Source organism: Achroia grisella, unplaced genomic scaffold (genome assembly GCF_030625045.1).
Source record: "Achroia grisella isolate CSIRO2021 unplaced genomic scaffold, CSIRO_AGI_Agris_v1 utg16451, whole genome shotgun sequence".
NCBI classification, from domain to species: domain Eukaryota; kingdom Metazoa; phylum Arthropoda; class Insecta; order Lepidoptera; family Pyralidae; genus Achroia; species Achroia grisella.
In genome coordinates, this window is record NW_026712667.1 from 1,246 (window position 1) to 73,334 (window position 72,089).

At 31.0% G+C, this 72,089-nt stretch overlaps 9 protein-coding genes and 1 pseudogene across 11 annotated transcripts; 2 read left to right on the top strand and 8 right to left on the bottom strand.

The window, feature by feature from the left end:
• The first annotated feature begins 13,569 nt into the window (after window positions 1-13,569).
• On the top strand, window positions 13,570-14,854 carry LOC131841386 (uncharacterized). The gene has a single exon (XM_059189700.1). It carries the CDS (start codon window positions 13,853-13,855, stop codon window positions 14,852-14,854), a length of 1,002 nt encoding a protein of 333 aa, XP_059045683.1. The 5' UTR covers window positions 13,570-13,852.
• Window positions 14,855-16,054: 1,200 nt separating this feature from the next.
• Window positions 16,055-19,335, top strand: LOC131841384 (uncharacterized). The gene is made up of 4 exons (XM_059189699.1): window positions 16,055-16,242; window positions 16,721-16,861; window positions 17,558-17,711; window positions 18,799-19,335. Exons 1-4 carry the CDS (start codon window positions 16,194-16,196, stop codon window positions 18,935-18,937), a joined length of 483 nt encoding a protein of 160 aa, XP_059045682.1. The 5' UTR covers window positions 16,055-16,193; the 3' UTR covers window positions 18,938-19,335.
• Window positions 19,336-22,737: 3,402 nt separating this feature from the next.
• LOC131841390 (uncharacterized) lies at window positions 22,738-24,914 on the bottom strand. The gene is made up of 4 exons (XM_059189706.1): window positions 24,087-24,914; window positions 23,736-23,813; window positions 23,084-23,237; window positions 22,738-22,966 (listed from the first exon to the last, which is right to left on the bottom strand). Exons 1-4 carry the CDS (start codon window positions 24,912-24,914, stop codon window positions 22,803-22,805), a joined length of 1,224 nt encoding a protein of 407 aa, XP_059045689.1. The 3' UTR covers window positions 22,738-22,802.
• A 2,059-nt stretch (window positions 24,915-26,973) lies between these two features.
• Window positions 26,974-28,488, bottom strand: LOC131841387 (uncharacterized). Of its 2 annotated transcripts, none has more exons than XM_059189701.1 (2): window positions 27,583-28,488; window positions 26,974-27,247 (listed from the first exon to the last, which is right to left on the bottom strand). In XM_059189701.1, exons 1-2 carry the CDS (start codon window positions 28,414-28,416, stop codon window positions 27,149-27,151), a joined length of 933 nt encoding a protein of 310 aa, XP_059045684.1. In that variant the 5' UTR covers window positions 28,417-28,488; the 3' UTR covers window positions 26,974-27,148. The 2 variants fall into 2 exon arrangements, with proteins under 2 accessions (XP_059045684.1, XP_059045685.1); XM_059189702.1 differs by having other exon boundaries at window positions 26,974-27,272.
• A 6,739-nt stretch (window positions 28,489-35,227) lies between these two features.
• Window positions 35,228-36,452, bottom strand: LOC131841388 (uncharacterized). The gene is made up of 2 exons (XM_059189704.1): window positions 36,284-36,452; window positions 35,228-35,777 (listed from the first exon to the last, which is right to left on the bottom strand). Exons 1-2 carry the CDS (start codon window positions 36,399-36,401, stop codon window positions 35,614-35,616), a joined length of 282 nt encoding a protein of 93 aa, XP_059045687.1. The 5' UTR covers window positions 36,402-36,452; the 3' UTR covers window positions 35,228-35,613.
• A 5,772-nt stretch (window positions 36,453-42,224) lies between these two features.
• Window positions 42,225-44,584, bottom strand: LOC131841391 (uncharacterized). Its single transcript, XM_059189707.1, has 4 exons — window positions 43,772-44,584; window positions 43,446-43,523; window positions 42,853-43,006; window positions 42,225-42,388 (listed from the first exon to the last, which is right to left on the bottom strand). Exons 1-4 carry the CDS (start codon window positions 44,582-44,584, stop codon window positions 42,225-42,227), a joined length of 1,209 nt encoding a protein of 402 aa, XP_059045690.1.
• A 2,012-nt stretch (window positions 44,585-46,596) lies between these two features.
• LOC131841389 (uncharacterized) lies at window positions 46,597-48,931 on the bottom strand. Its single transcript, XM_059189705.1, has 4 exons — window positions 48,134-48,931; window positions 47,950-48,031; window positions 47,247-47,399; window positions 46,597-46,802 (listed from the first exon to the last, which is right to left on the bottom strand). Exons 1-4 carry the CDS (start codon window positions 48,929-48,931, stop codon window positions 46,633-46,635), a joined length of 1,203 nt encoding a protein of 400 aa, XP_059045688.1. The 3' UTR covers window positions 46,597-46,632.
• Window positions 48,932-49,028: 97 nt separating this feature from the next.
• Window positions 49,029-51,851, bottom strand: LOC131841392 (uncharacterized). Its single transcript, XM_059189708.1, has 4 exons — window positions 51,392-51,851; window positions 51,048-51,295; window positions 49,732-49,888; window positions 49,029-49,192 (listed from the first exon to the last, which is right to left on the bottom strand). Exons 1-4 carry the CDS (start codon window positions 51,849-51,851, stop codon window positions 49,029-49,031), a joined length of 1,029 nt encoding a protein of 342 aa, XP_059045691.1.
• A 5,471-nt stretch (window positions 51,852-57,322) lies between these two features.
• On the bottom strand, window positions 57,323-63,606 carry LOC131841383 (NADH-cytochrome b5 reductase 2-like). 2 transcript variants are annotated; one of them, XM_059189698.1, is made up of 6 exons: window positions 63,383-63,606; window positions 62,017-62,236; window positions 61,158-61,276; window positions 59,373-59,577; window positions 58,635-58,829; window positions 57,323-57,820 (listed from the first exon to the last, which is right to left on the bottom strand). In XM_059189698.1, the coding sequence occupies exons 1-6, from the start codon at window positions 63,407-63,409 to the stop codon at window positions 57,648-57,650; spliced, it is 939 nt and encodes a 312-aa protein (XP_059045681.1). In that variant the 5' UTR covers window positions 63,410-63,606; the 3' UTR covers window positions 57,323-57,647. The 2 variants fall into 2 exon arrangements, with proteins under 2 accessions (XP_059045681.1, XP_059045680.1); XM_059189697.1 differs by lacking the exon at window positions 63,383-63,606 and adding an exon at window positions 62,770-62,982.
• A 1,283-nt stretch (window positions 63,607-64,889) lies between these two features.
• On the bottom strand, window positions 64,890-70,642 carry LOC131841393 (proton-coupled amino acid transporter-like protein pathetic; annotated as a pseudogene).
• Between the last annotated feature and the right edge of the window lie 1,447 nt (window positions 70,643-72,089).

The window sequence follows — 72,089 nt, forward strand, 5'->3', positions numbered from 1 at the left end:
TTTCTAAAATTGGATTTTCGTTGTCAGTATGCACAGTAACAGTATTAGAATTACTTGTAGCATCCGCGACGGTTAATGTTCTTGATTCGTCTACGGTTGGTGCATTTTCAGAGGGATTAACTATAATAGACATAAGTTCGTCATTATGCACTTCAATTCGTGAAAGCGCATCGGCGTTTGTATTCTGTTTACCTCGTTTGTAAACTATTGTAAAATCGTACTCACTCAATTTTAATCGCCATCTGGTAAGACGCGAATTGGGCTCTTTGAGACTCATAACCCACTGGAGTGGTTTATGATCCGTTACAATTTTGAATTTCCTGCCAAACAAGTATGGTCTAAAATACTTTGTTGCCCAAACTATAGCTAAAAGTTCTTTCTCAATAGTGCTATAATTAAGCTCGCTAGAATTGAGTGTTCTGGACGCATATGCAATAGGTTTGTCAGAACCTATTTGTCCTTGAGATAATACTGCACCGATAGCGACGTTAGATGCGTCGGTTGTTAACAAAAACTCTTTATCAAAATTTGGATATTGTAAAATAGGATCATTAGTTAATAGTTTCTTACAATGATTAAAACAGTTAATATAAGTCTGATCTAATGTTATTTTTGAACCCTTTTTTAGACATTGAGTTAACGGTTTAGTGAGGCGTGCGAAATCTGGTATGAATTTTCTATAATATCCTAGAAGGCCAAGAAAACGTTTGATTTCAGTTGTAGTTTTAGGTAAGGGGTAATTCTCAATAGCGTGGATTTTATTAGGGTTAGGCTTCACTCCTTCACTACATATAACATGTCCCAAAAACTCAGTCTCTAATTTTAAAAATTCTGACTTATCCATTTGTATCTTAAAATTGGATTCTCTTAATTTAGTGAATACTTTTTCTAAATTTAGGATATGTTCCTGTAGTGAGGTACTGTATACTATTATGTCATCTAAATATACGAGACATATGTCATTTTGAAGGTCTTTCAACAAGTTATCCATAACTCGTTGAAAAGTTGATGGTGAATTTTTAAGACCCATTGGCATTCTTAAAAATTCGTAATGACCGTTCTCTACATTAAAAGCAGTTTTGTGAATATCCTCTGAACTCATTTCTACCTGATAGAATCCACTAGCTAAATCCAAAGTAGTGAAGTACTGACACCTTCCAAGTTTGTCTAAAACATCTGTTATATTAGGTATGGGGTATTTGTCATCAATCGTTTTCTCATTAACCTTTCTAAAGTCAACGACAAGACGCCACTTAACTTTCCCTGATGCATCCGCCTTTTTGGGTACTATCCAAATCGGTGAACACCATGCAGAGTCAGATGGTCTTATGATATTTTGTTCAAGCATCTTATGAATTTGGTCTCTAACCTCTTGTCGATGAACATATGGATATCTATAACTTTTTGTGTGTACTGGAACTTCATCTGTAGTTTTTATCTTATGTTTGATCTTGTTGGTGAATGTAAGTGGTTCGCCCTCAAGATAAAACACATCAGCATAGTTTGCACATAATTGTTGTAAATTAATTCTTTCTTCCTCATTTAAGTGATCTGTACGGAGGCGAGATAATACGTCTTTAGCACGATCAGATAAAGTTTCAGTATTTTCACATTCATGGTTAAATATTTCAGCTTCAATTGGTCGATCCATTGAAAAGACAATATCATTACGCGTAGTGTTACTTAACTCGACCCAAGCTCTATTATTAACTACTTTTGTTACGCAATCGGAAATTAAACAGTTACAAATAATTTGATTTTCAATTAGTACATCGCCATCCTTGGTATTTACTGGTAATCTAACTAATTTTGAAGAGTTTGCTGGTATAATCTCTTCATAGAGATTTACGTTACGTGAATCATACATCTGTATAGGTATCTGCGTATTACGAGTGATTAGTAATTTATTTTTTAAATCAATATTTGAATCCCATATGTCAAGCAAATCAAAGCCTAATAATCCATCGAAATAATGGTGAAATTTGTATATAAAAAATTTTATATTATCATTTTCGTTAAATTCTGGGAAACAAGGCAAGTTAATAGAGTAATCATTTTTACTGGTAGCATGTACATTTGTTACTTCAAATGGTTCGTAATTAAGAGGAATGTGACTGAAATACTTTTGTACAGCTTCTGGACTGATGAAAGATTGATTTGCTCCCGTATCAATTAAAAATTTAAGAGGTGGATTACTAATCTGAATATACCCTAATTGTCTTTGTATATGGAAATTTAACTCTATTTTGGTTTTTCTGATGTTATAGCTTCCTGAAAATTTGAATTGTTCTGCACATTTGATGCTTGTTCAACCTCTTCCACTACCGGCATATCGGTATTGAAATCTTGTTCGGTGTTAAAGTAATAATCATTATATTGGTCGTAATTATAACAGTTTTCATATTCGTATTCCGGATAATAATAAATGTCACTATAATTATCGGTATATGCGGGATAAAATTCGTTGAAGTTCGCTTCGCGTGTTTTAAAATAGTTACTAGGCGGCGGATTCCCGAATTTTCGCCAGTCATGTCCATGAGGAGGTAAGACTTTAGGGACATACGTGCTAACACCACTCATTGGGCGCGGCGAGTTGTTAAAATTAAACTGTTGAGGCGGCTGCCTGTTAGGAAGTCGGAAAACGTTACTTTGAGGGTTATAGTTTGGTGGGGGTGCGCGCATAATTTGTTGAGTACGAGTAAGACCTCGTGGTGGTAATCCGTGTGGTGGTACATTATGTTTCCACCCTTGGTTTGGTTGCGGTTGAGTTGTAGATTGCCGTGTATTGAAACCCTGTTGTCTAGACGGTCCCGGCATATTGAAAGGAATGGATTTCGGTATAAAGTTATTTAGGGGTAAGTTATGCGAATTATGAGCTTGTTGCCAATCCTTTTTTTGTACGGTATTTTCATAGCGCTGTTGCATATATAAGGTATTGAGCTCCTCTTGAACAAATTCAAGGGCTCTTTCTATGGTTTCAGGGCGCATACAGCGTATCCTGTAACCCAAGGGGTCTTTTAAACCACGTAAGTACGCTTGAAGAGTAAGCTTTTTATAAAGCGCTCGTTTAGCCTCTATAGTTGTTTGAATTGATTCGTGAAGTGATATGTATGTCATTAAGGTGCTGTATAAATTTTGACAACGCTCGTAGAATTCCTGGGGGGTGCTAGAACCTTGCGTCTGTACAGATAAGTCACTGTATAAAGCTGTTTCATCACGATGATCGGCGAAATTATTGATTAATGCACTCCTAATACCCTGCCAATTTTCTGGTAACCCGTTAGAATTAATAAGTCTAGCAGCTTGTCCCGAAATCTTATTTAATATTCCGTTAATTAACGCTAAATTAGCTAGTTCATTGCCCGGTTCAGTATTACAGTGTGTTAAAACTAACTGGTCACAAATATTAATAAATCTTGTTAAAATATGTGGATTGCCGTCGAATTCCGGTACTAACCTAAGGGACTTATATATGGTATCGATGTCGCTGCTATTCATTTCTATATGTAAATTTCTATGTTGGTCTAAAATATTAATTCTACTATTACTTGACTTACTACTACCTATCCTAATATTCCGTGATTCTCTAGGATGAAAAATCTTGGATACTTAAAATTACACATATAAAATAATATTAAAATATATTAAAGTATGGGAAGTAAGGACTGAGAAAGATTCTAAGTACTTACTGCATATTACTCGAACGTAGAACAGGTACAGGCGGATCTTGATACACTTTCGAATTTTTGAATAACTCCACTGTAGAAATCCCGTAGAATTCGAATACTCAAATATATTATATATATATTTTTATGAGTATCCTACCGACTGCGCCAATTATGGATTCTACAGCCGGAGGTTGTAAAAAAAATCCAACCTTTTTCTTAACTTAAATTTATTAATATAAAATAATAATTACAATGCTTATAGTTCGATGTTAGAACAGAATATGATTGATTTATATAATTCTATAAAAATGAAATGTAACTATAGGCATGACGCGATATGGCGTGATGCTCATTGCTGATCAAGCATTTGGTGCCGCGTGCAATGTTTATTGGGGACAGTGCAAATGCAGCAGTCCTTCTATACTAGGCTTGCGTAACAGTTCTGTAAATATTATTTTTAAATGATATTAAAATTAATAGTACAGCCTTGTCACAGTCAAATTATTTGGTATACCTACCTAGTAATTGTACCTACCTACCTGCAGTCAGTATCTTAGCTGAGTGAAGATTAATTTGATGTCTATACTGAATTACTTATTGACCTGCGGCTTCGGTTCTACGATCGGCACACATAAATATAAAATGTAGTATTTAGGATTTTTAGATTTTTTGTTGATACCTAGAGGCGAAATCAGTTCCCTACGAGAGCCTAGGTTTGTATCCTACCGATTACGTGGTTAAAAGTAAGTTTAGCCTGCCAATGAATCTCTTTAAAATATATCGCAAATAGATTACCGCCTGATATTATATATATAGTTATTGTGTAACAATAAGAGGCTGTAAACTATCATATTTATTGTTTACGTATCCAAATATTACATTATAATATGTGACTAGAATGGGGAGGGACGTATAATATGTTTGACTTTATGGCGATTAGTTTCAGGTACTAAGAGGTAACAAATACCTGTTATTGTAAAAGATTATTATTGTTAATAAATTTCGTTGTGCTTGCGTTGTGTTGTTGTATTTCTCGTCGATAGAGATAATGAACGAATACTATAGAATAACTAATATTTTATATCATTATAAAATATTAGTTGCCTATAATATTATTAGTACTTATAAATACTACTACATAATTTTTACTTGACAGTATCAAAAACTACAAGGGATTACATTAGAAACCCTGAGACCATCAACCTGTTTGCAAGTTATGCGTTGGTATAAAAATAAGACGCATGGTGATTTCCTATCTCATTACCGAAATTGTGTAACGTACTGTTACTATAGTCCAGAAATTACTGCTTTACATTATTTATTCTTTGTACGTGCCCATCAATATGTACTTACTTATAAAAATGTATTATATAAGTACTAGTAATTTTATTGTACTTATTGTTCGAAGTATGACGACCTCCACATCCGTGAAATGACCATAAGTTTTGCAACTAAGGATGTTTCGATGGCGTATGGACAAACAGATGCGTATCGATCTATTCCAATGGATTGATCGGAGTGATTACTGTTTAAATTGAAGAGCAATGACTACTTTCACAGCAAACAATTATTCTGCTATGGGCTTAACATAAACTCATAGAGTACTACTGTGTATGTCGTAAGATTATATTTTCTTGACCATTCATTAACACATGTTATATATATATACAACATTTAAACATTGTTTTAAGCAATTATTTTAAATTTTAGCATATATACGAAAACAACCTCCTTACCTATATATTATACTATATAGAAAGCAATAAACTCAAACACTACCGAACTGATTTTCATATGGATTTCGACAATGAAAATGTTGTAGATACATTTTACATACAATAGATTACAAAAGTACTACACAGCGACAGGATTCGAACCTGTATATCTTGGCTAACCGTACCAAATGGTAATGTATATTGACAAATTAGTCAAACTGAACTATTCAGTTAGCGTATTTCTCTAGACGTGACTTTATACAATACAGAGAGCAATCTGTACCTCATGATTCTGATAAAACCCGTTTTTGATTTTCGAAATACTTTTAGATAGGTACTGTCTGGTGATGATGATTAAATATACCGAAATATATATTAATATGAAATCAAATACTATTTGATTCCATACTTCAAATTTAAGATTCAGTTTTGGACAGTATTTTTTTCTAAACTTCCCTATTATTTTGTTAGAGTGTAGAAAATACGGTTTAATATTGAAGTAACCGTTTTTTACTACATACATATGAATATATATATACAAAAATAACATTTTTTACAATTTTTGTTTGTCTGTCTGTCAGTCTGTTTGTTCCGGCTGAAAAGGCTGGACCGGGACTTTTTTTGGCAGGTAGCTGATGTAATAAGGAGTAACTTAGGCTACTTTTATTTTAGACAATATTCTTTCATTCTAGCAAACTAAAGTTAAATTCCACGCGGACGCAGTCACAGAAACAGCTAGTATATTATAATAATAAAAATATCATAGGGAATAGACGAAATAGTACATATGTAAACGAAAATATATATTGGTATTGTAAATAATTGGAGTAAAGGATTCTTAGGACTACAGTGTACAATTCAAGAAATGAAGCCCCAATGGAATGGCTTCGCATAATTTTATTTTTATTTGTAGAAGTTCTTATATTCAATTATTTGTTTTACACTATTGGATTTGCAAACTTACTACACCAACTTACCACACACTTACCACCAAATGGAACAAAAATATGATGTTCCATTTAGTGGTAAGTGTCAACAGTCGTCTACAGATTTGAACCATGCTATGAATAGCACCAAATGTACGTGTGTATGTACATGGGTATCAAACCCATGATACTTATCATCAGATGTTATTTAGGATACTATAGTGCTAATAATATTATTTTTCAATTATACTGCCCTTCAAAACGACTAACGCAGACATATTTGTCCAATATATAATAGCTAAAAAGTAGAATTACAATATATCTTTAATTAATTTTTAGGTAATTTGTAAAGTACGAGTTATGCCCATAACTTCCATAGTCATCACTTATATAGCTGTTCGGTAATTTTAAATTATATTATATGTAATGTTGAGTAAAATATCGTAAAATTTAATGTGTATAATTAAATACGAAGTTAGATTGATTCTGCTAATTAACGAATCTCGTATTATTAAGAGGAAGGCAATGATTACCTACCTACATTATAAGTACTTAATATAAGTTTTTCTGAATGCAAATATTATGTAAATTGCATTAAAATGATTATTGACTTTACTTAGGTATTTGCGGTGAATGAAGTCCATATAGCTGCTATTCGTGATCCAAATAACTTCACAATGAGCTTATATAGTAATAGATGCGGTTCGATCCATTGCGCAAACTTCGACCTTCGCACCGTCTCTTCGTCCCGTTCTATATCATTGTCTAAGATTTTACTACTTTAAATGTAGGCAACACTAATTTAGATCCCCTACGCTTTCAGCATTTGGTAAAGAGTAATGATTCTGTTCAGAGTAATGGATTAATTTGAATGAAACTAATGTGAATATGAATCGACGCTAATGTTGATAGATATAGCCAACATTACCTGTTTTGTTTATACATATAAAAACTTGATAATGAAATAATATAGGAACAAAGCTAATAATTTAGTTGATATGTTATTATTTTCTATTTGTGAAATATGATACATAAGTCGTCATAAACGAGCAAAAACTTGAAATGACTAACTTACGTTAATAATTAAACATGTTTCTTCTACTCAATCTAATTTAATATAATTACAGGTTTGTTAATAATATAAAAACATTACAAAACTTAAAATATCTTAATATAAGACACACCTATGTGATGTCACTACGGATATGAATGACCGATTTATTATACGTACTACAGTTTATTATCATAGCTGTCAAAATTGCCAATTAAATTTATCACCACTTCACGAACTCACTAAACTGTAATGATTGACTTCATTTGTTCTTCTATCTAATTTATATAAAAAAATTAAATCTGCTTCTTTATTGAAGGTTTAAGTTTCGTTTTAAAAACGCGTGAGGGTGAATTCAATATAATATTGAGTATCTATCGTCTCTATTAATAAGGTTAATAATAATCAGAAAGATTGATTAACAGTTCTGCCATATCTGAGTATCGAGAAGGAATTTATCTTAATGTTTCATCAATATATGTCTATTAAAATTATGAATATAACAACGTGAGGCGTTAATTGCGATTGGAGATGTATATCATTATCAAGGACCATCACGTTATGCGTGCTTCAGAAATTCGGCAGTCATTTATAAATTACTACCTCATACTTATTATTGTATCGGATCTCACGGTCAGAGTTCGCGAGGTTTATTGATAATGGAGTGAACATTAATCAGAGTATTACGAAATGCAGATTTAAATGCTACAGTTTTATCGTTTTAGTTCCTCAATATATATATATATATACCTAATGATTTAATAAAAATGAATATTTCGGTATGAGAACTGTAAACTTGTTAAATAGAATATGATTTCTTTAATTAAATTTAAGTAGTTAGTATTTTATATAAATAAAATTTAGTATAATCTAATAAAAATTAGACAAATTTTACTTTACGGAATTTAATTTTACGGAATTACATTATTATATATAATAATATAATTCCGTAAAATTCGTCTAACATATAGAAACTAGTTTCAGCAACATGTGTACATGCAAATATTACATTTTAGATTCAGTCACGGGGATTAAAGTTTTATTCAACAAAATGTATTGAATAAAACTTTAACCCCCGTGATAGACACTACAATTCAAATACAATCTGACAGACAACCTCGGTGGTCTAGCGGTAAAGCACACCGCTTTACGACCGATGGTCGCGGGTTCGATTCCTGTGTGTTTGTGCCGTGCGACAAACATTTGTATTCATGAGTATGATTGTTTGTATCGGTCTGGGTGTTTTCTATGTATAATATGTATGTATTTACACAAAAAAAAAATCTGTGTATATGTATCAGTTATCTAGTACCCATAACACAAGCTCTAGCTAGCTTAACTTGGGTCTAGATGGCTCTGTGTGATTTGTCCTGAGATTATTATTATTATTAATATATAATTTTCTCTGGATTCCCATATTTCAATGAAATAATTCTTTGACGAAACCATCAATAATAATTTATTAGCTTCACTATGGTTCAACCTAATATTAATTATTAATCTTCCGTACCCGTGGAAAATTTGTTGTAAAAAGGGTACAAAAACACTTTTACTTGGTGATGTAATGCGGTAACAATCTATAGAAAAAGGCTTGATTGTAAAACTTTGTTTAAATAAGCCTGGAAATAGCCTATAACAATAGATATTAAATAACAGGACGCGCATATTGTAATATTTCAAATGAGCTAGTAGGAAGCCACCTTCTAATTAATGTTGTACTAATTGTTATACTAATTTTACTTATTTACAATTCTATACATTTTTTATGGATGAAATGAATAACAAATTAATTAGGAATTACGATCTATTCTATGGCGATCGTGTGAAAGTCCTGATATAATGCCTATTAGTTTCCATTACTTACAATTCGTTTCCCTCCTCTATAACGATATTAATTTGATTATGCTACAATAAAAGTAAATATGCAATGAAAATAATAATTTGGTTTAAGGTGTGGCGAGTCCCCGAATAGACAGACTGTTTTCAATGAAATGAATGCAGACATAGAATAGAAAAACAAATCAAGACCAAAGGTTTGAAATATGTTCTGTATCTTTCACAGGATCATTCTGGTGCTTACCTCGCCTTAAATAAATAACTGTCGGCACTTACTATAAAATGTAGTGGTTATAATTTTTGAAACTAAGTGGTTTTGTGTTTTTTGTGCCAGTTATACCTCCATATTATACCTACAATTAATCAAGTTAGTAATATGGTATCATCTATTTTAAGTCATGCAATTACCTATAGGTAGGTAATTGAATGTAGGCGAAGTTACGTATGAAAAAATAAATACAAACATTAGTAAACAGCCCGACCCAATGAAGTGATTTGTACTTAGCCGGTTTTTTTGTCACGTTTACAATTAATTCTGAAATTAGTCACGCGTGGCAACTCTACAATCGACTAATGGCACATCGATGTAGTTTTTGACGTTTGTTTATCCATTCGATTATTCGTCGTATTTGAGATCCAATTAGCATTAAGTATACACAGGCAGTGGTATTTCACCAAGCGTGAATAGTGTTTGGTGAAGGGTAGATTGATGACATATCGTAGGTATGACATATGTTTTTGTTAGTACGTACACGCTACTTTTCGATATTTACCAAAGTTTAAAACGGCATTCACTATTGCAGCAGCTAGCGTAAGGGTCAAATAGTTTAATTATTTGAATAAATACTACAAATAAAAGTTCGATAAGTTTAATGTTTATAGCTCTATGATAGATTATACTATAGACTACAGTTCAGTAATCCAATGTTAAGGTAAGGGTACTGAATTAAGCTAGTAAGTATTTTATATGACCCATCTATAATTAATCACTTCAACAAAAAGTCCATACATCGTTTTATCATACCGGCAATCATACGGTCCATTTGATGGTAATCATAAATAAAATTATTTATTATTATTGTCTGATCTCATTTGTAAACGTCATTCCTCACATCTCTACGTAGAGATCAATCTCCTATACATATAGGTACACCTTCATACATTAGTCAGTACTGGATTTCTCCTTATAATATATACATATGTATGTAATTAGATTTTTGGGATGAATTTAATATTTATATGACATTATTTGAAAAGTATTTAATAGTACGGATGATAATATTATTTGAATCAATGTATTTTAAGGATGAAATATATAAAAGTCGAATAGTCGGTAATGACACTATTTTTAGAGTAGGTAAATATCATTAAGTAAAATATATATCGAACGGTATAATAATATTTGAATCAAATCATATTAATATTTGAGTCTTTTAAGAGTAAAGTATATAAAAGTCGAAGGGTACCTAAGTATCTACTAACTAAATTGTAGCCTTATGAAAATTCATAGCAAAATTTTATATGTAATATATTTGTATTAATTATGTGCCTATTTGTTTGTCTATTTATTTAAAAAATTACGTACACACGTGCTTGAACGTACGTGAATTTTAAGAAACATTAATTCTTAAAACTAATTAAAGTCTGCGTCTAAAAATCACCAGTGATTAATTTAGGCTCAAATAGATGTTATTTCATTGTATTTAATTATTTTTTATAAACATCTTTCTGAGCAAGTTATAACCTACGGTATTTTAATCCGCATTTAGTTTTCATTCATAAACTACGTAAAAAATCCAATTTCATACTTGTAAAAATCAATATTTACCTAAAATTATTTTCCATTCTTACAAATAATATTTTCTAATATAAAAAGAAATATTTAATACGACTTTTTTATGTCAGTAATCACTTACCTAAGTACTTTCCACTTATTTAATTTAATAATGCAAATGGTCGTAGGTACATGTAATTTTGGCTTTACGGTAAATCAATGCCAGACAATTTATATTGATGACAAAAAAAAAATACTCTTCTTGTCGAAAGTCAGAAAAATATTTATTTGTTTATGAACAGATATAACAAATAACTATATTATAATGTATATAATTTTACTTACCATTGTAAATGCAGTATTAACTTTGAAGCAAATTACTCTAATCCAATATCTATATCATCACTAGAACACTACTCGTAATCTAAATTATTCTTCGTTATTCGAGAATATCAAAATACGAATATATTTGTCTATGGTACGACAAAAAAATATGCGTTCGTAATAATTCCCGCCAAAAATCGACGCAAATCGCACGCATGCGCGATGATGCCGAGCGGCTTGTAATCTGTACGGTGTTAACAATTCAACATCCAACCATGCGGCTCAGCCGCTCACCATCTAGCCCGATTCTTTCTCCCTTGAGAATAAACGCACGTGATGCGCCTTATGAAAGCATTCAACTGGCCGTGGGACGTCATTAGAACTTTTGCGCTAGTGGTTCTACAACTATGAATGGTTTAGGTAGACCTGTGAACATTACAAGAGTACTCTTTTGTGTAGCTATACCAGTATTTATAATCAGTGAGAGGAGAGGTAACTAATGATAGGTAATAGAAGTGTTCGTTTCTCGTAGCTTACAGTAGTTAAAGTAAACTGTAGTTATTTACAGTAGATATTTACTTAATAAAATACTAACTAAGGCCTGCTATATAATTATAAAAGAAAATTGCTCCCGTTTCATAAATGGGTATCATTATAAACAGAGGGTAAGTTATTTTATATTATCTATATATACATAAGTTAATTTATATTATTTATCTATATATCTATATCTATTATCTTGTTATTATTAATAATTTTGTTTATAACTTTAATAAGTAAGTACTATTTTCAATATCTACATTAGATACCTATGTAGATATTAATTATTATTGTTGAGATTTGATTTTCGCAAAAGGACACAGACTAATTTTTTGGTGAAAATAGTACTTACTTATTAAAGTTATTTTATTATTCTTATAAGTTTATTGCCCTGTACAGGATACAAGAACAAATATTTTAGTGTGATTTTTGTTTAAGTTAAGTTATAGTTAGTTAATGAATAAGAACATTTATAAGATTATAAATAAAAACTATCTGTTTCAGCGTTGCTGAATATGCATCTAATGATAATGTAATAATGGAATAGGTTAGTTAACTTTGCCAAATATAGTTTAGAGTAAAACATGGCGGACATTAGTCAAAGCTGGTCACCTCTTAACAACTTACATGTAATTGGATGTCTTTGTGTTACACGGAATAGAGTTCGCAGACCTTTTTATTGTTTAAATTCTTTGAAATGTACTTCACATAATGTAAGTAGGTATAATTTAAAATTACATACCGTTATTCTGAAGTCGTAACGCATAAAGTAGCAAGCAGGACCTAGTCAGTAGTTGCAAGTAGATATCAACCACAGAAGATTATTTAATGAAATTTATCATATATAATACATGTAGGTATGTTGGTATGTAGGCAATATATTATGGCAAAATGATGGTTCATGCGGTTATTCCAAATTTAAAGTATTAAAAATTTAAATATATATTTAGTAATGTCAAGTATATCTCCATAACAGAAGCTCTGCTTTGGACTAGATACTATTAGTTTGTACCTATCTATATGTAATAGGTAAATAATACGATGACATTTTTTAAAAACTGCCTAGGAATGTTTTTAACTTTATAGACTATAGTAAAACATAAGCATTTAATAGTATTCTTAAGTTTAATTTTTCGCACACGTATTCCTTGATAATTTTTTTTCCGTCATATAATGAAAACATTCAAATTGCATCAAACTTGAGTTTGTAAACCTCAGTTCTATCACCTACCTACTTCGAACTTCGAAAAGGTATAGATAATTATTTACAGTGACTGTCTGTCTGGCTTTAATTATAACATCACATAAATGCTGAGTGGGTGCCACAAGCAGCGTTAGAAGTATGTTTTAACTTTTAATTTATATAGTAAACATTATTGTAAATAGGAGTACTGATGTAATGCTGAATAAATGTCTTTATTATTAAATATATATAGATATTACTTTATATATTATTAATATTAAGTAATTAATTATTACACAATGCAGCATCACTGCTTTATGAACACATTCCATTGATACCAAAAGCACAGATAATATAATATTACATACCAAAAGTAAGCTCTTAACATACCTACCTACCTACATAGGTACAATATTAGGATTGGGTCTTAGGTATATTAATTAATACATGACATCATTATAGTCTTTTTAATTAAAACCTCTTTATATTTTACGTAATTTTAAACAAAAAGTGATATACCAATCATTTATTATTTGTGTAAGATATGATTACTGAAATAATGACATAATTTCTGTGATTGTATATTAATTTAAAATTTTATATCAATGTTTGATTTTATAGATAATGTACGAAATGAGTTGTTGTTTGAGTTTATAGAAATTTTAGATTTCGTGTCAGCTGGGAGTCTTAATTTATTCGACAGGATTACCGACAATTTAATATCTATTATAAGAAAACAATTGTATAAACCTAGATGTGGTGATAAATTTTTAGTATGAATTAAAGGAATAGGTATACTACAAAAGTAAAAAATAAAAATTTTTGGTAATTAAATATGGAAAATATGGAGGACCAAATATCACCAGCTGAAGGCATAATAACACCACAGATAGATGACAACAAATATGATAGTGATAGTGAAAATCAAGAGAAAGCAGGAGACAGTAATGAAAGAATGGCAGGTAAAGGTTTAGAGGAAGCTGAAGGTGAGTATGTTGAAGGGGAACATTTGGAAGGAGATCTTGTGGAACGAGAAGAGGAACAGGTAGAGGAAGAATATTTAGGAGAAGAACAAAAAGTTCTAAGGGAAGGAGACCAATTTATAGGCGAAGAACTTGAAGGAGAGCATACGGAGGGGAAAGAAGTAGATGAGCAAGAAATCCAATATGCAGAAAAACAACCTGCAGAAGTGACAGTTGAAGAGGAAGAACGCTATGTAGAAGAGTCACCACCAGACCCTACTGCTCCTTTTAATTTCAGTGATTCAAAAGAAGAATTGAGAGAACCTTTTCAATTAAGACCTGATCAATTGGCAGAACTAGAGCAATTATGGGATCTATATCAAAATTATACACCAGCCTATACAGACATTGACAAATATATAACAGAAAAAGAACTCGTTTATATGTTAAAGTCTATCCTTCTTATGACAATTACGTCAGAACAACTCCAAGAACTGATAGATTTTTGCGTGAGGCCACCACATCCGCATGGTCATATTACATTTCAGCAATTTCTTCGAATGGTAACCATACGACAAAGAGACTTCCTTATTGAAGACGAGCTACGGTCTGCTTTGCAAGTTTTCGATCCTGAGAGAACTGGAACTATTGATCGAGAATATTTAAAGGACGTTCTATTGATACAAGGACATAAAATGCCACAAAAACATCTGGATAATCTTATAAAAGAAGTCGATATGAGCAATGATGGTACAATTGGTATTGAAGATGTGGTCGGAACCATGTGTATTGATTTAAATAAAGAAGATTTAATGATGTTAATTGCGTCTGTATTTTCAAATGCAGCCGATAGAGTACCTGAAGAAAATGTATGATATAATCTACATCTTTATATTAAATACACTGAATTCAACTCATATTTAGTCGAATAAATCGCTATTGCCAAAATTTTTTCAATACATTCTTTTTTTTGTTTTGCCCACCCACAGTGCAATTAACAATACGTTTTATAAAAACTGACACTTTAGAGACCTTATGAGGACTGAGGCCAAAATTGATGCTATGTGACAACCTGTAATGGAGATGGGGCTGGAGGGTGGAGAGGACGATTAGTAACGGCGACTGGTGACTCTTTTGATAGCTTTAATATTTTTTATATTAATATCTAACCCTGGACAATATACTCTGCTCTGTTTAGTACCAAACTAGTATATCAGGTTGTTCTCCACGCAATCCTCTCTGGAAAACATCGTGGCGGATTCCAGGTGAGTTTGTAACGATGGGCTAAATAACCTGACTTTTAGTGTATCTTATTATTCTCCACTGGTTCTTATATATCATACTCCACTATGACATTTTTTTTTGTGTATGATAATGGAATCGTGTACCCGCCTACGCTAACGGTTTACGCTGGCGGGGCCAGTGGAGGTTGATAAGATGAGCATGAAGTCAGGTCAGTTAGCCGATCGTGACAAATTCACCAGGAATTTAACACGATGGTTTCCAGGGGGAACCGCGTGGAGGTCGACCTGACATGGTACATTGCTAGCAATGGGGACATTAAGCAACATTATTAACAATCCCCTTGCCCCCGGGTACGTGGGTTGCAAGCCTCTTAGGGCGGGAATTAACTTATAAGAAATCTAAAGTGAACTTAAACTAACTTAATAATTAGTGATATATGTGGGAACAATTATTTTTTCTTTTTTAGAAGTTTTTATTTCTTGTTTTTTTATAATTACTGAAATAAGGGTAATTGCAAAGTTCGCAGCACTGACAAGGGTGACTAAGGTTGTAACTGTAGCTGTCAAATGATTTAGCATTAACTGTCAAGCATTGATTTATTCTGTCTACGCTGTCAAGTTCCAGTTAGTGTTGTCATTATGTCATGTCTGTTTTCACAGTAATATCATATTTTATGTTCAAGATATATAAATTGAACTAAGAAAATGAAATGAAATAAATAAAACAAATATACTTAATTTTCGTATTAGCCTTTTCTAAAGAATAAACAGAAAAAACATATTTATTTGACATTTATGTTTTCCTTTTATCTGTGTTTCTATCAACAATGTTAGTATTGTTCTGTGCACTGAATTCAATCGGCTCAAATACAAATAACAATAACTGTCATTGCCAGGCGGCATCGTATGTATTTTTATTTGGAAAAGAGAATTAATGAACGTTTTGTGATCTATCAGAATTTGACGAGCCATGAAGTATATCTTGGCATTCCTGTTGTTAGCCACAATATATAATTCGTGTAAGATTCTGAATTTATTTTCTAGAGTACATACAACATAATGTTTGGGTGTGGTAGCCAGCATAAGTGGAACCTACCACAACATTGAGAATTGTTGTATATATATTACAATTTTCATACTGAGTGTTATTCTATATTTGCGTGTATCGTTGACTTAAGCTGCTTTCATTTTAGAGGTCTAAAGCAGATAATGTATTAAACGTTAAAACCACTCTCATTTTATTTTGTATGAATATGGAACGGTTCACTCAATTGTGTTAACGATATTCACTGGGGTAGGGCAAAAAGGACTAATGATAAAAGCATGAATTTAGTTCAGTTAGTGCATGGTTTATGAGATACTGGCACTAAAATTGTCTCCTGCCATTTTGTCATAATACCCATGAATATGTTATTATTATTAGAATTTTGATCAAAGCTTAGCAGACAATGGTTCCATGATCAGAGAGAAAAAAAATGTGTCTTGGTATTATTTCAGGTTTGGCAATATGGTGTTATCAGTGTTCATCTGCCACTCCTGGATGCTCAGAACCCTTCAACTGGAGGGGTGTAGGGTATTTAGGAAATCCATGTCCTGACAATGATGATTATTGTATTAAATTGATTGAAAGGAAAGGAGGTTTGTGAAATGCATGAAATTAACACATAATTTTCACTATTGCATTAATGATTCCACATTGTATCATGATGTGTAATACTTTTGTACTTTTGGTAAATTTTTACAGTCAAAGTTAATATAATCTAGTCATAACCAACATAGTTTTGTTACATATATTGAGGCTTTGTGAACTGCCTTATTTGAGTGACTAGTACAAGTTACTGGCTCTAAATAATGTGGTAGTGTTTTTATAAAAACCATTCTGGAGACTAATAAGGAATGCTAATTTTTATATTAATAAAATCAACTACTACTTGAGTATAATTTTTCAAACTCTCAAACTGGTGGATGTATTAGTTTTAATAATTACTCTGGACAATTCACACAGCGCCATCTAGTCCCAAGCTAAGCAGAGAATGTGTTATAGGTGCTTGACAACTGATAGATATACTTAGACACAATTTTTTTTTAAAACATAATATACATAGAAAACACCCTTAATGACCACAAACAATCATAATCATGAATAAGAATGTTTGGACTGAGCGAGGTATTAAAACTGCAACCATCAGAACTTAGTCAGAGTGCTAATCCGCTAGATCACTGAGGCTGTTATATTCATATTCTGTGAAATTTTGGTCTATTCGTATGTTGAACAATAACATACAATACATTTTTTGGAAGTAACTTTAATCAGTTTTTGTTTTTATATTTCAGCACAAACAGTAATCACAAGGGATTGTTTGAGCAACTTTCGAGCATTCCGAACAGACATTCCAGCTGATACATATGAGGGTTGCAGACCCGCAGCAAAGGATGTTAATTTGGCAAATTATGTCAATAACAGTATTAAAGAACTTGACTTAAAAAGGTAAGATAATAACTAAGTGACATTATATTTATTTAATTTTAGACTAGTAAGAATTTCCCTAAAGGTGTGCTATAAATATTAATATATTTAATTAATTTAATTATATATTTATGATTATTGGTTTTTAATATTATGTATAATGCAATAGAGGTAAGAACTGAAGAGCTGCTTGTTGGTAAGTCCTGATTCTGTTGAAGTTTAGAGATATGGGAGTGAAATTATAGGTTACTGAGTCATAATGTTTTACTCCTCTGGAATGGCGACGTTAGAGGGTCACAGGAGGTCTGAATGCCTGCAACTCAGCATCAGATGGGGTGTTCTGACAGTGTTTATTTTTCTTTAACTATAACTGGAATAAGTTACAGTTAAAGAAAAATAAAAATAATTGTGTATACCAGTACGAATAATTGTATGTTACATTTAAGAATCCATACCTATACAACCTGTGCTTGTAGTCCCTATACAATACAGCAATTACATCTTTGTTATGTAACAGATTGAAATCTGAAATAGATTTTTTCTGTGTTCATTTCAATGTAAATTCATGAGATTGAAATTCAATTGTGAATAACCTTGAGGCCTTAACCAGTGCTAGAGGAAGCTTCATTCTCATTGTATGGGGTGATATTAATATCTTATATATAAAATTCTCGTATCACAGTTTTCGTTCCCATATTCCTCCGAAACAACTTGACCAATTCTCATGAAAATTAGTGAGCGTATTGAGTAGGTCTGAGAATCGGCCAACATCTATTTTTCATCCCCCTAAATGTTAAGGGTACCCCTAAATTTTTTTTTTTATTTTTTAGGCAAAATTTTTAGTTTCTATTTTTTTATGATACAACATACAAAAATACATACAATCCTAAATTTTCACCCTTCTATCATCAAGCCCTATTTTTTTATAGCGTTATTAATTTATATCGCAAAACAACGTTTGCCGGGACAACTAGTATTAATATATAACAGTAGGGAAAAAATAATAATTTAAAATTTTACGTAAATAAGTGGCTACAGTGTCCAACATGATTAAATTCTTTTTTATTATTGATAATTTTTTTGCAATACATGTCTATTTTATTTTCAGGGATTGGTATGACGAGACAATGTGGTGTTTCTGTTTCCTCGACCATCGATGTAATGGCGTGACAAATGTTACAGCATCAATGGCGTTGCTAATGCTTTCAAGTATTGTGATGCTGGTCACAAATGTATCATTATTTTGATATTTTCTCACTTTTCAAGTAAAATTTGACACATGACAATAGGTATATTTCACCAAATATGAATTGTAATATAAATAAGTATCTATGTATATATATATATCAGAATTGTATAACATGTTTCTAATATGCCTTAACAATTTTACAAATGAAAGATTATGTTTTTTTTTGGTAAAATATCTTTATGTTTTAAATCATAACAAGGGCATGATAATTCTAATAGACTAGTAGAGAATCTCATTTTATGATTTAATTATATTGATACAAATATGTATGTAGATTAACTTGTACATTTAGTAGTAAAGTATAGTGTAACTAAAGTATAACTAACTCTTTTATCAAAGTGAAATGAACTTATTGTGCTTATATGTACAATGTTTTATCTTGTACTTTCAAGATTGATAGAGACTAGTATCGACTATCAAATTGATAGATTTTATATCAGGTTGATAGTATCAACCCTCATTCTAATATTTAAGAAGGACATGCCTATTTCGTGGTGATTTACACCAATAATCTAATTCAGGGTTTCTGAAACTTGTCTCACAAACATCTGTTAAAACTATCAGATAACAGTATACCTATTATCTAACTAATTATTTACTTCCTCTCTCCCTTAAGAAAATAAGATTTTTATATCAATATAAAAGGTAACAAATACAGTACCAAAATAAATATCTTTTTAATCTGTATTAATGTAATGGGTGGACTGTTGTGGATATATTTGTGCTGCTTTTGTACAAAGTACCAAGTGTACAAACCCACTATCATATAAATATGTTGTAGCAAAAGGTAAAAAAAAATTCACCGCCGTGCGTAAGAGTTATATAGGGTTACAATTACCATTCTTTAAATCTTGTCGCAAACGTCTTACATCCGAATGGCGTACATCGAGAAGAGTTCGCGTACTCCACTTTGATATACCCTGGTCTAATTCATACGGATTATTTAAGGACTTATTAATAATATCACTTGAATAATTCAAGGATTTTATTTACGTGACTGTTAACTATGTAGTGTCACCTTTTTAACAAACCCAATAACGCCGTGACGGTAGTGCGACATTCGTAGATATAACTCTATTAAACTATCTTTATCGGGAATGACACACGGTCGTCACGCTTGGCAGCACGTAGCCGATAGCCTGACTCAGGTCATAGGTATAGTTTAGTAAATTACAACTACGGTCCATTCAACTTCTCTTTTTATAATCATGATTTTGTTGTAAAAGGGCTATATACGAATGAATACATTGCCGTCGCGCGGCCACTTCTGTGCATCCCATTGCCAATATAGTCGTTAATATTTAATGTGGAGGTCTAAGAGAATTGATGTATATCTAAGACACAGATAGAAACATTTTCTTTCGTGATAGGTACTATAGAGTAGTTAGTTGTAATAGTACAAGTATCAAAGTGCCTAAGTAATTTAAGCTAATAACTGTTGCTAATCCATTTTTAAGACAATTATAATTTCTTGTTATAGTTACAAAAAATTTATATATTATTTACCTACATGAATGTATATATAAAGCCGGCTATTAATATGTATAAGGCAACTCTTACAATATCCTTTCTAAGAAATCGAGCGGTCATTGTATGCCACACAGTCTCTGTGTGACGACGGAGTCAAAAGTTCTTTACTTTTACGTTATCTTTTCTCTGAAATATTGTAATGTATTAAAATTATGATAATTATAAAATTACTATATATTATATTAATTATAGTATTATATTATTAAATTCGTATTTATCTTACTGTTTTATTAGGTTTAGTTAGACATTTGTAATTATTCCTGAAATAACTCCGTCCATTTTTTGTAATAGATTATTTTTTATCAATAAAATTGTAATTAATTATGCATAAGTTATTTTTTTCCAACCAGTAATAAAATATTATGTTATATTATTATTAGAAGAGCTTATTGGGATTTAATACGAATTATATAGCTACTAGCTGAGCAACTTTGTCTGCGTCACACTTATGACTTACATAACATTTATCTTATACTTATATTTCGCTCAATTTACATATCTTTTAAAATTATAGCCTCTGTGTTATTCTGATGTATAAGCTATATTACTGTAAAATTTTATCAAAATTCATTCACTAGTTTTTGCGTGAAATTGTAACAAGCATCTATTTGTACTCATAAACTTTCGAGTTTATAAATATTAATAGTATATACATTCCTTGAGTAATGTCAAGAGATGGAAGATAAGTGTCCTCCCAAAAATATGAATTTCCATCTGTAACAAAGAATGAAGAAGAAAGAAAGAAACCTTGCAAAAATTGTGGCTGTATATTGGCAGCAGGAAGTAGAGCCAATTGTGTGGTAAACTTGTCCTAGTTTGAAGCAATGATATCCGTCCCAAAAGATCTCATAATACAAAACAGCTCTAACTAGCTAGCAAGTCATGTCTGTCCCTTGAATTTTGACCTGGAATAGCCTCTATAGTGATTTCTAACTAGGCGGGAGTACATTTAATTGTAATAAACAGATGGACCACCCCTAGTTTTTTTTTATGGACGATAATGGAATGCACGAGCCTGTGCAAACGGTTTACGCTGGCAGAGCACCTGTGGAGGACGATAACATGAGTATGAGGTCGGGACAGTTAACCCATCGTGACAAATTCACCAGGATTTTATCACGATGGTTTACAGGGAAACTGCGTGGAGGTCAACCTGACATGGTACATTGCTAGTAATAGGGTCATTAGTCCATTTTACTGACAATCTACTTCCCCCCGACCTCCCGTAGTTATGCACGTATGTGAATGCATCATGCGTATGTTTATGAAGACATCTCGAGTTTATTTTGGGAGTGCTGGTTTTATGTAAGCACAGGTGCAAATTTCAAAATTATACAATTAATCTTGCAATTACGATCACGTGACAACTCGCAAAACCGATAATGGCCGTGTCTGAACGGATTGTCCTCGTAACTTTCAAACTATAATTCCAAATGGCTAAAGTACAACTAGCATCTACTTTAAATACAAAAATCGATATAAGTGGTTATCATGCTACGAATTAATTTAGTACTGTAATTTACACATTGTTAGTATCCAAATGAAATATTTTTATAGTTCACTGCTTTGGCTATATCTAACGGTTTTGCTATTAAGGAAATATATTTCCACTCTACATTTTACTCGTGTAACTTACGGTTTTTGCAGCGCTCGCCAGGAAGGCAACTAAATAGCAAATTTTTCGACTTACTTAACAGTTAGATATCATTATATTTCGCCCAATTTACACAATATCTGGTCAAGATCGCTGGAAGGCGACGGATGCGACCAGCGCAGGACTAATCGTCGAGGAGATCTTTGGGGGAGGCCTATTGGAGATAGGCCTGCCCCAGTAGCAGTGGACGTCTTCTGGGCTCAGATGATGATGATGATGATGACACAATATCTTTTTAAATTATAGGCTGTGTTATTCTGATGTATATAAGCTACATTATTGTACAGTTTAATCAAAATCGGTTAAGTAGTTTTTGCGTGAAAGTGTAACAAACACACATACAAACTTTCGCGTTTATAATATTAATAATAATAAGGAAGTAAGGTTTATTCTACTTTTTTTGGGGTTACATAGTAAAAATCAAATTATTATATTAATAAATCAAATTGATGTTTATGACGCCAGATATCTCAAATAGAACAAATGGTAAGATTATGACTTTAGTAATAATTCAATTATTTTTGTGCGGATTTTAATGCAGTTATTATTAGGAAGGAAATAATTTGAAGAAAGTATGTATATTTATGAAATTTTATTCACGACAAAGTCATCCATATATATAGGCACTAGCGAGTAACGAATAAAAAAGAAAGAATATTGATACTTCATTAACTGTACATTAGAGAATTGCAAATTGAATCAATATAACAAACATCCCGGTAAAAAGCGTACCAAATTTTACTAAAAGACGTGCGTTCATTTCCCACATATCATACACTGAGAATGTGGGTGGAATTTCTTCTAATATTTTATATATTTTCTTTGCTTTATTTCTGATTGATCCTACGGAAATAACACAATGTTTATGTTAATTAATATAGTCCGGGAATTTGGAACTAGTATTGCAATGGTAAAAAATTAAACTGTGCCCCATACTTATTGCTGAATACACATACATACCTTGACTACAGTACGCCATTATGGAAATTGACAGTTGTTTGGTTAGTTTTAACTCGTTGCAAAATAGTTCACATCGAAGACAAAGAAATATTATAGTAGCTGCATACACAATTGCTGTGAATAGTAGGTCCATGTATATTAGAATATCCACGATCTGAAAAGTGAGTGAGTGACATAATACTTTATTAAAAATATACCTACTGTAAATGTGTTTTGTTTGTTTACGAGTCTTAAATAAGTAAACAAAAAACCTCATTTTTCTAACCTATTCATAATTAAAAAATATATTGACTAGCTGTTCCTGCGGTTTCACCCCCGTGACTTGTACTGCCTTTGTGTTATTCTGATGCACAAGCTATAGGTATTATTGTAAAGTTTCATTACAATTCATTAAGTAGTTTTTCGGTAGAAGAGTAGCAAACAATCATCCATCCATCCATCCACATTCACAAACTTGTGCGTTTATAATATTTGTAAGATATAAATTACACAAAGCTGGTTCTATTTACCTATAGTGCATCAGCTACATCTATCAATTGCTATAAGGATTACGGCCACACAAACTCGGGCGCTTGAACACTATTCAGAGGCTTCCATGAGAAACGGATCAATCAAATAGACATTTTTAATACATAAGTCCCAGAATACTTACGTTATGTTGTACCAGTAAGATCATAAATTGGAACGATTGTACACCATATATAACGAGCTTGCTGCAAAACAGTAGCATCTGCGAAATATGGGAGGGATACACATATTACACATATTATTACAACTAGAATCAACCAATATGCTGTTATTATGAATTATGAATAGTCAAGTTATTGAATACCTACTGATATTACTTTAGTATTCAGTTTCGATTCGAGATTAGTGGTAATTTTAAGGTCCTGTTTCATTGGCAATATTTTCTTGTCATTTGTAACAGGCTATAGGCATAAAAACAATTTGTAAGTAAAGGATAGGTCGGTAATAGGGTATCTACTACTATATTTTAACTTACCTGAAACATATAAATATTCTGATAGTGCGAAAACACATTCAATAGTTTCTTCAAATACGCCTGAACTTCGAATGACTTTAAATCTAAGTTTTTAGTTTCAATTTGTTTGAATAGTATTTTCACAAAGTAACCATTATGAGACGGTATTGTAAGGTCAATGGTATCTTCTTGATACTCTTTATTCAAATGGTTCTTCAATATCCTATTTAGGATACGCAAGTGCATTGCAAAGTATACCATGAGATTAGAGTAATGACTTGTCTCGAGTAAAAATGTTACATCAGTATATATTATTCCAGTTATACAGATCACTTTCTTCAATCTGTCAAAACTTGTTATAAAAACTAATAGAAACGCGAACAGCGTTATAGAGACTGTTGCTATATTTAACTTATAAATACAGTTATAAAGATTTTTATCAGTATTGTCTATGATGAGGTTATCTAGCTGTTCCATTTTTATGTATAATTCTTTATGTTTCTTGTTATTTAAAAACCTTGCACCCACAATGTAAACAAAATGCAGAAGCGTTTGAAACGTTGCTATAGAAGTGCATAGGAAAAATATATCTCTATAATCCTTAAATTGGATGTAAAAAAAGTTTATCAATATGCAGTGTACAATAAGTACAAAGCATGAAAGTAAAATTGTATATAATCTTTGATACAACGTCGGTGTAGTCACGAATCTGTTTCTGCAATCGACTCGGCAAGAACCAACTACATATTGACAACAACGAATAGGAGCAAAGGATTTTAACAAATCCTCACTGATCAAGTCTCTTGAGTGGTTCGCGATTGAATTGGAGTTGCTTTCTTTGTTTTTCATCTTGAGTAACAAATAATTTTCATACTTTTCCTTTGTGCAACATGTTCCACTTAATATGAATTTTAACCGATATTATTTTTAATTCGTACCTAAATATATCTACCACAGCTTTTGCTGTGGTAAAAAGTAATATTGTTCATTACTAACAAAATTAGTGTTGACCTACGATAAAAGTTTTCCAGTAATTGATTGATTGTGATGTATTTCGTGGTGTAGGTACCTGTCTAGAACACCAAGTAAATAAATAATGGAATAAACAATAATCTAAGTAATTGTATCGACAATCAAGTCAAATCAATATAGGTAGATATAGAATATACCTACTATACACAAATTCTTTGTAGTCACATTATAATTTATTAATTTTGATACAACATAAATACAATATACAATACACACTTAATTTATTTGTAACGAATTTTAACGTATATTTTGTGACGACCTAATACTTTCGTAGTAGGTAGGTACCTATATCGTACTTAATACTAAAGCGATTATATTTCTGTTTCGTTTTGATATTGAGTGAATCCCATGAACTTGTTAACATTTTTTTAAACTTCAAACACTTGAAACACTTAAACTTAGAGGAAAGTAAATTGCAGCAAAGTAACAAACATTCTGGTTACAATGTTTCCGAATTTGATTAAAAGCCGTGCGTTCATTTCCCACATGTCGTATATCAATAATTTAGGTGGAGTATCTTCTAAAATCTTATATATATTTTTTGCCTTCTCTCTTATGGGGCCTGGAATAAATATAGTTATTGTTACCATGTAGTAGTCTGCACTCGATTAGCACTGGAACCCAATGTGGTATCTGATATAATGAATAAATTTACTTTATCTTCGTACAAAACAAAATGTTCTTAAATATAAGTACAAGTTTACACGTACGCTCTTTCGGCTATCAAGCAGGAAAGCATAAACCGCGCGCGCCGCAAACTTGCATATTCGAACCTTCTTCAATCATGAAAAAATCAACCATTTTAGCGCCTTTTTGTAATAATAACTAATTATCATTGCAAAAACCTATATATATAAATATCAAGCGCGGAAGATTGATCGCAAAAATAATAAAATGCAGTCACACACGGCTGTGCGCACATTTTTTCATGCGCGCTCCTGATCGCGTGTGAAAAATTGTGTCATGTATGCTAAAAAAAAGCGGAGATATTAATGTTATTTTTTCAAAAGATTTAATGAATAAATTAAATATATTTTCTTAAACTAATAGACACCTACCAATTATTGAAACTATCAGTTGTTATGTACCTATATTTAAGAACATCTATGTAAACCGCCCCCCGTTTTCACGGCTAACCTTACCAATCAAACATACTGTTTTCACATTTACATGATTTCATTATATAGTAACTATATCCGCGGTTTCACTCTCGTTAAATTTCAATATAAAATAAAGCCTATGTGTTATTCTGATCCATAAGCTATTTTACTGTAAAGTTACATTAAAATTCGGTCACTACCTAGTGTATGCGTGAAAAAGTAACAAACATTCATACTTATAAACTTTCGCATTTATAATATTAGAAGATAATAAATATTAATAATAATAATAAGATAAAGAGAAGGAAATAAAGATACTTCTAGATACTTTACCGTACATGTAGTTCGACATTATAGAAATAGATAATCTTTTTGTCAGTTTAATCTCTTTGCAAAATAGTTCACATCGAAAACATAAAAAGAATGTTATAATTGTATGCACTGTTGCTGTACAAACTATGTTTATAATTAGTACGATGTCCATGACCTGAAAATATGTTAGCAAAAGAATACAAGTTATATCCCAATTATTTTAGTGCATTTCTACACAAAATTATTGGGACTTAGCTTGTATTAGTAAATGAAAAAAGTTTGTTACATATATGGTGTATATTAAGTAGTCAAAATGTCTTATGTCCTATATAACACATAAAATGTACGTAGGTATGTGAGAAGGAGCCAAGTACGTGTCAAAAATGTCTTAAAATTGGAGGCGATATTGAGGTAATGGTGGAGATCGCCCTAGAACCCTTCCTAGGTCGCCTCGTATGTAAAGAAATTAGGGCCTATTCCTCAGACTGTGGTTGCCAAGCCGAATTTTTCACTACCACTATTGATCCGATATTGCCCGAGTAATAAAAAAATATCTTTCTCATATATGCTATCATAAATAAATTTAGCCTAATTTTTAGAATTGAAATAATTAGTAGGTATTGCCTTAGTTCATGACAGTTAATACATGAAAATACTTACGTTGTTTTGTACAAGTAAAAGTATAAATTCAAATGACGATATTGCGCATATAATAATTTTGAAACAGAAGAGAAATATCTGCAAAACAAGATATACGAACTGCCTAAAAAATAATAATTATGAGTACTAAGTTGATAAGGTAAAGTAATTATTGCATTTATTGTAAGTGCGTTTGTAGGAAAAAAATGTGTAATACTGTTTAGTAATAAAATTATTATAATGTAACTAAATCTAGACCATTGAAGAAAGTAGTATACATTCTATAATCGTGAATGTTCATTCAGAATTTTGAGTACGAAAGCGAAATATGTGCAGATATTATTTAAATGTTATTGTTGTGCAAATATTAATTGTTGTTTGACAGAAGGCGAAATTTATTTCAGATATTTTAAAGCAGTTGTGTAATCGCTTACCTGAAACATATAAATATTTTGATAATACGAAAATACATTCAAAACTTTCTTTAAATAAATATGAACATCAAATGATCGTAAGTCGCAGTTTTTCATTTCAATAAGTTGGAAAAGTTCTTTGCCATAGTATCCGCTACTTAATGGTATTGCCAGATCTATAATGTTCTCTTTAAATTCTTCTTTCAAATGATTTTTTATTATACGATTTACACAACGCAAGTGCATTGCAAAGTATACCATAAGATTTGAGTAGTGAGTAATTTCGAATAAAATTGTCATATCCGTGTAAAACATTATAGTCATATTGATTACTGCTGTAAATCCTTCAAAACTTGATAACAGAGGCAACAGTAATGTCATTAAAATTGTTGTTACTGTTACTATGTTTAATTTATAAATGCAATCATAAAGACTCTTTTTGTTGTTGTTTTTTATAAAATTATCAAGATCTTGCATTTTTATATAAAGCTCCTTGTGTTTTTCATTATGAACGAATCTTACATCTATAATCGTCAATGAGTATATTAGTACTTGGACATATATCATTACAACGCTTATAATGTATAAGGTTTGATAATCATGAAATATGACATTTAATACTTCTATGAATTGAAACTGTATTAGTAATACTAATATTAGTAGAAAAATTGAATACAATCTTTGATATAACGTGGGGGTAGTCACAAATCTGTCTCTACAGTCGACACGGCAAGTTCCTATTATTAATTGCCAATAACGAGTAGGGGCAAACGATCGTAATAAGTCCTCGTCGATTATATCTTTAGAGAGATATTCGGTTGATTTCATGTTATTTTGTTTGCTATTTTTCATCATAGTTTTTTATTTAGATTCTAGATATTTTATGAATTCTGTTTGTCTTCTTCGGCCTTGGTTTTTATAATTCGTATATTGATATATTTATCTTTAATAAAATAATGTTTACTTGTAGCTTATACTAATAACATCGAGAATTGAGTGACCGTTAATTTCTAACACACTAGTAACTGACAATAGAATTAGGAAGGACTCGATTAATTGATTGACTTTTATATTTTTTATATCTACGAACTTTTTCAATTAATTTACTTGTACTTTAAGTGATTAAATTGAAAAAACTGTTTCCTTGTTATAACAAATAAATTGTATATATTTCTTACAATAAAAAAAGTTATAAATGATAACAAAATTAAAGTAGACTTACATTTTTTAAATTACTTATAAATAATTCAGTACAAGGAGGTACACATGTTTTAGAATATTCTTATCATTCTTTTTTATCATATGGTTGCTCACAACTATCCTCAGTTGTGTTATACCTATCAATAACATTTTTATATTACCGACATTTTCTTGTTGTATTTTTTTATTCCATGGGCTATTTATATATATATTGTTTAATATTTTTAAATATAATGATTATTGGGAAGTTTCAGAAATGATACGTCGATACAGTAGTACATTTAGTTTATTCCTTTCTTCAAATTACACTCCACATAAATTGCGTCGCTGTACATTCACGACTGGTCGTCTCGGTCGCCTCGAACAAAGAGGGCAGCCCGCTCCTTCCTTGTTCCCGGCCTCTTTATCTCTATTCCTATTGGTGGCGGCATAATCGTGACGCCACCAACTTCACGTGACTTACTATGGCTTTTAATGAATGAAATGTAAGTAACAAATTAGTCAACCGAGTGTTCTTTAGGTATTGAAGCTAACAGCTCGGCCATCCTGTTCGAAGCGAGTCCCTGCGCGCCATTACGACCAGGCATGGTTATGATCAGCATAAATTGAACAATTATGTAATGTTTATTATTTACAACAATAACGCTAGCATACTCAAAACGTCACTATACGAAAATTAATATAAACTGAAACATTTATAAACAATTATATAATAGAATAACAAAGATATTTTTTCCTTAATAATAATAACAACATTTTATTTGCAAATATGGATAATCAATAAGGTGTTACAACAGTTTTGCTATATATTTCGTTTATATTATCTCATGAGGTGTGCCAATTTAATTGGTAAGTTCATACAACATTCAAAAGAACAACTATTTCCCTTTATTATATGGTAATGATAATCTTTATTAACAAATATAAATAATAATTTATTATATTTAGCCCTGACTTTCGAATTAGGTAAACCTGTGCCACAAAAGCCAGTATGTTGGAGGGGAAACCTCCAACACACTAGACACATTTTAAACATTTTAGTAAATCGTTAAATGTCTTTATATTTATATTGATTTCTACAGATCTAACCATATAAAATACCTAATGTAAAACTAAAAATTATCAATGTAACAAATAAGAAATACAGACCCAATACAAATACCCCTGAACAGTCACAACAATTCGCTCGTCAAAAGAACGAGCAAGTAACCTGCGCTTTGCTTTTTCAAACAATTGCTCAGCATCACATATTTATGATCTTGTGCGAATACAAACTTTCAAATAGCAAGATTGTCATAATTAACATTTTAATTAGTTCGGTATACCTATTTTGTAGTTGTTTAACGTCAAATAACTGTCTCTTTAATATAGACATGAAAATTAGTTAACAGTTATCATGTAAATCGTCACATGTTTTCAAGATTCCTGAAATATACTTAGTAATTGTAGTTTGTTTAAAATATACATAATAATAATAAAATATACAAAGATATATTTCTCATCCAATAGAGATATTATTTTTTTCAGTCCATCCGCAATTCCGTATACATAGATGTGTACCCATGGAAAGTCAACGATTCATTCAATCCATTGTTAAGGAATTACCGTAATACTAATAGATCATTAGTCGTCGGCACTAGGTTACATTAATCTGCACACGATTGATAAATTGTAAGAGTTTGCGAAATTTTGTAGAACATTAAATAACAAAACAAACTAGAACCTAATAAAGTAATAAACCTATAACATTTTTTTTTTTTATATATACGTAGTTATATGAAGTGTCACTTATATTACGCAAAGTGGAGTCTATATACAAAAATGCATATATCAGACATTTGTGGGGTTCATGAACTTTAGAAATAATATATTAATGAAAGAGGTTAGAGCAATTTTAAAAAATACCAACATTCCATGGATACACCACCGTGAGGACACCTGGTCCATCGTGTGGCAGTGAGGGTTTCTCCGAGCAGTTAGAGACCCCTTTGCCGACGGATACGTCAACACCCTCAACCCTCGCGACTCTTTTTTTGCCCAACCAAATCAGGTAGGAACCTGCCAATGCAAGTTTACACATTCCAGTATAGAACTCACTATAGTTCTATACAGGCCAAGATCTTTTGGAAGATCGTCGTGAGATTTCTGGTTTACTTCTCATTTTCACCATAACTATAGATTAAACGCATAGTCATATTTCATTAGTTCGATTATTAGTTCTTAATATTTATTTGTGAAACATGTAATAAGAATTACATGTTTCACTCGTCTTTGTTTTCCATAATACAGGAATCTCTACCAGTATTATACATTTAGTTTCTTGAATAAATAATTTAATTGTATGGAAAAGGGAATTATTTAATGAATTAGTTTTTCTACACTAATTGAAAAAGCATATTTATTAATTTTTAAACAAAAGTCTCAGAGAAAGATCATCTATAATATATCGAAAGTCGTCTGAAAATCCGCGAGATACAACTTAGTATTTATGTCATTTAAGATATTTATTCAAACTGAAGAATGTTTATGAATGGTAATTTCCTCAAAATTGGCAAAATAAAATTCCAGATTACTAATAGCACGAACAGTGGAAAATATTGCAAATATATATTTTTTTGTTCTACGGTAAAAGATAATGAATATATTTCCATTTAAGGGATTATTTCTAACTTAAAAGGACTTAAAGGTATAGCAGAATATAAGCAGCGCGTAAAAGTTGCTTTACTTAAATAACTATTTAAGTGGTGAGACCTAGAAACTTAGATAATATTCCTATTACAGCTGATAGTTATGAGTAACTAGTCAATTTTAGTTTCGAGATATGACATTTGAATAAAAATATTTACGAAATCATACATTTAAGTCAGATTCAACAGATCGATATTACAATCGATTATTCATGTGCTTTGTTTAATTATTTCTGTAGTAACTTAGAATGTGATAATAATTGATTTAATGATTTAAACGAGATCCAAAAAAATATTGACAACTAATGGTAACCATTGATATCACGACGACTCCTTTACCAACATTAAAACAATTTATTACAATTATAGGTATAGGGTATATGGTTTATAGAAATTATTTAAATAATCCCGTCTTTGTTTAAGAATGATCATATCATTATAAACCACATACATTACACGTCACTCAAGTTCAGTGTAACAGCTTAGGTATTACAAAACATTAATAGTCAATTTCCGGTTATTAACAGTTAACTGTAGGACAGTTTCGCTACTAAAAGATTGTCCTCCCAATCCAATTATTAATTACAAGAAGATATTATTCAGTAACGTATTCGTAATATACATACTGCAAGCGCTAAACAAATGCTACAGTGGACTTCTCTTGTTCAATTTGGTTAACACCCAATTTGTCGTAAAACCGTAACAAATAGATTTGTTTTTGTGATATTAACATAGAATAGGTTATCTATCTACTACACCCTTTATACTATCAGTACATACACCCTATAACCAGGGATTGTATTAAAATATTGTAATTTATATTATAATATTACTTGTTAATGCATATGCAATGACTGAGTACCTGGTGATACGTAACTTTTAAATGACGAGCTGGATTTGATGCCGTGGTTTCTTTAGCTACGCCTTCCTTCGGTTCACTTCGCAGCGCTGCCCAACGGCGATGTACTTCGCCGATACAAAATAGGACCATGAGGCTACACGATTACTTCTTTACTAGGACCCTGGCCCTCTCACCTGGGCACTCCTGGGTAAAATCTAGGCCTCCCGCCTCGGCACTCCTGGGTCAACCCTGGCCCTCTCGCCTGGGCACTCCTGGGTACCCTGGCCCTTTCGCTTTGGTACTCCTGGGTCAACCCTGATCACCTGGACCCTGTCCCTGTCACCTGGGCTCTCCTGGGTCATTATCGTATCCACCAACTACCTCATCGATTTGCTCGGATTTTCCAATGGACAATTCGTCTCGTTCCATCACTGAAACTTAAAAGTTTAATCCATTATACACTGTTTCGCATACAATATACACATATATAACCACTTAAGTATGAACCAGTCTTCCTCTTCGTTTTAGCAGGTCTACTATGCAGTTAAACATTATTTATGAAAACTCATAAGGGTAGCAATAGCAAAAGTCTATACAATATACCAGTACACAATATAACGGTCCAATTGAATATACCATAAGTATGTTTAAAATATATATTGCATAGTAATACATCAATTTTGATACAAACTGTAATTATGTTTGAGGAATTATTTCGCAAGTCCATATTCAAAGTGTACCAGCACCAAGATTGGACGTTCGTTACTACGCCCAATGGATTGATGCATTTTTTTTTATTCGAAATATAAAACTATATAACAAAACTTCTATTGTCACAGTTTACTCGCCGAATAGTCTAACACAAGACTTTCGAGCTATGTATATTCAAACTCTATTCAATGCATGATGATGCCCCAATAACGGTCGATCCGTCTAAATTTCATCACTAATAAAGAAGGTCGTAACGCTCCCAGTAGCAGTGATCAGACTTCCGCACTCAACATACGTGGTCTCAAACATGCTCACAATAGCAAAATTATACACAAAATAATATAGGCCTATTAAGTAATGAATCAAAGACTGTTATGTTGACAAATCACAGTCTATTTCGTACACAAATATTTTCTATTGCCGTTTAGTGTGTCAATAATTTATTTATTTATTTGCACACAAAATAAAATTACTACCATTACAAGAATTTTCCAAAAGCCTGCAATTAGTATAATACTGGATTGTAGACCCATACCACAATAACCTAGAACTTACATTTAATACGGTAAATAACGTTAAATAATCAAATATACATGGAAAGTAAATAATATAGGAGTACTGCAACGCAATTAATAATTTTTGGTAGTTTATGTTGTCTTTTACATAAAAGGCTCAAATTGAAACATTCCACATATACATATATTGTAATCTGCAAATTGGCAATCCCAGATATATAAGTCTTTAATCAATGTCTGAACATTTTGAATTATATGTGTACCATACAATATTATAGCTCCATATCTGAATTATATTCAAGTACACTAGATAGCGTCGCGTGAGTAGTAAATGCAAATAAACTTTATCGGAAGAATGCTGCCGAATATGTGTGGTAGATGTAGTAATGACGACAGTAAAACGATAACTGCACTACTTACAATCGTTATCCATTCTAATCGCGTTCAACAGGTACTTCTTATTATTTTTGTACCTTCAAATTTATAAACATAATTATTGCTTTTATTGATATTAACAAAATCCATTGTACCCATTACAAGACACCGCAATATATATTTCATATATGTATATATTCAATTACCACAACCCGCATGATGGCGGGCGAACTACTTTCCAGGGAGTCCTGGTATCCTGTCGGAACCGGCCATCGCCGCATCTTAGACGTTATTATTATTTTATTTTTTTATTTATTTAATAACATATTACAATGTGTTAGCATTTGTATAGTTTTTACTACTAATAAATTTATCAACACTATAAAATTACTGTTCCAAAAGTAAAGAACGCAACCTGCCGTCATAAAGTTTCCCATTGTATACCATCTTTAAGAGCTTCACAATATTAAAGGACGATTGTATAATGGTATAGGGTAGTCCATCTACGAGTATTGGCCGTATGTTACTAGCGATTTTCACACATATCATTACTAAGAAGGCTCTTTAAAAAAAATATACTTTATTTTCAGACTGGTTCTCTTGACCCGAAAGTATAAATTATGATTTAGAGTGCATAACTTTTTAGAATTGAGATTTACGGCATAACGCGTTTGCATGCCATAGAATAGCCCTGGTAAGATGCAAACGTAACCATCCCTGTACGTCCATAAACTGATACTATATCATGCAATCACAAATAGCCAAATAATGAATTTAAAAATAAAATTATGAAAGTCATATTTGGAACGTCACGCATGGAACATTGATATTATTTCGTTTTGCTGTTATACATTTGTTTTTTCACTTCTCGAACATTCCGTGGCGTCACTATTGAATTCAGTGTACAATAAATTCTAACCATTTCTTTTCTTATGGAGAAAGAAAATATAAATGTTACTTGCATTTGTAGGCGTGGCAAGAATCCAATATAGATCTTGTTGATCCCAATTCTGAAACTATTGGGAAGTTTCAGAAATGATACGTCGATACAGTAGTACATTTAGTTTATTCCTTTCTTCAAATTACACTCCACATAAATTGCGTCGCTGTACATTCACGACTGGTCGTCTCGGTCGCCTCGAACAAAGAGAGAGCAGCCCGCTCCTTCCTTGTTCCCGGCCTCTTTATCTCTATTCCTATTGGTGGCGGCATAATCGTGACGCCACCAACTTCACGTGACTTACTATGGCTTTTAATGAATGAAATGTAAGTAACAAATTAGTCAACCGAGTGTTCTTTAGGTATTGAAGCTAACATGATTAAGAGCTTTATGGCCTTATAGTTTACTGCCACTATGTTAAAATCTTTCAAAGTTATCTTTCAATAGTTCAATGCAGTCATCGATCAGTTGACAGTGCCTCTGACTACCCCAACTAGTATGAAAGTCGTAGAAGTATTATTTATATATATTTTAGTCCCATTACCTAGCTGTACTTATTATGGGAAAAGCAATAAAGACTTAATTTAATTCCATTGACGCAACCCTAAAAGAATCATCACAAACATGGTCTGTGAAAAACATAGACTAATTTATTGAAGTTCAGGATATATACTGCTCTTCAGAGCTGGTTTATTCTACAGCACTTATTATGATTAGGTAGGTGTAAATAAAGTTTTGTATTTTTTAAATATAATTTTAATGCTATAATCCCGTATGCTTAATTCACAGATACGCAAACTGCAGTATTGTTACAAATAGCCCACTAAATAAATATATAATTTTTAGTGAAAGTTTCGCATCCATATGCCACATGTCGTAAATTATTAACCTCGGTGGAGTTTCCTCTAGTATCTTGTACATCTTCTTAGCCTTTTCTCGCATTGGCCCTAGTGAAATAAATAATTATTTCATTAATTTACAATAATTATTCTTTATCGTATAGGATACTTAGTACTCAGTAATACGTACCTGAGCCATTGGGTGTTTTTCATATGTATGCTCTTGGTATTAATACCACTATGTAAATACCAAGGAATAAACATACCCAACTACATTACGCTACAGTAATAATAATAATAACAAAACAGCAACTATACAAAGCACAATGATAATAACAATCTAATACTGTGACTCGACATAATTTGTTACCGCTCTGTGAAACTCTGTGTAAATGTTATTAAATAAGTCAAGTTGTATAAAACGGCTCACCTGGTGGTGTGATTATTACCTCCGTTTATAATGATGATCAACACCCGAAACACTTAGGGAATTGCAGGCTTTTTAAGGAGTCCCTCCCAAGTATTTTCTTAATATTTTCAATAAATACTTAATAAGGCTTCTATACTATAGGTAAGATAATGTGTGCACATGTATTATAGGTAAATATACATACCATTCTGATGTATCGACATTAGAGTAATTGATAAACTTTTAACTACTTTTATTTCTCTGAAGAAGAATTCACATTGGAGACACAAGTATTGTATTGTATATGTATATACTATAAACATAGTTCCTATTACTACAAGACCTGGTAAATCTACAGCCTGAAAAGTGAATTATAATTCTTTTATATATTGAGTTATAGAATAGCTGCTCATATTACTATATCTCTATGTCAAGTTAACCACCACGTGGGTCCCACTGGAAACCATTGTAGTCAATTACTCGCGAAGATGCGTTAACTGGCCTTTTTTAGTAAATAGACAATGTTTAAAAAATCTAGGCAAAGGAAAATAGGTACTAGACACTTACTCTCTAAAATTTCTATGGTATACTGACAAAGAGCTTAAACGTTGGAGTCGCTGAAGTTATTCGGACTATGTGTTTAACAGACTCGACTTTATCTTCATCATATCACCCTTCCCTGGCGCTTCTATAACGTATATCGACACGTAAAAAACATGTTATGCAGTCGTATTTTGTTGAAATTGTCTCCAATGTGGTAGGTGCTAAATTAAGTAAGCTATGTATTGCCCTTCAAGTAGGTACTGCATTGCCTACTTTAAGGGTAATACATATAGATAAATCCGGGTAGTTGTAAAGGGTCAGTGCCAGTGAAAATTTTATGAAAAAACAACATTTCTAATGAAATTAAGTGGAAAAGTAGATCAATTTTTAAATATTTGATCTACGCGGTCTGTTAACTGATTTATCTAATTAGTTGCTTGGTGAATGTAGTTTAAAATCATCAGTACCTCCAGTACCTTTGGGATTTAATAATGTAATATTTGATACTAGTTTATTTTATTAGTATTTCTATGCTACATTTTACTTACATTGTTTTGTAAACTGAGAATTAGGAATTCAAATGATAATACACCGTACACCATAATTTTGAAAAAAAGTAGAAATATCTGTAAAGTAATAAGTATAATCTGTAAAGTAATATATTCAGTACCTAATCAAATTGTTAAAAAAATTAATAAATATTAAAGTAACTTGAACGACAGTTACAATAACGATCTTTGTAGATAAGCTAGTATTTTGTAGTAGGTTGATGTCATTTTAGATATGGACAGATTTTAAATTGGGATACAACTTAGTACATACATATATTGTAGATTATACATATATTCCCAATCTTTATTATATTAACTAAAAAATAATTTGTAATAAATAAATCTCACCTGAAATTTGTATATATTTTTAAAGCATTCAAAAACTGACAATAATTTTTGAATATACACATCAGTATTGTTATATCTGTAGTCGTAATAGTTGTGTTCTAACTCTTTGAAGTATTGTTTGAAGCTTTTGTAATTAGGCATTACACGGTCTAAAATTTCGTTCTTCACCACATCTTGTAAGTATTTTGTTAATATACAGTTGACAATGCGTACACGAAACATAAAATATACCATAATATTGGAGCAATGATTTGCTTCAAATACAAATGAGGAATCAATGTAGAGTACCGCAATAGATATCAACAATGCAAAAAATCCTTGAGTGCTTGTAATAACAAGTGCTATTATATACATCACGAATATTAAAACAATTGTCAAAATATTTAGTTTATACATATTGTGATTTAAATCGTTATTTTTATTAGATGCTATTTTCAAAAGATGATCAAGTTCTTGCATTACTACATAGAATTTAACGTTGTCTTCACTCCTACAGAATCTTACGTGTATAATGTTTATAATATACGTTACTATCATACAGAAAGCCAACAACAAAGGTAAAGGGTATATGTTTTGATATTCATGAAATTTCAGATTATAGGTGTATATTATTTTGGAGAATGCTGAAACTATTAAAACCACAAGTACTATTGAATACAATTTTTGGTAGATTGTAGGTGGTGTCACAAATCTGTCCCTGCTGTCCACTCGGCATGTACCTAATATTAATTGAATAAATCGAATGGGCGCAAAAGAACTCAAGAAGTCTTCATCCATCATCTCACTTGAGAGATACTCTGCTGAGTGTGTATTATTATTATTTGTTTTAGAATCCGACATTATACTGTAATACTATTCCAGATGCCGTGAAATTATTTTATGGATGGTAGAATGTGTTAACTTGTAATTAATTGATTGTTTATACCTTTATGTCCTTAATTGATTAATATTTTATTTTATGAATCGAGTGTTGTATACAGCGTGTATCATAATAATGTATTCTCTGAAAGTAGCTTTAAAACAAAACTTTGAAAAAAATAATGTACCTTATTTTAAACATATAGAATACTTCTAAATTTATGTAAAAGTTTTTGCATTAGAGAACAAGCCTTAATATTATAAACCTACGTATATTATATAGGCGTAATATAGAAATAACAGAGTTTCTATATCTAAAATAGTGTATTTATTACTATATTCTTTCTAAATATAATGCGATTAAAAATATAAATAATATCTATATAAAAGTTAATGCTGCTACTCTTTATATAAGTATGTACTTTCAAAACAAGAGTTAAAATGAGTTTCTTTTTATGAAGAAAAGAACCTACTATATAAACAAATGTGTATAAAATAATTATAGCGTAATTGAAATAACTTACTTAAACACAATTAAGTATGTTTTTTATTATTTAAGTATCCTTTTCTCATGTGTGACTATATGGCTTTCGCCATAATCGCTCAACTGGTGATCTTTTAGTGTATCTCACACACCGTTGGGCTCTTGCCATCGAGAGTAAAGGTGAAGCATTGGCAGTCAGCCTTGACATGGCGAAGGCATTCGATCGGGTTTGGCATCAAGGTCTTCTATCGAAATTGCCCTCGTACGGTATACCAGAGGGATTATGCAAATGGGTCGCTAGTTTTTTGTCTGGCAGATGCATCAAAACCGTAGTCGACGGTAGTTGCTCCGATAGCATGGACATTAACGCTGGCGTCCCGCAAGGCTCCGTTCTCTCCCCGACACTGTTTTTGCTGCATATCAATGATTTGTTAACTACAGTTAACATTCATTGTTATGCGGATGACAGTACTGGGGACGCATTTTACACGGGCCGTGCTAATATCACTCTTCCCGTTGTAGAGGCAAACCGCGAACAGCTTGTGTCTGAAATCGAGAGTACTCTTACCAGAGTCTCCGATTGGGGGCGACTGAACTTAGTTCAATTCAACCCTATCAAGACACAAGCCTGCGCGTTCACCGCTAAGAAAACCCCTTTTGCTGTGGCTCCGCAATTCCAGAACACGTCCATTACCATCTCTAAGAGTATTGGGATTCTCGGTATCGACATCTCTAGCACAGTTGAGTTCCGTAGTCACCTCGAAGAAAAGGTTAAGCTGGCGTCCAAAAAACTCGGTGTGCTCAATAGAGCGAAGCGGTATTTCACTGCGGACCAGAGACTCCTCTTATATAAGTCTCAAGTTCGGCCGCACATGGAGTACTGCTCTCATCTTTGGGCAGGAGCACCTGGATACCAGCTCGGTCCTTTTGACTCGGTTCAGAGACGTGCTATGAGAATTGTCGATGATCCCAATCTCTCTGACGGTATCGAGCCACTTAGTTTGAGGCGAGACTTCGCTTCGCTTTGTGTGTTCTACCGATTATACAACGGACTGTGTTCTGAGGAATTGTTCGACATGATGCCTACGGCCACCTTTCACCATCGCACCGCTCGCCATCGACAGGGAATTCATTCCCACACGCTGGAACCTAAGTGGTCTCGGACAGTGCGGTTTCAGAGGAGCTTCCTCCCGCGTACACTTAGATTGTGGAATTAACTTCCTGCCGAGGTTTTCTCACGAGACTACAGCATGGGGTTTTCAAGAAGGGTATATTAAGGTTTCTTAAGGGTCGGCAACGCGCACGTGACACCCCTGGTGCTTCAGGCGTCCATAGGCTACGGTAACCATTTACCATCAGATGGGCCGTATGCTTGTTTGCCACCATAGTAGTATAAAAAAAAACTATAAGTTTTAGAATAATATTATAATATTATTGGATATTATTTACTATTTATGTTTTATAAACCACTACCTCTATATTGAATACATCAAATCAATTATTTCTACTAGTGGTTATTTTAAATAGAAATATAATTGAATTCACACTCTTCTATTTTTCGACTGTCATACGTAATAATACCTACTATTGGTAGAGTTTCTACTATTAATTGTAATACAGGTGTTAGGCAGTAACACTATATTATATTATCATTATCTGTGGTGATACATATTATTAAAATCGATGACATACGATTGTCAGTAAAATTAGAGCTGTAAGAAAGCGCTAGCAAATTCACATTTAAATCTTTTAGTTTAGATTTAAATTTGGCTTAGGCAAATATTATTCCCAGAACTAGATTAATTCTTTTGCTAATTCCAAATTTAAATAGTTTATTTCTCCACACCTACTTCTCTACGCGGCTGATTTTCTCTGTTGATTTTGTTTTGTATACATATTTATACATAAGTAATTTATATTTACAAACACTGTGAACACCTGTGTATAATTATTTAATAAATATTATGTTTATATATATGTATATCTATAGGTATGATCACATATATGTGTAAGTTTAATTAGGTGCATATTGTGTTTTACAAAGTTAAAAACGGCGATCTTATCGATTATGACGATCGTATTTATGGTCTAATCTTTTCCAGGAAACTTGAGACAGTTTGAGTACAGGAGAAAAGACAAAGGCACTAGAATAGAATAGTAAAAAATGCATAATAAGATTTTTACAGTATATCATGACGACGATCTGTGATATCGACGGCGTCGTTCATGTCTACTAGCGCTAAGTTTAAGATGCTTTCAACATAGACTTGGTGTCGAACGAACATTAGTGAAAATCGGTTCATTAAAAAAGATATTTTGAAATAGTGAAATAATTCAGAACACATTATCAAACATTGTGTATGTCGAAGAAAATTGGCGATGTAATACAAAAAATCAATAGACGACAGTGAATTGAGTAGCTTTTCCTTTTTGTAGTTACATAGGTAACGTAAAGATCTATTGTAATATTAATACGTATAATTAGTAAAAATCACGGGATCTTACCACGTTTTATATTTATTTGCCAAGTTCCCGATACTTCGGTAGTGTTTCAACCACCATGATCACGGGTAAACTGAAGAGCAGCGGGTAGATGGAAAAATAAATCTTTTTATGGACAGACATATGCGTCTACCTTCACACGTCTTCGTTTGTTGCTACTACTGGAACTCGCTCGATATTCATCTCGGCAAACTGTACTCACAGTATCTTTACGTACATTTAATACACTTTTCGATCGCGTTTTTTGATTTTGTTTAATTAAACCAATCACTAGATTCCAGGCATTAGAGAGCCTATATCTGTTCTTCTCGATTGAAATTTTTATATTTCTGTATTTCAATGGCCTCTCTAACCATTCTTGGGATATAATGCCGTTCTGATGTTAATACTTTTGGTTGGTGTAGTTCAATCCAGTGATTGGGTCCGGATCCCAACAAGTGTTCCGCTATGGCTGATATACGTGAATCGTTGTTTTTAATAGCTTTTATATGTTCAGCAATGCGACGGGCTATTGTTCTTTTTGTCTGTCCGATCTATGAGCTCCCACAACTACAGTCCACCTTTAGACTCCAGGATGTTGTAGAGGAAAGTTGTCCTTAGGTGAACGTAACATTTGCTTTATTTTTCTGTGTGGAGTAAAAACAGTATCTACAGAGTATTTACTCAATAGTCTGCTTATCTTATCAGTCACTCCTTTAATATAAGGCAAGAAAGTTTTTTGACGTTCCACTTTACATGATTTGGGGCGACTGTTTTTGGCGAGATTGTTACTAATTATACGTATAAATATTGTAATATTATCTATATTAGTGATGCTACCTATTAGATATCATACAGCTTAGAAGATAAAAAGTGCAGTATCAGAGAAAAGCAAACTGTAAAAGTGTGACTATCAATCCAGTTATAACGTTCGTGAAACTTAGCAAAAAACCGGCGTCCATTTCCCACATGTCGTATACGTAGAAACGAGGGGTAGTTTCTTCTATCATCGTAAACATACGTTTTGCTTTATTCCTTAGTGGACCTAAAATTTTAAATAAATGCTGAATTATATCAATGATTTTATTTTTCTCATGCATTTTATCAGATTTTGTACAAAGTCAATTGTATGAGTACATCCATTTCACCTATTTCTTTCTGCAACTTTGATTTGCATGATGTGTTTTGGTGTTAAATATTGTACTGAAATTTCAGGATTTACACGCAACTCAGTCTTAAAGAATTGCAAAGCATTACATTCGTTCGTGTTCATGTGTGTGGGCAACAGGAAGCATTTTATCTGGTAGCCCGTCATCTATTTTTATTGTATAATTAAATATACAAAAAAAATCATCTTAAAGAAAATATTAATAGTACAGCATTCTCATGTTTTACCATTTCTGAAGACTGTTATATGTGAAAACACGATGTAGTAAGAATCAGTGGGATAGAGGTAAAAATATATACAGCGTATATATTTTGTACAATATGAACAAAATTAGTATTTACCTTGGTTAAAGGCTGCCATCAAGGTAATTGTTAATAATTTTAGCTTTTTGATTTCTCTAAAGAATATCTCACAGTGTACACATACTAAGATTAATGTAGATGAATCCACTATAGCCAAAGTAACTACGAGTATTCCATCATATAACTCCATAATCTGAAAAAAAATTTATCCAACGTTTAGATACTGTTTTACTAAGGACCAAATTCTTACAAGTTCGCTTAGGGTCTGCGCAAGAGATTGAGACCTAATAATTTAAATATTTAGTTATGGACATTTAGAAAAAAAATGAGATTCTTTAACATAATAGGCATACACCTTAATTGTTAGACGGACAAAATAACGATTATACTGATATATATGAAACAAGTAGGCTTGAAAAAACAAATTCTGAAATAGGGAGTAAAAGAATAAATAATATTATCACCATAGACCTCGTAAATGGCCACTAAGAAACATATTCCAGTTCAGATATACTTTTATAATATTTCAGATAACTAACCTAGATATGTTTTTTTTTCTAGAAGATAAAAAATCCAGGGGAGGTACGTTGATGGGTTGTCTAGAGAATAAAGACTAACGTAGATATACTTACATTGTTTTGTATAGTAAGAAGTGTAAATTGAAATGCCAAAATGCTATATCCAACAATTTTGCAGCAGAATACGAAAATCTAAGAAAAAAACAATTACATTAGAAACATCTCATACATTTATAAGTAAGTGTAAGTATAATATATGTTTTATTTTGAAATCTAAGTGAAAATAGGACTAATATATTTAAGTCGAATTATTAAACCGTTAAAAACTTATCAGTTATTTTTTTTTATACTTAAATGGTTTATCCTACTGGCAGATTGGCAAACTGGCACTTGCACACTTTTTACGTATTAGTATTATACTAACATATATGTATATTTACCTGAAACTTATAAAGCTCCTGATAAATTGTAAAGCAATCGAATATTTTCCTTAAGTACACATCAGTTTCGCTTGACGCGAACTCATAGTTTTTTTCTACTAATTCTCTCATGAATCTGGATCCTCTTACTTTGCTTCGCATCATCATGATTCTCATTTTCGAATTTAAATAGTTCATTAGTATAGAATTAATTATAAGGATACGTGACGAAAAATGTATTATGAAAGTTATAGATTGAGTCACATCAAGGATAAAGGGACTTTGGGTAGATGCTATTCCCAACGTAATTACGGTTGCAGACACTCCAACATTTATCGCAATTGGTAGCAGGGCGATGAATGGTAGTAGAACAATGAACACCGCTATCACGTTGCGCTTAAACATCATTTCGTTAACTGTTTTGTTTTTATCTATTTTCATAATACGATCTAATTCCTGTATTTTTTTATACAACGCCACGTTGTCTCGTCCGCGACAAAATCTCACGTGGATAATGTTGACAAAATATGATGAGAAATGTAAAGGTATCAGTATGTTCATTAAATCCTGTACTCCTGGATAACTCTTAAATTTTGATGAATAAACGCCAGAAATGTATATGTAAATGAATATATTTAAGATTACAAGCATTAAGGAGTATGCTCTTTGATACCATACCGGAATAGATAAGTATCCGTTTAGAGGATTGACGCGACATGATCCTATTACTAATTGTATAGTATGAAATGGTGAAAATATTTTTAAAAAATCCGCGTCCAACTTAGCACGCTGAGGGTACCTGATCGTATGTATTCTTAGTTCAGCATTATTCATTTTAGAAACATAAAATAAACCGTATTAAGAAAATATCTTGAGGTTGATCTCTCATAAGTTTTTTTCCGTTGAGGTTACAAACAACCTTTGATTACAGCAATTAATACAGAACTGAAAAAGCTTCTAATTGTTGTAGGTCGAATAATTAGATATTTTCTAAAGTACCATTGATATCACGATGAATTTTCCTCTACATATAATGGCTTAATTATTGCTAGTATATAATATTTGAGTTAATTGTACAAACATGTCACGGTCATTGTAGGTGCTTGATACTTGTATTGAATATGGCGACAGAACAAAAAGTTCTTTGTTTCGTGATTACGACCCTCGTACATATCTCTCATATATTTTTCATATAAGTACTTACTGATGTAATTATATAATTATTATATACTGATGTAATTATGTAATTATATAATATAAAAAATATACCGTCACGACTCTTATTCCAGATGGGGTAGTCAGAGGCATTGTCAACTGTTGAAGTCGTGGTGAACGCAACATTACGTATGCTCATATTTAAATGGATATAATAGAAGTTAAAAATGAGCTTATATTACTAAATCCTACACTATTCACATAAGGATTATTTTTAATTCACTATTTTACTACCTAGAAGCTATAAAAAATCTATGATCGGTAATTTAACTTGATATATATTTTAATATTTATACCTGTCTAATAAATAATCTAATCTCAATTAATATATTTGAGATTTGATAGGTGTGACACATATGAATGTGGATTGTTATGAGGTCATATGTATTATGTAGGCTGAAAAAGAGATGGCTAGACTGTATGAAAGGTGATATGGAAAGTAAGGAAGTAAATAAAGCGAGTACTGCGAACAAGGACTAATAGAAGAGAAAACATATTATGCCGACTCCAAATAAATAGGATAAGGAAGAAGCAGATGTTGGTCATTAATATATTTACGATAATAATATGTAAAAATGACCTATTTCAAAATAATGGTTATGAAGTAAGGCCAGTAATTATTAATGATCAGTAATGTATAATGGAACTTTTCATCAATAACACATTATTAAATAATATATGAAGCTTTGATGTTAAATTGATGAGTTCTAAGTCCGCTGTTTAAAGCTGACGGCAATCTAAATACAGCCACTAATAGACATTTTGATTACATAGTTTAATTTGGACTTTAATTGCATATATAGGGTTAGTCCTAAAGGGTTTTAATTGATGATAATTTTATGATGTCTCCGCCTGCGAATTTATGGGGCAGCAGTGACGAATGACAACCAAAGCGGCAAGCGAAAACAAATATTAATAGATGATAGAAAATTGTAAAACTTCATTGCTTAGATAAACTTCTATACTTTATATAGGTAGGTACATATTTAAAGTCAAATTACTATAGCAATAGGTACATTTAAACTAAGTTTCAATTTGAATCTTTACATACTATAATACTGTTAAATAAAAGACGGTGTCTGCTTGAACGTTTACTTTTGAACTAACACAATGTCGTGGTATATTATCCTATATCTAATGTTTATATTAGGAACTGAATGGTTCCATTCAGTTCAGTATACACAGCGTAATAATACCTTATACTAATATTTAGCCACCATATAACAAATACAAAGTCGTTGCTGCTGTCTCTTTGCTCGTATCCTTTAAATTACGTAACGGATCTTAATGCAGTTTTCATCAATAGATAGAGCGATTAAAGAGGAAGGTGTGTATAATATGTGCGAAGTTAGGACGGGTCGCTAGTTAAATAATAAATTATAATCTTTCTACAAATTTATTTCGTTCAAATTTGCAACATAACTATATATTCGAGTATTTATAGAAGAACAACTAACACAAACACACATATGCAATGTTACGTCTAGGGCATCATCATATACATGTCTTAACTCATAATATTATACATCTATACATAATTATGAATACCTAAGTGATGCTGAAATATAATGGAGAATTCAGTAGGTACCTAGAGTATTTCACTCCATCTAAATTAACGGTACGAACCTGTGCAATATAAATACAATGAATAATATAATCGGTAGTGGCTAATATCCAAAAATAAGTAAATTGTACATAGTCACGAATACAGTTGTTGATAAACCAAAAATTCTAATTAAAACACGAGCATCTAAATAACACATGTCGTAAACAGAAAATATTGGTGGGTTATCTTCAAGCAACTTCAACATTCTCTTCGTCTTCTCTCGTAGTCGACCTAAAAAAGACAGAAATTTACTCGATACCTGTATGGAAATGTAAACTTTATTGTTATTTCTACGAAGGTAAACGATATTTAAGATCGGCAGTAAAGATATTTTATATATAGGTATAATAATACCTATAAAATATAATATGAAATATGAAAACCATCAGCATCTAATAAATATCATTGAAAAAGTTTGAAGTTGTCATTCAAACTGTTGTATCTTATCAGTAAGATACAACTCGTAGAACAATTATTCTATAAACTTTATTGAACTAAGTTCTTTTAATTAGGTATTTGAAAAATTATGAAATGTAAAAGCTATAAACTATATGTATCTATAAGAAATTTGATAATGTTACTTTTTTTTTAAAATAATGTTCACATATTTTTTATGTTTATAATAGACTGAGTATGTATAATATATTTTATATTGTACGTTAAATTTAGACTTACCATCAAAAGTATACACCCCCATAAGCGAAATACACAAAAGTTTCGTTTCTTTTACACTCCTTAGAAATTGTTCAGAACGAAAGCATACGAAAATAGACATAATGCCATCTAATAATGATAAACCAGCCACTGCTAGAGCCTCGTAGAATTTTACTACCTGAAAATATATTATATTATAAAAAAATGATATCCAATTGCAATAAATTCATAAAGAAAATCAGTTAATCTTGAGATTATATCACAATCAAGTTAAAAAAAAATAAAAATGAGAATTCTGACTCTGTATATTCGAATAGATTCAAATGTACCTAAATACAATGACAAACAGACCGACAGGCTATATATGTGATGGTCAGTGGTAATCGTCGCCTATATATGTGAACATCATGGATACTATGTCACCCTGTGATCATGACTTGCCATTCTTGGAATACAATATCCATTTCACTGGCCCTAACAGAAATACGTTTCACAAACATGAACATGGTGCTTGGAAGCAGATCGGTGAGACAGAGGTACTAAGCAGTCGACTTGCTACAAAGTTAATGTTGGGAAAAAGTAAGTATTTTAACATTTTCCAAAAGACACTGGTTAGAAGTTCATCTTCAGTACCTACCATATTTTAATAATCAGAGAGAATTTAAAGTTTACGGAAGAAATGATAACAAATTTTAATATCAGATATTTGGAAAAGAAATTATACTTACATGATTTTCCAGAAAGATGATTATAAATCCGAATGAGAAAAACATAAATGTAAGATGTTTTATGAGAAAATTTAAAATCTGAAATAAAAGGACAAATTGTAGTTATTGCCTAGTTAGAAGCCAATGTTTGTTCATTTATGCAAAAACTAATTAACGAATTCGAATGACATTTTCTGTTACCTGAAATTTATATATGTTTTGAAAAATAGTGAAACCTTCTAACAATTCCTTTAAATAAACGTCGATATCGCAGGTAGTAAAATTATGGCTATCTCTTGAGAATTTCAATAAAAAATTCTTTGTAGGAGCTTTGACTCTAATTTCACGCTCTAATCCTGGTTCAATATATGGTTTTAAATGACTTATAATTATACCATTAAGAAATCGTATTCTTATGGTAAAATAAAACAACAGATTTGTCAAATGTGCAAATTCCATCATGTATACAATTTGAAAGTATAGCGCTCCAATTGATAAAAAAGCCATTTGGGCATCATTCACACATAGAAACATAAAAAGTGCGATATAAGTAGACATTAGTAGTGTTGTAGTTACAAAATTTAGTTTGTAAATTATGTCATTTAATGTTTTATATTGATCACTAGTCATAATACGCTCAACTTTTTGTAACTTTATGTAAAATTTTGCATTGGCTTCACTATTCATAAATCTTACATGAATTATATTACTAAAAAGTAGAAACCAATGTGACACAATGATCACTGAAATGGAATTGTAGATGTAACAATCGTCGAGGTATTGCTTCAAAACCAGCTCCGTCAAGAGAGAATACAAGATAGTGGCTATTGTTGTCATAAAAATTGTATAAATCCTCTGGTATAGCGTTGGTTCTGTTACGAATCTGTCTTTAGCGTCCACTCGATAACATCCTAAAGCCATTTGAACGCATCCTAAAGGTGCGAATGTCTTCATATAATCTTCGTCTAAAATATCTTTTGAGAGATATTCGGTAGACATCGCAATCAGTTTTAACTTGGAAACTATACTAAAGGTGATAAAATATGGTTACTGAATTAATATTTATGATACATTTTATAATTCTAGCGATGCAATATTACAATGTAGCGAATTGTAGTAGTACTATTGTGTAGTTAGCTGTTATGACAAGCAAGTTCAGCGGCAGTTGCGTGTTCAATGTAAAAATATTATAAATAGACACTATACACTTCTTTTCTACGAGTAATGAGAGTATTTGTTTAGCAGTTCTTCTGGATTTGTCTGAAAAAGAGTTTGAGTAATTTTATTATGTTCTAGAACTTGTAAAAAATCCCATAAAGTTGATTTTTTTTGGGTTAATCGGTTGAAAATAGAAAAAAAGGAAAAGATGAATAGGAGCGGTGACATACTTTTTTACTTACTCCGATGCTGCACTATTATTAATTTATTTTAAAAATATTAGATTAATATTATGCACAGGTATGTATCTCAGGTACCTACTGAGGTATAAGTGTAAAAAGGACGATCAATTGTATTTTTTTCGACACATATGACATACGTAGGTACGAGTAGCGGTTAAATATTCATAATTGGAATTTAATTGCTACATTAGTAATTTAAAAAATATATGAATGTATAGTTATATGAATGTAACTTTAATAAATTGCGCAATAGGTATAAGTAACTAATTGTAATGAATTTTATATATGACGGTTTATTATGCAAAGCTGTAAGCTTAAGAGAAGGTTAACAAATTATAATAGCTCCAGTTTTGTCAAATGATTAACTTTAAAAGTACTACTATATAATAGCATACATACCGTCATTACATGATAACAGGCTGATGCTAAGTTCCCGACATGTTTTTAAGCTTGAACTTAGAAATTCGCCCATAAAAGACATACAGATTAACATGACCACCAATAATAATACATACGGGAGTACAAATCTAGTAATCAATTTGACATCGCTTCCCATCTGTAAAAGAAAATAAATTTTGTTAGAATTTTTTTTTACTATGTAATATTATATTATCTGTGCTACTATTGATTCCTAATAATTTTAACGTTAACTCAAAAAACCTACTAAAGGAATTAAATTATAACATCGGTGAATATTTGGCAGACTTCTTAAAATGTAAATTAGTGTAGGTACCTGTAAATAAATAAATCCTAAAAAAATTACATACAAACAAAGCATGGAGAAACTCTATTTTTTTTGTTGTAAATTGCCGCGCCCTATTAGGGTTACAGTGTTCTTATTATGTCACCATTGATTCGGGAATGCAAATCATTACATAGCATAAAATAAAGTTGCTGTAGCTATCTGTCCCTATGGATTGTGAAGCGGGTTTTTTTAATACATAGAGTGATTCTAGAGGAAGATTTATATATATAATACACATACATACAATATAAGTACACAGAAAATAATATTATATATATATATATATATATATATATATATAACAATATAAGTATTCAGAAAAAGAAGACTGCATATACCTGTCCTTTAATTGCAGACGCCGTGATCTGTATTATTAAGAGATCCCATGTAACCACATGACAGGTGAAAATGAAAATCTGAAATATATTAACTTGGTAAATAAATGTTAACTTGATGTACCGAGGAGCTTGTAGTTTATAAGCCGCTCTACTTCCATACTTGCTGGTTTGAATGTCACACGATGCAAATGTTTGTCTGTTTCTTTTTAGTCTTTGTCTTTTTTCTACATATTATGAACTTATTTACAAAATAATGTCTTTATGTATCTATTTCTATCAGCTGTTTAGTTTCCATAGAGCTCTTAGTTTAAGTATGTAATATTATCTTATCTGCGTTGTGTGAATTATCCTGGATTATTATTAGATACGTAACTTATGTAGCCTGTCATCTATATACACCTACATATAGGACATCAGAAGACTCTATAATTTAACTAAGGCAGCGAGCAGATAGAATAAGCAACGGTAATGGAGTATTACGTGATATTTCAGAGTACATTTTATTCTTTTTTGCCGCTATTCTATTTATTATAGATACTGATTAGGTACTCTCTTGTACGTCAACAGTAAATATTACCTATAAAAATGATTACGATTAATAAGAACAAACAAACAAAACAAAATGATCTCACCTCAAATTGAAATAGTTTAATGAAATCTGTCAAGGCATCTAATATATTATGCACTCCAAAAACTAATACATTTCTCATTTCTTCATCTATGATCTTTAAATCATCTGACATCTGGGTAACTTTTTCTTTAATTCTGGGTTCTTTTTTATCGCTTTTTTGTTTCATCTTCGTAACATTTTCAAGCAATTTATTAATATACACCACTCTTGAATCGATGATAAGCATTATAAGAAACGATAATAAAAATTCTATATATTGTCCAATATTCAATAATGTAGTAAAATACAAAGACAGAGGAAAACCTTTTGCTAAATTCGTTACTGAAATGATTGTTAATACTGTACCGAAAATTAAAATGAGACATAACGAAATAAATGATAATAACGAGAATTTTCTGTTTAATGAATTTTGATTATGCATATTTAGTACTCGATCGACGTTTTGCAGTTTTACATATAATTGACTGTTTATATTATTATTCAAAAAGTTGTTTCGCCACATAATCACAATTGTCAATATTTGGTGAAATGTTATTCCTAATTTGAAAAATATACTAGAGGAAAATGCTGTAAAATTAAACTCGTAATTTAGTACAATGTCATAGAAGCACAATAAATTTATTAATAGCAATAGAATACTGTAAAACTTCCAAAATTTCGTTTTACTAGTAACAAAACGTAATTTAATATCAACACGGTTGAAACCTAAAAAACTTTGAACAGTATTAATGGGTTGAAATATTTTTATGAAATCCTCATCTATAATATCTTGGAATAAGTTTTCTGTATTTATTATTTTCACCATTTTATTGCCCTGCTATACCAAAACTTATGAACAAAGGTTTGTTTAAGAGTACAATGGATACTTGGTGTTATATCCAGAGATAGGATTAATATACGAATCTGATCAATTGAAGACCAGTCGTTACGTTTTAAGTGATTTTTAATATGGATAGATAGTAATATACAAAGTGTGTTAAAATGTCCACAACAACTTTATGTTCAAACTAGCTGTACTCGCGGTTTGCGTGAAAGAGTAACAAACATCCATCTGTCCATCCTTATTCACAAACTTTCGCATTCATAATATTAAGATTCGATATATATAATATGTGAATAAGATTGCAAAAAACCCTAATTAAGAGATATTCTATGTGTTTCAGTGGTTTTTGTAACATGCTAAAATTCCGTTTTATATACATAGAACAATAAACTAAATAGAATATAATAAAATTTATAAATATGCTAGTAGCTAATATTGTGTGTTTATGATAATATATCATATTGGTTATGTTATGTATTTATGTTAATATATCGTTTTCGCTGACGCCTAGCTAAAAACTAAACCCCTGTAAAATTGTCTATTCAGATTAACGGTAAATGTCATGAACTAGATAATTATTTTCGATAAAAAAGGCAATAATGGTTTGTAAAATATAATATCATGTTAATATAATATTTGGCGTACATAATTATAAAAAGGTTTCTTCTGTTACATTGTCGGTACATAGGTACATTCAAGTAAAAAGTTAAGTTTGATAAAATTCTATTTAAACAAGCGTATACGTGAGTTAAACACGGTATTGTAATATTTCTACATTAAATACATTTTAATAGTTATATATCTCCTGAGACAATAAACAATTTTCGTTCAACACACATGTCATTAATTCAATATTGGTATCTATATAAATAAAATTGGAGTGTCTTTTTGTAATATTGAAATAACCGTTTTTACTACATGCATATGAATACAAATATGGTACATTCACCAATATAATATTCTTTTCAATTTTTGTCTGTCTACCAGTCTGTTTGTTCCGGCTAATCTCTGAAATGGCTGGACCGATTTTGACGGACTTTTTTGGTAGGTAGCTAATGTAATAAGGAATAATAAATACTACTTCTTTATTTTAGAAAAATAAAGATAAATTACACGCCGACGAAGTCGCAGGAACAGCTAGTTTTAAATAATTGTGTAAAGGGTAAAGATTCCAATTCATTGCTGAAAGCTGTAAGGTATACCACAGATAAAATAACATTACATAGCGATACTAAGATAGTGTGTGATGTACTTTTTACGTTACAGCTGGTTGTATTTTTACGTATTGTAGATATATTTATTTTTAATAGATGACAATGGAAAGTTATACTCTCTTAAACTAACGGTATTCACTGACGGTTTACAAAATGCGAGCATAAGTTATGTCAGTTAGACCATCATGACAAATTCACCATTAAATAACCATTAATTTCCAGGTTTTTAAAAGTTGACCTCATATGGTACATTGCTACCCATAGGTCCACTAGTTCATATTTCTAACAGTTCTCTTTCTGTCTATGTAGGTATCATATTATTATTAAGTACAGAAGAGTAAATTTATTTTTAAAATATTATATCTTTTTTGTGAATGCCGACGCTGTTACTTACTAGAATCCTGGTTAGTGGTAAGTTGGTAACACAAAGTCTACCTTTTATTCTTAGATTTGAGAATTAATAGCTCTGTGGCCAAGTGGTCGTGGTTACTACCTAGAAGTAGTAAGAAGTAAGTAGAGTAATAATTTGGCCGACACCAAAAACTTTGTGTTAATTTGTACCTATTCTCAATGACTCTCCGGTGATGGCATTAGTTGTTCAATTAGCGCTACCAGCCAGTAAAAGTAAAAATAGAAACTGTTACATTACTTACCTATACTACAATATTTTAAATAGCCATTTTATAGTAGTGCTCCATATTATATTTATTGATGAAACTCTATGTAAGTACCTAACTTTAATAACCGATCAGTCATCCTTGAAGTTAGCCCAGTATATTATTATAATTCATAGACCGAAGTCGTAAATATGTCAAGCTCCAAAGATGAAATATACATATTGAAGTCAACAAAAATAATATACTACTTTCAAATATTGACAGGAACTTCACGAGTTGTAGTGAATAAAGATAAAGTATACCCGAGACCGATATATTGGTTTTTGTTAACAATAATCCTATCTATCTATATGGGATATAAAAGCATTACTTATAATTTGAATAACGCTACTTTACAAAAGGTTCTAACACTTATGTCGTTCATAGGGTTATACTACTTTGTTACAATAAACATGATTGTTACTAGAAAACTTGCATGTAGATTATATAATATGTGTATTGAGTTAGATCGATATACTAAGGGAATATCGATAGCTATGTCCAAATTTAAAGGAATTGATTATTTGGATTTAATATTGATCACTGGTCTCGGTTTAAACGTTTCATTCGTTATAGATTATTACATGGAATCTGTAATAATAATACCTACAGAATTATGGCTAGTGTTATTTTACAATAGATGTGTATTGTCTATTATTCAAGATTTTGATCTATTACTGTGGTTAAAAATTAGTAAATATTTAAGAATGAAATTGCAAGAGCTCAATAGATGGTTAAAAAATAAATACTGCAGTAAAAGACCTGCTTCAGACAGAATATTTTTTGTTAAAGAAAAAGAAGTTAGATCTGAGCATACAGAAATAGAAAAGTATGTTCATATTATAGAGAAGATTGTGTATTCCCACAATATATTAAAAGAACTTTATAAATCTTCAGTAAGTATACAAATCTTAGTATCATTCTATGTACTCCTGTTTTACACGAGTATGTATACCTATGTACTAACATATACCTACATACTGGTGTTTGAATAGAATATAATTCATTACGTTCTACGATGTTATCGATTATAAAATGTATAAATTTCTTTTTTTTAATCTAATTATAGTTTATATTCAGAGTAGTTAACTTTAAAAATAAAAATATGATTAGATTAAAAAAAAAATATTAAAAAATTTGAATTCGGGTTTGGCGATGCTCCTCAATATCAACACGATTTTTTACGTTATTGTCTCATACTATTATATCCTATGGAAGTAGTCTTTTTTCTGTGAGTAATCTTAAATTATTTTATTTCATTTCAGATATTGTTTTTCAACATTTCGTTTTTCTTGTGGTTCATATTACGAGTTTATGAACTACTACTAGTGATACACGTGAATGTAAGTACGATTTAACAGATTAAGATGAAAACTTTAAGGCTTACCAGAACTCGAATACTTTATAGTCGATTAACTAATACTTTACATACATTTATATACAAAGCATACAACACTGGAGCATAATTGGTATCTAACGATATCTTTAGAGATGAAGGAAGGGAAAACGTTATTATTTACGTATTTTATTTTCATTTTTTAGCATTATTCCATAACTGCGCCTCGAGTTTTGTAACATGTAAATATATCCGTATCTCTTCCGTATTATACCTACATGAAATTTTTTTGCCCCTCTATATTTTTTTAGCAGTTTCTACATAAACTCTGGAAAAATTAAAAAAAATTGTATTTTATAAATTTCTTTGGTAAAGTCGAATAACCAATATCTAAATGAGAACACAAAACAATGATTGTTAGATTTTTATCTGTTTGTCTGTGAGTGATAATCTTAAGAACGTAACTATATATATATATAATTTAGTAAAAATAAAAAATTTTGCGTGTTTTATTCAAACCGCTTTATGGAATACGAAGTCCCAAACGGACGTAACTATAAGTTTAAAAAATATTCAGTCAAAGCGACGGCGATAGACGACTGTTTCCATTTCCCATTAAAATCAAATTGTAGTTTTCTATATTTTCAGACGAGTCTCTGGAAGTCCATTAACGGTCTTCTAACAAAAGATTTAAAAAACTTCGTAATGATAATAGCTCTTAGTGTGTCCGCCGAGAAGTTCTCTTCAGAGCTAGATAATACAAGAAACTTATGCCTTGAAATTTTAGACGACTACGATGTAAAAGTAAGAATTTATGAATGTATAGTTTTGTGTGACATGTAGCTTTGGGAACAAAATATTTTAACGCAGTACTCTCTCATGTATTTGTTGGCGGGATGTTATGCGAAATAAGCTTTTATGTATACCTAAGTACCAGTATCACCGAATAAATATCTATCAAGACGCTAAAAAGATGAATGAGAATTTCATTTAGTTAAATATAGTATATAATATAGGGAATATAATAAAGTAATATGGAATACAGACTTCATTGCTATGTAGATCCCCACGCGGTACCCTCTGGTAACTACCGTGGTTAATTACTAGCGAATTCGCCACGCTGGGCTAACTTTACGCTCATCCAAACAACCTCCATTGGTGCACTGAAAGCAATAAAGCATTAGTGCCGGCGGGCGTAGGTACCATTAACTTACAATACATAATATAAAATGTCGGTTTACCTACGAATCATTTAACACCTTACGACACAAATGCTACAGCGAATCTCATGATTGGCGCTAGATTAGCGATGTTGATAAAACACGACTCATCGTAGGTTTCGCTAATATCAGAATATATTATTTATTTAAAATCAGTTTAGCTGCATAGATTTTGTAATGTCTATTGCTTATTTTTAACTTTTCTTGCTTGAGTTTATTTGAATATTTATTTAGTACCTTGTTAATTAAAGTACATTTTCATTTTCTAGGTAAACAACATCAGTCAGCAACCAAAATGATTTGGTTAATCGAGGAAATGCCTTCTAATTACAATTTTTTCGGTTTATTTGAGTTAGACGGGAAATTGCCGTTTCGTATTACTGCTTTGTTTTCCACTTATATTATAATATTAATACAATTTGTATTTATGTAGGTTCATTTTACTTCGAGTTATTAAAACCAAATGGGTAAATAAATCAAATAAAATTGAGAAAACCCAGAGAGTTTTGGAGTTACAAATAGTGGACATATAATAATTAAGTTCTATAGATATTATATATAATTATAAGTATATACTATATATATATATACATATAATTATTAAGCATCTTGAACAAATAAACAGAAACAGCTTTAAGTGATAATAAAAATAATAAAATACCCGAGGGACATAACATTATCATAGAACAGCACTAAACAAAAAGAAGAATAAAATTATAGAACTTTTTATTCAATCAACAATCTATGCACTTTTTCTATATTTAAATACAACAAGAGCATTACAAAAATATCTAAATTGGCTCAGGCACTCTTAATAGCAATACAACCATATTATATAGTCAACACGTATGTTTTACACTATTTACAAGTAAAATATCTAAGTGAGCATAAATTTGAACGGATAAATTTTTATTAATGGTATAATTCTTTTTATAAAATATATTTGAGTGAAATGTCACATTTCTGTGAAACTGAAAATACTATCAATATTAAAAATTAAAAAAAAAAGTAAAATTAATTACTTCCGAGTCACATTTTGAAAGTTAAAAACAGTTATTTACATTTATTTAAAGTTAGTAAACCTAAATTATTGAAAGTAGAACATTCATTATACTTTTATGTTGATGATTGATGATGATAATCAATCTATTCCTTTCCTCCTTCCTCCTTTCCTAATCTACAAATAGGCAAATACAATCTAGTAATATTGGTACGTTATAAAATGGAAAATTATATTATTTATATAAAAATAAACATAGTACTACTGGCAATCTATTTAAAAAAATTATGTGACAATAAACCGGTCGAAATTTTTACTATACTTTTGTGTCTTAATTAAATCCAATAAATATTTAATACGCAAAACGTAAATCCTCTTTGTAACCCAACTTTTCTAGCGCTGGATTGCAAGCAAAATTAATCATCGGTGGGGGACCGCACATAAGTACTATCACGTCATCTCCTGGTGGGAACAGGTGGTCTCGAATCATGTCTTCGTTGATGAAGCCAGTACTGTACGTCCATCCTGAAACATAAAGTTATAACAGTTTTAGCGACGTAGTCTTAGTATAAAGTTATTTACGAGACCTACTGGTGCCCCCGGTCGCTCCTCCTTTCAATTCAAAGGGGATCGAAACTACGATGGTCTGAGCAGAGATTCGAACATCTAGCAGTGTTCCCAGACTAAAGTCATACGCGTCAGGCAGGAGTTGGCCTTCAGCCGCTCCATAAGTCCTTCCGCGGTTTTGGAGTGCCATCTGCACTCGCCCTCGATCGTCCACTGAAGCTAGGTCAGCTGCGGACGTTAGAGTAGTACGATAAAAAAAAATCTACGAGTGTACCTCTGTTCCACTTATTTCTGTTATCAAGCAGTTTACTTTGCAACCTATGTTTCTGTTGGATGATTGTAATAGCAGTGAAATTGCAGAATTGAGGCTTTACATCACAGTATTTAGAAATGTCATGGAGGTAGTCACGAACTTCACATAACGTCTTGATGTCAAAGATGCTTTAAACAAATAGGCGACGGTTTTCTGTCAGGTTATTTGCATTACAATTACATTCAAAAAGTTATAGTGGTAAAATTTTCATACCATACCCACCATGATATCGTGAATTAGGGCAAAAAGAATCCCATATATTTAGGATTTGATATATTTCTGTAACAAGTTTAATTCAAAACAAACTCTCGAAAATAATCTCAATATCATTATCTCCATCCTCTTAATAAAAACTATCTTCACATCAAATTTAATTAAGATCCATTAATAAGATAAGAAACAAACAGACAGGCACACTGTTATATTTATAAGATTATAATTATATCAATTAGATTTTACCTTCATTGGCCCGGTCAATGGTATACCACAGTTTAAATTGATTAGGGTACTCTCTTTGATATTTCTCAAGTTCATTTCTAAGTAGGATATCTTCTTCTGTCTGATTGGCAAACAACAGGCGCAACTCCGTAGAGTCACTTGGATCCTGACAGATGTGTCTGATGAGTTGCAGCATTGGTGCTATGCCAGTGCCACCTGTTGAGAAAGGTATTTGAATTCATTTTTATGTAAATAGAATGATAAATAAGCTGATGGTCTGTTAACGATCACATGGGTATGATTGTATTATACCCTTCATATTCTTGAATAAAGTATCTTGACTCTGTACCCTACAATTATTTATCCTTAAACCGAAACACTGCCTATAAAAAGTGAAATAGGTGAGCTATCAACAAGAAAATAGTGATTTAATATAGATATTAATCAAGGTAAAAAATTGTCACTGGCAGATCTCTTTTGCAATTAAATGTACTGTAAAATAGAAGTGATTGTCGAGACAATTACTAATATGACAGTTACTATATCAACCGACTTTAAAAAAGATGTTTTGAGTTAAAAGTTTAATAATAATCTGTTGATTTTGCAATTATCTCCTATATAACCATGAAATTATTTTAATTGTTCAGGTTTGATTTTTTATCTATAGAATTAAATTTGTTAAATTCGATTAACATAACATGTGTGAGATCATATAGATATATATGGTCCACTATTATTAGTCATATATTATAAGTTTACCTGCAATCATGTTGAGTTTCTTTGTTACTATCCTGAGTGGGGGATCCTTTCTCAGTTTCTTGATTAGGAATACACCATTTCCTGGATACTGTAGCCTTCCAGATGGTCCTCGGACATCAATTGTTTCACCGAGTTTCAAGTTTTCCAAATGTTGTGATAATTTTCCACCTTCAGGAAATTTAGGGTGGACATTTTTGAAGTATACCTAAAAAGAGGTATATTTATATAAACTTCTAGCTATAACCTATGATTTCGTCTGCTTCTTAGACATAAAAGTAACCAATGTCTGTACTCTTTATTGAAATATCTGTTCAGCTGTTTAAATGGTAAAAGTTTACAGACGAACAGACATACCATCGCATTTATAATATAGTATGCATAACCGTTTATAGGATAATAAAATGATGAAGTTGTTGAAATTAATAATCTTTATTCTTAACTTTACACCAATAGGCACTGAAGTATTCCTTATCGTTCGGCTATAATTCAATATAGACAATGGAGATTATCTGTGATGGCATAAATTCCATTTACATTGAATATCATCAGTTCTCTCATATCTGATATTTACTAAGGCGTTAAGAAAACAATAAGTCGTCTGTACAAACTTTCATCATCTATTTCATTCCCTTCGAGTCCAAATTATACTAATGATCTATGATCAAGTTAAAAATGTTGCTGTGATAAGGTAACAAAAGGACAGATAGATTTTAACATTTATAATATTAATGTGTCCTATGCACCCATCTCCATCTATCATCCAAAATCTCAATGTATTTTACATACATGGAGCAAAGCAAAACCATAAAAATCTATGTATGTAATCTATATTTATAAAATAACCTTAATGGTATTTTATCTGTAATTATTGAATTATCAATAATGAATATGAAAAATGTAGACTATTGTTTAATATAAATATAATTCAATATGCTAATCTCTAAATTTTATTATCATTGTTAAACAAAGTACGTGCAGATACATACGTAGATAGAATAAATACTGTACCCAGATAATTGTGTTCAATTTGAATCGATTGATAACATTAATATAAATACAACATGAAATTCTTAACAGGCCAATTAAATATTATTGTTACTGTAATTCAACCTTCATTAAGTATAATCTTAAGTCGGAATTTTTTCTGATTTAGACATGATTGAGATAATAAGTTCTCTTAATAAGTTTGACAGAAAAATAATATAATTGAGACCAATTCTCTCTTTTATTATTTTTATGTTAATGTTATTAAAACTACATAATAAGTAATATTTAATTTATGGGCATGTGAACTAGGTATTAAACACATACTAATCCCCACTGTTTGGTATGGGTGACAAGATACTGATATTTGTGAAAGAAATTATTAATATTATCACTCAAATATAAATTAATGGTAAGAGGTACAGGAGATGAGAGTGTGCCATAGATTGCAAAGACATTGGTGAGGAATGAATAGTTGGACTGATAAGGGTATTTATATATAATAGAGAACATGTCATTCTACCAGTGATAGGTACAAAGGAATGTGATTAAAATACTAGCTACTAATTTTATCAAAATAAAAAAAAAAATTGTGATAAAGTTAATAGAAATGACTATACCTTTATGAATATTTGCTTTTAAATTGCCCTAGATTTATTGCACAACAATATCAAATATTTCAGAATGAAAGCACTGTTAGTATCACTGCAAACTTATTAATATTTAATAATTAGTATCATTACTGAATTTGATTTTTAATTGATATATTTTAGATAGAATTTGATTTATATGAAAACATACCTTAATAACCAAATCCACATAACCCTTCTCGTCATCACTTGATACAGGTGTATATGCTCTAATGACAAGATCATCATCAATTTTAGCTGATAGATGTATATGTTGACCAATGGGTAATCCTAGAATTTGTAAAAAATATAAAAATCAATTATCATTATCTTACATATGTATTTACATATGTATTTTTCATAAATTGTGGATGTAGTACTTAATTTACTTCAGGCAGGTTCGGGTTCAGGATCATTATGCCTTAATTATAATATATTAGATACTTATAACAATAATTAAACTGGGACTAATATTTATACTAATTAGAAAACCAAAGTCTACTGATAGGTACCAACATTTTTAAATAAACAATATAAGCCTGTATACACTATATAGATATGATGACATATATAGTTATAAAAAATAAATTATAAGGAAACAAATTTTATAATACATTTTCCTAATGTACTATTATGTTTTTTAGAGAATAAAATAAACTAACAAAGCTTGTGATCACTGGCTGACAGTCTTCACATTATAGAAGTGTCATTATATATCTGCTTATACCAAGATAAATATAACTACAAGACCTCACAGAATATGGCAATATAAACCTATTTTACTTGACAGTTTATACATTAAATTTTACATACAGAATACTTATTTGGTTTTGTGTTATAGTTTGATGGTCAATGAAATTACTGGGTTCTCCAAATTATTAAGTTATTATAATATAAATTTTCTCAAGGTAAATACCTTGAGAAAATTTATATTATAATAAAAAGATAGCCAGCCATCATCAGGATGTATGTTTCATAGTTTTTTTTATTGGGTAAGCAAATGATCAATATGCTATATTATATACACTCACCTAGAACATGTTCACTAGAAGGCAAACCAAATCGGAATCTTCTTGAATCATGACTTATTTCCTCTCTTTCTATAAGAGGTAATTGGTATTTTGTGTTAGGATCTACTAAGGCAACAAGTTTCTTTTTACTTTTTGTTGACTTTTTGCCGCCCCATGCACAATTGGCAATCACAGAGGCAAGTACCACCACCGCACCCACTCCAAATACAATGGGCAAGACCTGAAAAACAAATGTATAAGTAATTAGTTATATTCTAATATACTATTTGTGTTAACTTTCTATGTTATATTTTAGATATTAAGATATGTAGAATGATAGACATTGTATTTATTATTCATAATATTCACATTATTCTATGTGGGTGATGTTACATTTATTACTCACCGATGACAACTATTACTAATATTATGCAATGTATCCCTTATATTTAATATGTATTAAAAGAGGCAAGAACTACAAACAAGCATTATTTTAATGTATTTGGTTCAATACATATAAATTTTTCAGTGTAAATTAACTGTTACATACTAATAAACTAATAAACTTTAACATGTATGAATACAGTTTCAACATTTAATACTAATACATTTAACTTGTGTATTACTTCCTTATTCTTTTAGGTAAGTAATAAAAATACTTACATACAAGTAATTTAACAAACAGATTTTAACCTCAGTAATATATTCATTGTAGTTGCTTAACTATTATTGTTCTAAAGGTTAAGTAAATAAATGCAAACAAATTCAACATACTGGTATCTCTTCAAAAAAATCAGTAATTGCTAGTTTTAAGTAACTCATTTTCACGTTTGTACTATATTATCAGGAATCACATATAAATTGACACTAATATTGTTTTAAATCACTTAACATAAGATGACTTGGTTAGTTATACTGCAGAGTCCATTGATAAGACCAAGAAGACACATTTGGACGTCTGATTCCAGTGATTTCACTTTGTACTCTGAACGGCTCAGAATAGCCTTGAACCTTTATCATTTAATTGTGATTAAATTACATACCACAATACTACAGTCACACAAGAGAATCGAATGAAGTTGCAGCTAGAATTAATGACTATTTGCTTAATAACGGGTAACAAATTATACAACTGTACAAAAAACTACGAATAGTTTACGCTTGGTAGACTATTTAGGTAAATACTAACCGCAATGTTCTCACTCATGTTTCTGTTTGTACGGTCGAGACACTAATATAATTTATTGAAATTGATCTAGCCATATTATCAGTGCAATTTTAAGATATAAGTATCATAGAAATGATAAGAAATATCAACAAATATCTAATCGTAGATGACAAACGAAATGTGAATAGCATATTTAAGGTTAGTTTATGTTCTACTTACGAGTTTGGAATTAATGTTGAAAGACATCTTATTTACTGATATTAATTTTTGGATATTATAATTCAGTTGGTATATAAGTATTCATTTATAATAAATTAATTACAATATAAACACGATCGCTGGCTGAGTAGGTAAAAATATCTACTCGTTGAACTAATGAATCACTATGACGAACGGGGCTTGCTAGTTATTTATTACATAAATGTATGGCATTCCGTAGACACTGTTTCCAAACGAAAGCAACAGTAATTTATTTTAAATTCTAGTTATGTATTTACGTACGGTTACCTACCTTTCACTGTTTTGGGAGATGACAATCACTACAAAAATAGATCAAGCAATGTAGCTACAGTTGAAGAGACGAGTTGGCAAAGAATTTTATCTATACATATATATTAAATAAATTTTGGGTAAATCACAATAAAATATTTAGCTTCGATGATATAAATCCGAGACAAAGTAAATAAAAATCAATTTTGTGTAATAATAATTAGTAATAAATGACACAAATGCCAAGTCCTTTACAAAATTTAAATAACCCGCCACGTCAATATATTATATCACATTTTTTCAGTGTTTATATTTAAAAAAAACATTCCTCTACTTAATATTATCTAACCTATTATTAGAGTCTTGCTTGAAAATCTCTGAATTATTAGGTAATTACGTTTTGACTAAGGTTTTTATTGTTCTTATGGCTCCGGCGATTAGTGTTGCCATTAGCCATATTGGTTTAAACCATTTTAAAGTTCCTCTGGTAATTTACTCTGGCTAAACTTTCACAATGGAATGAAATGATATAAATATACCTGAGAACAAATCCTTTTTTTACTAAATGCACATTATGTCTGAATAAAACGCAAACAAAAGAGAAATAAACATGTACAGTAATAATATTAATTAATGTAAAATTGTAATAGAAATTTATGCATGTTTTATTGCTTTATCAGTATTCCAAAGAAAAATAAAGGAAAAGAAGATTCCAAAGAGATATAAAGTTTTGATTTATCCAAAATGCTCTGTAGTGTAAACTAGATCGCGTAGGTAGTTCATCTATGGGCGCTTTATTCGGACAGAATTAGTTAGTTCGCGAATTACATGAATTATCATTTTTTCTTGTAACTTTAACTTTGTACTGAATTGTAAATCTAAACTTATTCTATATACTATTTCCGAAAACTCACAACTTTGCTACATAATTTTATTTAATGTGATCAAATTTTCAAAGGTAGGTATTAAAGTTTAAAAATTTGACCACATTAAATCATTTGTAAGTAGATCTAGTGATAGCAAAGCCAATAGTGTATTAATTAGACTATTTTCTTTACTGAAGATAAAAGAAATGGTAGCCATATGATTACTATAATTAAATACTCTAATAACGAACTCACAAGTGATTACAGATAATTGCCTTTTGGCGTCTGTTTGCTTTCTTCTTCCAGTCATGTAAAAAGTAGGTAGCTTTAAATAAATACTCCAATTCAAAACTGTTTTAATTAGGTACATTATAAAAATATTATTATTAAGTAAAGCTTAAGATAAAACAAATTTATTATAACAAATCACATGGGTAATAATATTTAACACGAGTATGGTTATTACCATTACTGTAACAATACTGTAATCGTCTTACATATTTACGAAATAACACAATCATTGTTACTGAGAATTATTAGTCCTAATTATCTCCCGAATACTTTGCGTCACTCCTGTGACAAGCACAAATGTTCCAAAAAGTATTAAGAACACATCTTTAATCAGTATCCACTTGTATTTGCCGAGGCCCCCTCTCCCAGTGAAATATCAGGTCCAGCGCAGATGGCGCAATAAGGCCAAGAAACGAGTAGAAAAATGCCCCTTCCAGCCCAATAACTTGTTCTAATCTTGGTAACGTCGCCGCTGCAGCCACTGTTAAATAATAAATATGTAAGGAAAACAAACACAAACTAAGTTTTAAGTGTCATATTAGTTTGCAAAAGAGAGTTCATGTATAAACATACAAAATAAACAAAAATCTATCAATTGTCTATTAATTTATTATTGCTATCGCTTAACTGCGTTGTATAATCAAGTTTTAAATTAGTCATATATGTATCGTTATACATTATATATTTCATATATGATATGTAACACAGTAGTGATAATTACATTTTTTTATTTTTGTGGTAAATAATTGACCCGTGAGCCAGCAACAGGTCTGAATGTGAGAAATTTCCTCCTGATTGAAAACTTCTACATTGGTTAAAGTAGTTGTATGAAATATATGCGGTTCCGAGTTTATGTTAAGGAACAGGAACATCACAAACTTTTCAAATTAAAAATAAACCTTATGCGCCATAATTACAGTTCATATGAAGTCGAATTTATGCAACTTATTTTTACAGGTTGTCTACTGCTTACTAGATGGCGTCTTACAAAATATAGTCGGAATTAGTAAGTCTAAGTGACTAGTATTTTAATTATATATGTTTTTGATAAAAATGGACCTTAGGTATTGCATCTTTAAACTACATTTCAGTACTTGTTTAAAAATATATATTAACTTTTGTGTCTATTGCTCACCGGATGGCGTAGTAGAAAAATGAAATAGCACTATTAAGTTATGCTTGCTTTTTATGACATATACCTACATATTTCATAACTATTAAGCAGTAGACAACCTGTTAAAATAAAATTCATAATTAAATATAAATGAATACCATACCAGTTAGTGCTGCGAAAAACGCTCTCATGACACCCTGACCTATATTATAGTATTTCTTAGCAACGCGTTCTTTAACATTTCGCCAAACGATCTCCATGGGCACGTAGAATTGCAGTGTGTAGGTGAAAAATATGGCGAGTACGATGAAACATTTTGCCATTAGTGCAGGGCTGTAATGAAACAGTGATATTGATATATAGTCTTATTGATATACACAATTTTATTTCAGAGGCACTTTAACTAAAACAACTACTTCTACTATTGCTTCATTATACTGAAATAGGAATCTTATTAATATTATAAACGCGGAAGTTTGTGAGTATGGCTAGATGGATGTTTGTTACTCTTTCACGCAAAAACTATTTAATGGATTTTACAATAATATAGCTTATGCATCAGAAAAACACAGACTATACATTCCACGCGGGTGAATCTTCGGGCACAACTGGTAGGTACTGTGTAAATTTATGACTACGTATCAAAATGAAATTTTCAAGTCCACAATTTCCGCCTACCTTACTTTGTAAGTTCTATTTCGGCAAAATTGAGTCATAGCAATATATACCGTGATTTATATTATATGTAATATATATATATATATATATATATATATAAATCACGGAATATTGAGATATAATGGCCTAGAATTAGGAATGGCATTGCAAGTGTATAACACTTTTGATACCTTTTGGGTATTATATAGATATTATAACGACATGATGTCTGTCAGGCTGAATTAGGAGACAGATGCTATTTTCCATCGGTTGTTTTGCCATTCCAGTTACATAAAAACTAACTTCACGATTTTATTTCGGTGTCCTTCACTAATTGATGTGATATTATATATATTAAACAAAGCTATAAGAACCGTAAAACTTACATTTCATTTTTACCAGTAGGTAAATTCAGAGTGATACTGCCTTGAGCTTCATCTCCGTAGCGTATGTATCCTAGGAATCCCATTACCATGTATAGGAGAACCACGACAGTCATAGTAATATTGAGCACTCCAGGACATCCCAAGAAGTGCTCAGGTTTTGCCATTGTGTTCTCTACTGGCAACACCACGCCTATACCCTCCATGGCGAAGATTACTGTACTGAAATGAATTTCAGCTTTGTTGAAGTCAAGAAACGACATGTACAATAAAGGCACTTATCTGGAGGTTATGTACGAGTATATGTATATACTTTCTGCAAATTTGTAATAAATGAACTTAGGAAATTTTAGAGCATAAAAAATCTATCACTTAGGTATAAGGATCTATTAGTTTAGCGAGTAACAAGGCCATATTACTAGTACTGGGGTGGGATACAAGTAGTCTAAGATAAAAACCGTGCATTTACCCGATAAACAAAGGTAGCTTTCCGATATCGACCGATGATGGCCGAGTCGATACATCTGGAAATTCGCTACATATGTAATATAAACATATAATGAAGGTTAACACCAACAATATGTTGGCAAAACCAGAGAAAGGAGCTAAATACTTGAGATTCTTGATTTGTGTGAATATGAGAATTGGTACCAAAAACATCAGACAGTACATAACTGTATTGATGCCATTGTCTTCATAAAAGTGATCGATTATCTGAAACAAAAACAATTAAGTTTAGGAAACAAAATTGTAACTTTATTATAATAATAAACTCCAAAGTATCTCTACAATAACTTAAATTGTATTTTACTGAAATATTTAAATTTGAAGTTAAAATTTGGGAAATTTACCTAGATCAAAAAATAAAAAATGATAAAATTATTTCCGTATATTTAAAAGTAGAGCGTGAATTAGAAAGTAGTTATTTAAAGGATTAAAAACTATTGTAATATTGGATAACAGTATATAATAATAAATATCTTCTAATGTCCACCTACCTGTTTTACGGAATCTACGAGTAAAATGACATATACTGCACATGCTCCAAGTATCGTAAAAGCCATAGCCCAGTCTATGAATATTCTGAAAAAAAAAAACACGGAAATATTGTATTATTATACTTTACATAATAATATATTATTGCTATATCATCTGCTTCTTCCTTATCCAATTTATTTGGAGTCGGCGCGGTCGCTACATATTATTATTCGTCAAGAGTGTTGTGGCTTAGTGTTCTCTCCCGATTTCTACACCCAGAAGGCAAGATCAACAAACAAGTCAATATATCTTCCGGAAAGGAAACGCGATAAGAAACTTAATATTAATCTAAGTATGTTCACCCCCGACTTCAAATATATCCAGAGAAATGTGGCCAACTTGACCAACTTGATTATTGAGTGACTACTGACTGACGGAATTGGATGTTGATAATTAACAATGTCTCCTACTAAATCATTGGTGATGATAGTCGTGACGGTATATTTATTTATCAAGCTCTACAATAACTACCTTAGAGGTACAACTAAATTATAAACATATTTTTTTTATAATAACTTAACTGGTTTGTTAATATGTACTCTTTAATTTGAAGTTCGAGGCGTTTTGTACTGAGACCATTAAATACGTTGTATTCTATCTGCGACGTATATATTCATCAATTCGATTAATAATACCCATTCAATTACTTATCATTTTCAAGGGGAAACTATTAGAAATCTGGATGTATACATACATACTTACCCGTGTTATAAATAGGTCAAGGTGAGTTTAATTTAAGATTGATTCATCAATACGCAGAATATTGCTAAATTATTGTCTACAATAGCTGTAGTGTAGTTTGCTAATTACTCTGTCTCGCCGAGTGGAAAAATAAAGTGTCTAAAAATTTTTTATTTTGCAAGACGGTATATATATATTATATATAATATTATACTGTAGATATTACTGTGTAGTTCATAATTATGGGATGAACTAACATAAAGACCAACAATGCATATAAATAACAAATAATTTCAGCTTAATTTTGACACGAGATATGAAAATTCCTGGGATACCAATTTTGCGTACAAACTTATAAAATGTGCAATTTATTCTTTGTATGTGGTTTTGATCAAGTCATGTAACATTATATTAGACGATGAAACCTCTACATGCATAACGGCCTAAATGAGAGCCTAAATACACGACGAAGGCGTCAATATCGAGATTATATTCAAACATACTTTACCTAGAGGCCTTTGAAATTTTTCTTAGTGGTTGAGGTCCTGTGGCGAAAACAGCTTCTACTGTTTCAGCATATCCTAATGAGGGGGTTTTTGCGACTCTGGACACATCTTGTGATGTTTTCACCTATAATAATTGGAATTATATGAAGATCTGCTTGTATACTAATGTTTTCTATATAGGTATATAATAGGTACCATGTTCTTTACTATTTTTATATTGTCTTAAAAATGTACTTTTAGAGACATAATTGTTTTCTGATGGTAGAGTCCTATTTCTAACATACCATTTTTTAAGATGGAGAGATGTTGGTGGGTGGCTGGTACCATTACTAGGTATATAATCTATCAGGTCGATCTCTACAAAGTACTCCGTAAATAAGTGTGATTAATTCCTGGTAAATTCACTACTATGGGCTAAGAGATCTGTCTTCATTCTCATATTAACTGATGCCCAGCTAGCGTATAATGTCATTGTACGTCGGTGCAAAATTCTTTTGTCAGACATTAGAAAAAATACAGTTGATTGATACTGCAATTACAAACTTATGTTTTTAAGTGTTCGTCAGTACACTCTCAATATATTAAATGTTACTATCACTTCCATGATTTCAGAGTATTGAATAGTAGATCCACTAAATTCTAATGTTAAAAAATTATACAATGTTATATATAGAATATCATAATCAGGAAGAAGATATTTTTATTATTAGAAGCAGTTTTTGCTGATGATGTATAAAAACAGGATTATATAATGTTTAAAAAATTACCAGTAAATAGACGCAATGCGTACAAATATAACCCAAAATAATTGTACCGAAGATACCAACTAAAGAGCCAGCATTCTTGAATGCTGCTGGCATGGCCAATATACCGGAACCCAATGACGACTTTAAGAGATTTGCAAAAGATCTCATGTCTCTGTAAAGAAATATTATTAAAATAAACAAATTTGTAGCGTATGCAGTGGCCTAGTAGTTTACTACACCAAATTAATGTAATCGTTATCGTAAATTTTATCTAGCGGTTACAGGAAAATAATCAAGTTAGTCCCAAAGACGGCGGTAGACTTGTTGGGGCCTTGTAATTACGGTTAATTCCTGGTGAATATGTCAGGATGAGTAAACGGACCTGAGGATGCCTAGAGGACGATAGGATGGGCATAAATAATATGCTTATCCTATTGTCCTTTACTCATGCTCCACAATCGATTTCATTCCATCTACGTCTTTCAAAATATACCTAGGAAAATGTGGGGTTGTTCTTTTCGGGAAAAATTGGAAAAGTGTAGCATAATTTATTTTTTCATGGTAACTTACGAATTTGGGTGTTCTAATTTTCTGTGCTCAAAAGGATTATATCCATGATTAGCCTCTTCTTCTTCTTTATGTTTCGTATTGATTGTGTTGATTGAGATTGTTGAAGGGTAAAATTGTCCATTATCGGTGATTACAGCTCTGGAAATAATAAAAATTAATTATAATATTACATTATTTATCACACTTTAATTTGTCACGATTATATTATAATTGCTCACGATGTTAAAATGTTAATATGGATGCCTAGAAGGAAAAATATGTCTGTAACAAACGCATTAGGTTAAGTACCTAAGACAGGTTTGATAATATTGATTACATTCATACTAATACACATTTCTAATAGATTGCATTCTATCTGACACAACGCTCCTACAGAATTTTTAGGACTGAACACTAGCTAGATATATAAACTATCAGGTTATTACATTGTGTTCTAAGAGAAAGCAAGGAAATGGGATTGTTTAGGTAGAAAGATTGGAGACTAAATAAATAATAAAATTATTTCTTTCATCCTTCAATCCTAGTACCATCTTACATATTATTATTTAAGGTTATTATTACATAAGTTTTTTTTCAGATGCCATCATCACTTAATGTAATAACAGTAGGTACCTAGCAGCCTTATGTATATAGTAGGGATATTTGTATTAAGATTAGCAAACTTTTCTTCACTATCAATTTATCAGTAATTATTTAAGCCACTATTAGTTAAGTAATGTTTTATTAACCTAACCCATGTATCTGGAGTTTATTTAATTCACACACACACACACATACACACACACACTCCTACGATTACACCAACCTACTTAAATTGTAAAATATCCTAACAAATTCACTTAAAGTACACCTCAATATGGAAGAGGACACTGACTTCTGAAACACAGGTATTTTCTATACCTACCTCAGAAGTCAGGGACTTCATAAATTATTTGTAAAAATATGTGACAGAAATAAATAAAAATAAAAAATTATTTAATTACATAATTATATGCAAATAGATGTCCATATGTTATTGGAATATGATCTGTGCATCTTTAAATATTACATTTATTATAAATAAAGTTAAGGTATTCAAATCCATTAAACTAGTGGATAATACCGTAAATTTATATAGATAATGAATATTAGTATATTACCGCGCAAATGCTGTATTCACCTTCAATATAAATCCAATTATAAATAAAGATGAGTTGTATGTTGAGATAAATTCGCATATCTAAATAAAAGGCTTACATACAATGAAATTACTCACGCGTGTAAGTTACATTAAATGTACTACAAAGTAAACTATAATTATATGATCGTAATTTAAAAAAAAAAACGTTATATACTCTTACTGTTTCGCGTACTACTTATATATCTAAAGGAATGCTACTTTTGTAACTGATTTATATATAACATTTATTCATTGTATTAAATAAAATCAAGTTACATGTGGGAAAATAACATAAACTCTACTGTATATATATATATATATATAATAATATAATTATTGTACATACATATGCGTAGAATGCCGCTGCAAATTTTTCTTCCTATAATATAGACTATATACTTGCTCTCTGATGCATAATATTAGACA

Bases quoted from the DNA above. Each gene is read 5' to 3' on its own strand.
- LOC131841386 (XM_059189700.1), top strand. From the start codon at position 13,853: ATGGAAAATATGGAGGACCAAATATCACCAGCTGAAGGCATAATAACA.
- LOC131841384 (XM_059189699.1), top strand. From the start codon at position 16,194: ATGAAGTATATCTTGGCATTCCTGTTGTTAGCCACAATATATAATTCG. The intron at 16,862-17,557 runs GTTTGTGAAATG...TTTATATTTCAG, and splicing joins ATTGATTGAAAGGAAAGGAG to CACAAACAGTAATCACAAGG. The intron at 17,712-18,798 runs GTAAGATAATAA...TTTTATTTTCAG, and splicing joins AAAGAACTTGACTTAAAAAG to GGATTGGTATGACGAGACAA.
- LOC131841390 (XM_059189706.1), bottom strand. From the start codon at position 24,914: ATGAAAAACAAAGAAAGCAACTCCAATTCAATCGCGAACCACTCAAGA. The intron at 23,814-24,086 runs GTAAGTTAAAAT...CATATTTCGCAG, and splicing joins AGAATATTTATATGTTTCAG to ATGCTACTGTTTTGCAGCAA. The intron at 23,238-23,735 runs GTAAGTATTCTG...CTCACTTTTCAG, and splicing joins TCTTACTGGTACAACATAAC to ATCGTGGATATTCTAATATA.
- LOC131841387 (XM_059189701.1), bottom strand. From the start codon at position 28,416: ATGATGAAAAATAGCAAACAAAATAACATGAAATCAACCGAATATCTC. The intron at 27,248-27,582 runs GTAAGCGATTAC...CTTGTTTTGCAG, and splicing joins AAAATATTTATATGTTTCAG to ATATTTCTCTTCTGTTTCAA.
- LOC131841388 (XM_059189704.1), bottom strand. From the start codon at position 36,401: ATGTTTATAGTATATACATATACAATACAATACTTGTGTCTCCAATGT. The intron at 35,778-36,283 runs GTATGTATATTT...TTATTTCACTAG, and splicing joins AATGTCGATACATCAGAATG to GGCCAATGCGAGAAAAGGCT.
- LOC131841391 (XM_059189707.1), bottom strand. From the start codon at position 44,584: ATGAATAATGCTGAACTAAGAATACATACGATCAGGTACCCTCAGCGT. The intron at 43,524-43,771 runs GTAAATATACAT...TTTTTTTCTTAG, and splicing joins AGGAGCTTTATAAGTTTCAG to ATTTTCGTATTCTGCTGCAA. The intron at 43,007-43,445 runs GTAAGTATATCT...ATTTTTTTTCAG, and splicing joins TTCTTACTATACAAAACAAT to ATTATGGAGTTATATGATGG.
- LOC131841389 (XM_059189705.1), bottom strand. From the start codon at position 48,931: ATGTCTACCGAATATCTCTCAAAAGATATTTTAGACGAAGATTATATG. The intron at 48,032-48,133 runs GTAACAGAAAAT...CTTTTATTTCAG, and splicing joins AAAACATATATAAATTTCAG to ATTTTAAATTTTCTCATAAA. The intron at 46,803-47,246 runs GTAAGTCTAAAT...TGTCTTTTTTAG, and splicing joins GGGGGTGTATACTTTTGATG to GTCGACTACGAGAGAAGACG.
- LOC131841392 (XM_059189708.1), bottom strand. From the start codon at position 51,851: ATGGTGAAAATAATAAATACAGAAAACTTATTCCAAGATATTATAGAT. The intron at 51,296-51,391 runs GTACAGTATTAA...GACAATATATAG, and splicing joins ATGTCTCATTTTAATTTTCG to AATTTTTATTATCGTTTCTT. The intron at 49,193-49,731 runs GTATGTATGCTA...ACTCTTTTTCAG, and splicing joins CCTGTTATCATGTAATGACG to ACAAATCCAGAAGAACTGCT.
- LOC131841383 (XM_059189697.1), bottom strand. From the start codon at position 62,817: ATGAGTTACTTAAAACTAGCAATTACTGATTTTTTTGAAGAGATACCA. The intron at 62,237-62,769 runs GTATGTTGAATT...TTTGTTTTTCAG, and splicing joins ATTTTTTTGAAGAGATACCA to GTCTTGCCCATTGTATTTGG. The intron at 61,277-62,016 runs GTGAGTGTATAT...TACAAATTCTAG, and splicing joins TTCTAGTGAACATGTTCTAG to GATTACCCATTGGTCAACAT.